Source organism: Anabrus simplex, chromosome 1 (genome assembly GCF_040414725.1).
Source record: "Anabrus simplex isolate iqAnaSimp1 chromosome 1, ASM4041472v1, whole genome shotgun sequence".
Lineage (NCBI taxonomy): Eukaryota > Metazoa > Arthropoda > Insecta > Orthoptera > Tettigoniidae > Anabrus > Anabrus simplex.
The window spans coordinates 896,982,477-897,054,565 of record NC_090265.1 but is presented as its reverse complement, the minus strand read 5'-3'; the positions used below and the strand labels follow the sequence as shown (position 1 = coordinate 897,054,565).

Sequence of the window (72,089 nt, the reverse complement as noted above, 5' to 3'; positions counted from 1 at the left end):
TTATTAAGTTTTTGAGTAATTTTATTTATATATTTTTATTCATGATTTTATTTATTTATTATTATCATCAAAAGGAAGTTACAAACTGAGTACAGGGAATTCGATTCCCATCTCAGTCATCCTCGAGTTTCATCTGTCACGCTCGGTACTTGTCAACCCATCTCTCTCTCTCTCTCTCTCTCTCTAAAGAATGACTGTAGTTTAAATAACGTTAAATACACGCGAGAAATCACACGGAAGTTCTGTGTCTATTGCTGTTTGTGAGAAGAAGAAAAGCACGCACACCCACTGGTGACTGCTTATTTTTGGATAAACGGGAGTTACATAATACAGTTACAAATAATAAATACGAAAATGCATTATTATCGATCGTAAGAATGATATAGAACTCTATTTTTATAAACAGCGCATGCACGGTCATACCTGCTAATCCTTCATACAGTCTGTTTGCCAAGTATCACAAAGGATGGGATCGATGTAAACAAGTCGTTAAGAAAGGTTTCTCCCAAATCAGCGTAGGCACACTCGATACCTCTCGTGCGCCCGATGAAATTCACAAGGGGAGGATCAGACATTCAGGACACTGATTTGTTTAAACACCACGCACGTGTGAAGTACCCTCACGCAGACAGTTCGGTGCACACCTCCAGATTTTTCAAGGAAATCGAGAGAGATATTTCACGAGATGAACGATTACTTCTAAAAATTAAATTAGAATATTTTATTTAAATCACATGTAAATGCAATCTTCTTCCATGTACACGTGGTTTTCAATTCTTTCGCAGGAAACAGACTTCATCCACATTCTAGGAAATGTCTCTGTTTTTAGATAATTTCGATGTAAACCATGCATGTTTCCACATATGTATGTCATTTAATATATCGGCGCAGACAATTAATGATCTAAAATCAAATATATTTTGATAATCTCTTCACGTGGTGAAATGTCTCTTTCAATTTTAGTCAAATATGAACAGTTGTGCAGTCATTTGATAACATATTAACCTTTAATTTCTTCTTTCTTAATCCGTTTACCCTCCAGGGTTGGCTTTTCCCTCGGACTCAGCGAGGCATACCACCTCTAAGGCAGTGTCCTGGAGCATGAGACTTTGGGTCGGGGATACAACGGGAGGAGGACCAGTATCTCAACCTGCTGCCTCGCCTGCTATGCTGAGCAGGGGCCTTGTAGGGGGATGGGACGATTGGAGGGGATAGACAAGGAGGAGGGAAGGAAGCGGCCGTGGCCTTAAATTAGGTACGATCCCGGCATTTGCCTGGAGAAGTGGTAAACCACGAAAAACCACTTCGAGGATGGCTGAGCTGGGAATCGACCCCACCCCGCCCTCTCTACTCAGTTTACCACCCGAGGCTGAGTGGACACCGTTCCAGCCCTCGTACCAAATTTCGTGGCAGAGCTGGGACTCGAAACCGGGCCTCCGGGTGTAGCAGCTAAACACCACTACACGACAGAGGTGGACTACATCTTCACCTACCTGAAAATACAAAACAATACCATTACATGGCTGACTAAGAGAAATAACTTCAAGTGTGCATGTTCCAAGACCCCGTATTCGGAACATGCATTTCTCCTTCCAGGTAAAGAACAAATGACCTATTATATTCTACAAAGAATGACATGTCTACAAGAACATCCTCAGATTCTATCAAATCACTTAAAACATGCTTGTATATGTACAGTATTGTTTACGTTGCGTAAACTTGTCAATGATAGAGAGTTAGGTGATAGATAAGTTCAGAAGTTTAAATCATTATTTGTAAATACTTGTTCATACTGTGTGTTTGACAGACTGGAAAGTTCTTGTGTTACATTTTAGTTGAAAGAAACAAGATCTATTTATTTATAACACACTTCATTACAGAAAAATGCATTTCTGTTTTTGTGATTCACAAAGAAAACCTTAGGCGATAGAGAAAACAAATCAGCATTGAGTTTGACCTAATGAAATTAAATATAACCCTATTTCGCATTTCAGACAACAAACTTCTCTTTCGTCGACCACTGTATAGAGTCGTACTTTGGATATCGAGTTGGCTTTACCGCTGATGGATATACTATTTTCGTCTCTGTGCATTATTGTATTGCTATTCAGAAATTATACCTACTTTTGATAACAGTCGGTGAAGTGATGAAGTATAATGTTGTTTACCAGCACTGTTGATTTTGATTCATTGCCATTCATGGTAAGGTAGTGGTGGTGATTATTGTTTTAAGAGGGAGTACAATTAGGCAACCATCCTCCATTTACAGCAATCCGAAAGAAAATGGAAAAGGCCCGACACTTCGAAGAGAGAAAGAAAGAAAGAAAGAAAGAAAGAAAGAAAGAAATGGAGGAGCCACAAACCAAACCAAACCCCATGGTGTAACAGACCCTAAGGGCCTTGGCCTACCAAGCGACCGCTGCTCACTCCGAAGGCCTGCAGATTATGTCGTGTCGACGAATCCTCTCGGCCGTTATTCTTGGTTTTCTAGACCGGGACCGCCATCTCACATTCAGATAGCTCCCTCAATTGCAATCACGTAGGCTGAGTGGACCTCGAACCAGCCGTCAGAACCAAGCAAAATATCCCTGACCTGGCCGGTAATCGAACCCGGAGCTTCGGGGTAAGAGGCGGCAGGCACGCTACCCCTACACCGCGGGGCCGGCTGAGGAGCCATGAAGGACGTGAAAATAATAAAAAAGCTCTCCAGGCCTGTTAAATCTAATACCGTCGGGGTCAGAAAGAAACAAGAGTTGACCAAGGGATATCAGATAGGAAAGACGAAATCCAGTAGACTGGCATAAGTAAGTCGAAGCAATGCCAGACTAAGCTAGGGGAATCATATTCACCAAACTAACGTCCAAAGTTTGGAACCCCCTTTTAGTCGCCTCTTACGACAGGTGGACGATACTGTGGATCTATTCTACCTTCATGGTAAGGACTGCCTCTCATCCTGCGGTGTTCAGTGCAAATATTGGTTTGTAGCGGCTTTCCATGAACTCCATTCTGCGGCTAATCTCTTCCATTCCAAGTAATTATAACAGTTTATTCCACAAGGATGGCTTCTCTTCAGTCTTTGTCAGCGTATCGTTATTTGTAATTTTATCCATCCACGACATTTTCATTGTCCTCCCGTAGCACCACATTTCAAAATTATAAATCCTTCTATTATCAGCCAAACCAAGGGTCCAGGTTTCACTTCCATACAGCTCGAATCCCACCGTCGGCAACCCTGAAGATGGTTTTACGTGGTTTCCCCAATTCACACCCAGGCAAATGCTGGGGGGTTGTACCTTAATTAAGGCCACGGCCGCTATGTTCCCAATTCTTGCCCTTTTTCATCCTTCCGTCGCTGAAAACCTTCGATGTGTTAGTGTGACGTCAAACAAGAAGCAAAAAAACCTTCCATAGAGGAGTATACTCCACACATTTACCTTCACGAGACGTTACCCGAGGATCGTGCTGATGTTATTGGATGTAAATACTTTTCATTTCTTGTTGAACGCTGTTTTGGCTTGGTTAATGCGACTGACAATTATATTAAATACTATATTAGTACAAACGGTATCCATCCCATCATACGCAACGCTTACTGATCCATGTACATGTTTAGAAACAAATCAATCCGTGGCGCAGTAGCCCATTAAAGACCTGGCTCCTGACAAGACGAGAACTGCCCGACCAGTTGGCATATAGATACTGAAGTGCCAGGTGGTCAGCGTGACGAAATCCCGAGCCGTACTGCTAGATTTTAGTGACTGGGTCGGGCTGAGTGTCTCAGACGGTAGAGCGCTGGCCTTCTGAGGCCAAATTGGCAGGCTCGATCCTGACTGTTTGGTGGTATTTGAAGGTGCTCATATACGCCAGCCTCCTGTCGGTAGATTTACTGGCACGTTAAAGAATTCCTTCGGGACAAACTTCCTGCATCTCTGCGTCTCCGAAAAGTGTAAAAACAATAGTTAGTGGAACATAAAATCAGTAACATCATTATTAATGATCACCATCATTTGCTTTTCAGAATTATGCCACTGATTTCTTTCTATTATAGTACCCGTCACGTAAACTATACACAAAAAGGCAAATATCGCCGCCCTATTATCTACTTTTTAATGACTCATCACTGCTGCCAATGTCCGGCTACATGGCTAGTTTAATAATGGCGGTGTGAAGACGTATGTGGGTAGTGCTCCGATTAAAGTGTATAATTTAGATGTAATATGTGCTGTTCATTAGCTGTAAATGGTGTCTTCTGCTGCTGTAAGTAGTACATAACAAATTAATATCATTAGCTCATGTGGTTAACTTCGATATAAAAGTTATGAGATCAAAATTCGCTTTGTGTAGTGACAAGCTAATATTTGGAGGTTATATGATCTCGATAATGGCTGTCGACAGTGATTATTCTGCCAACTTACTTAATGCTACCACCTTTGAAACGTCATTTTTCTCTCGCAAGGTAGAGTTTTGGTCCGCTAGATGTCGGTGTGTACTCCGTGTTACTAAATTTACTCTACATTGCATGTGACGTATTTCTTGCTGTTACAGCTTTCTTTTTCAACAAACATTTCAGTTAAATAATAAGAACGCACGTTAGGAATTACTTAGGAGTATCCCATAAAATTAAATTACAATGAGCAATTGCTATGTGTGTAATTTGAAACTCCCAAACAAATCAGATAAATCTGATAAATTGCAGTGTTTTGAATGCAAAAGAACATCACATGCTAAATGTGTAAGCTTGAAGAAAGGGGAAATTGAGCAACTTAGAGCAGTCGGTGGCCAGCGGAAGTGTTCAGAATGTTTTTCTACTAGAGATGAGAAAGCCAAAAATGAAGACACAGTGACGTTGAAGGAAGTATTAACAATTCTGAAGGATGTTAGAAAGGAAATGGTAGATTTAAGGAAAGAAATTCAACAAATTAAAGACACGCAGAAAATTCAAGAAAGGGAAATGGGCAGATCTTTAGAACTATGTCATGAAAAGCTAGACAGTAACTCTGCTATGATTGCTGAGCATGGGAGAAAATTTGACTCGTTTCTACTCATGATCGAGTCCCTGAAAAATGAAAATAATGAGTTAAAAAAAGGATTGAAAACTTAAGCGAGAGGATTACTGACTGTGAACAATATTCCAGGGTGAACACCTTAGAAATCCATGGAGTTCCGTATCAACAGAACGAAAATGTGAGTGAAAAAGTGGTAGCTGTTGGTAGAGCACTCAATGTCAGTATTGAAGAAACTTGCCATAGGCTCTCTAACAGCAACAGTCCGAACTCCCCCACCATAATTGTTCGATTCTGCCGTAGGTATTTCAAGGAAGAACTTCTTCATCAGAGGAGAATAAAAAGGAACTTTTCTACACTGGATATTGGCCACACATTCAGTAATCCTATCTATATAAACGAGAGTCTTTGTCCTACACTTAGGAAACTGTTTTCGAAAGCTAGGGAAGTTAAGATTTCCAAAATGTGAAATACCTCTGGATCAGAAACGGAAAAATTTTTATGAGGAAAGAAGATGGCTCACAAATAATTAGAATTCAATGCGAAAGTGATTTAAATAAGTTTCAATGTTAACTTCACTCTATGATATTTATTATCAGAATGTCAGAGGTCTCAGATCAAAGACAAACGTATTTTATAACAATGTACTGTGTAATTCTTATGATCTTATTGTATTAACTGAAACATGGCTCCATAATTCTATTTATGATTCCGAAGTGTTTGACGATAGGTATCATGTATATCGCCAGGACAGAAATATACAACTCACTAGTAAGAGCAGAGGTGGAGGGGTAAAGAATAGTATCCATCACTGAAAGAATAAGTCTAGTTGAAGGAAATGCTGATTCACTATGCATTTCATTCCGTAGTAACAATGCAAGGTACATTATTGCGTAGCCTATTTTCCACCAAATTCAGATCAGACAGACTATAGTTTCTTCTTTGAAAGTCTAATTCAAATCAAAGGTATATTTACATCAAATATTATTATAATGGGTGACTTTAATTTACCTGAAATAACAGGCAGCAATTATGATATGAGTCAAGGTAGCAACAAGGTTAAAGAAGTCCTAAAGTATTTACACTTGTTTAATTTAAAATCAGTTAATTATGTACGGAATAAAAATGGAAGAACCCTTGACCTTGTGTTTTCAAATATAGATACAGTTGATCCGAGCGAAGAAGCAGAGATACTTATTCCCATTGATCAACACCATCCTCCTTTGTTAGCCTCTATCAAATATACAGAAAATAAAACAAGTAAAATCCACGGATGTGAAAATAGATTTAATTTTAAACGAGCAGATTTTTTACACCTTTATGTTCTGCTTAGTGAAGAAAATTGGAATGATATTCTGAATTGTGATGATGTAAATGTAGCTGTAGATGTGTTTTACGATAAGTTGTAGTCAATTTTTAGTAAATGCGTTCCAAAAACTAAGTCTTATAAACGGAGATATACAGTCTGGTTCACTAAGGATTTGGTACGTAAACTGAAGCTTAAAGAACAAATTAGGAAAATAAAAGGAAAAAATAATTTTAATTTGGTTAAGTATAAAGAATTAAGAGCAAATATTAAGAAGGAAATGAATATTGCGCTCAAACAATACATCGAAATTTATGAGTTAGAAATACTAACGAACATACATTCATTCTGGAATTTTATAAAAAACAAAAAAAAAACCGGAATAAAAGTACAGTGATGAAATTAGATGGTAAAGTATTCAATAGTAATGAAAGTATTGGGGATTGTTATGCAGAATATTTTTCTAAAGTGTACTCAGAAAATACTGCATCATACAATCCGCTCTGTTCAAATGGTAACTCAAACGTACAATTGGATTTGCTTCTTTTGGGTAGAATAACTATCTGTGAGATCGAGAAAGCAATAACGAAACTCAAGCCAACGAAATCGTCAGGACCAGATGGTATTCCTCCGTTTATTTTCAAGGGATGCAAAGATCAATTACTGTATCCATTGGCAATACTGTTCAATATGATTGTTAGCTCTTCGATTTTTCCTCATGCTTGGAAATATTCAAAAATTACTCCTATTCCCAAAACTGGTGACCTTAGCTTAATCAGTAATTATAGATCAGTAACTATATTGTCAACTCCTGCAAAGCTATTTGAAAGTATTCTTTTTGAACGTATAATGAATCATGTAAAACCCATTATCTCTATTCGTCAGCATGGTTTCATGCCAATGCGTTCTACCACCACAAATTTAATCCAATTTTCAGAGTATATTTCAGAGCATTTGGATGAGAGAGGCCAAGTTGATGTTGTATTTACTGACTGTCAGAAAGCATTTGACAAAGTAGATCATGATATACTTTTAAAGAAAATTGACTCCTTGAATTTCTCTCAGGGCTTTTACTCCTTGATAAAGTCTTACCTAGTTAACAGAAAACAATATGTGTGTTATAAAGGATATTCATCTCAGAACTTTATAGCCAATTCAGGTGTACCACAGGGCTCAAATCTAGGACCTTTACTGTTTCTAATTTTTGTTAATGATGTTATAGATGTCGTGTCTAAGTCTGAAATATTACTCTTTGCCGATGATCTGAAGGTATTTTCTGCAATTAAATCCACTGATGACTGTAAGAATTTACAAAACGATCTAAATGCTATATCATTGTGGAGTAAAGAAAATAAATTACCATTCAATGTAAATAAATGTGTTAAAATGTCTTTCACAAGATGTCGCCAGCATATCGGGCATACTTACAACATCAACGGTTCCGTCTTGAAGGAAGTCGAACAAAAGATGGATTTAGGTATTCAGTTCAATATAGATTTGAAATTTGGAAGTCATATTGAATATATAGTTAATAAAGCCTATAGAAATTTAGGTTTCATATTTCTAAATTCCTTAAATTTTCAACGTACAACGTTATTAATTTTATACAACTCTTTAATAAGACCGAAACTAGAATATGGTTCTATTATCTGGAGTCCTTCAGACACTACGTACATCAAATTAATTGATAAAGTACAAAAGCAATTCTTAAAGTATGTGTACTGGAAACAGTCACACGAGTACCCGACATTTCTGTCCTATTCCACAATGTTATCACACTTTGGTGTTAAAACTTTGGAACAAAGACGTAAAAAGTCCATGATGTTATTTTTGTATAAAATATTGAATAGTAAAATTGATGATGAAGAGTTACTTGGAAGGATACCATTTTACGTTCCTCGGAAGTCTGACAGGTTAAAGAATATGTTTTACATTAAGAAATGCCGCACAGAAGCCCATAAGAATTCTCCTCTTAATAAAATGTTGAAACTTTATAATACATTAAATACATATAATTTGGATACCTTTTTCATGAATCGAATCAACTTTGAATTGGCGTGTGATACTTTCCTATAATGCACATACTGTTGAATATTATCTCTGTTTTCTGTATATGTTTTTTATTTCATTCTTCTAGTTGTTCTTTTCTTCTCTTCTATTTGAATTCACAGTTTTCAAATGACCTATAAATTAAACATTTTATTCCTCTTTTTAGATTATTATTTTGGATAATGTGTCATGTGTCATGTTTAATACTAAGACTGTATAACTGAATGTGTTACTTTGTGTTAGGCACCACTGTAAAATAATAATTATTAATGTAGTAACTGTATATTTTTATCGTATTAACAACTTTGTATTGTTTGGGTACTTCATTGTATTCTTTGTATTGTTTTTTTCATTTAATGTTTAGTAGTGTAACTATTAATTTTACTGTATATTGTGAACATTGTAATTGGGCAAAAAGCCTGTTATGTTCATCACTGAATAAATAATAAATAATAAATAATATAAATAATAAATAATAAATAATAAATAATAAATAATAAACCCGTGTGTGGATTTACCGGTTACCTCCATCGGGCGCGTCCCATTGGAATTGGGGAAGCTCGCTGGCTCTGCCGCCAGCAGAGTCAGAGGGTAGTAGGGAAATAAAATACCACCGTGAAAAAAAACTGGTCCCTTGCCAGGGTTACGGCGAAGACTGGTAAATGACCAGAAGCCATAAAACATCTTGAGGCAACCTCTAGGGCTAACAACCTTAGTTGTAAAAGGATGGGTACCCGTCCAAAGCAAAGTCAAGTCAAAAGGCATGACGGCACAACATTTCAAGAAACATACCCCAGGGGGTAAATCTTCGGATAAATCCCTCGTCGTGAACGCCACGGCGCAAGAGTCTCGTTCGGATTCTGGGGGAGACTCGACATCATGCAAGAGACGAGTCGGAGCATCTCGGTGTACCCCGAAGAGTCAAAAACTCAGGCCAAAATCTAAAAACTTTCTAGCAACTTTCAACATAAATTCACTTACACAAACTGGCAAGCTGAAAACCCTCACCAAAGCTCTTCACGAAAATCATAGTAGCCCTACAGGAAACAAGGTACCCAGATGAAGAGATTTTTGAATCTGAAGGCTACCGATTTTTCAAGAGCAAAGCGCAAAGAGGAATCCTCAATGGAGCTGTGATGCTTGGAACCGCGTTTGCTGTTAGAACCAAGATCCTTAAATCGGTTGCAAATTTCGAATCTGTGAATGACAGATTGTCTATACTCACATTTAAATGCGCGAACAAAACCTACGCCCTAGTTAACGCACATGCTCCTACAAACGATAAGAACAAGTCTGATCCAGACGAAGTTGATAATTTCTGGGACCTACTGGATGAAAAATTGAACAAAATCCCCAAACACCATGTCAAGCTTCTTTTGGGTGACTTCAATGCCCAACTAGGTCGTGAGCAGAAGTACAAGAAAGTTATAGGAAATTACCCTGCTCACAAAAGAACCAATCCCAACGGCAAAAGACTGGTGACCATTTGCGAAAATCACAACCTGCAGGACATGTCGACCCACTTTCGCCATCTACCCAGAAAGAAAATGACTTGGCGTTCTCCCGTCCAAGCTCTCGGAGAGTTCCAAATTGATCATGTTGCGATCTCCAGGAGAAACAGCCCTGAGATTATGAATGTCAAGGTAAAGAAAGGCATCAGTGTGGCCTCAGATCATTATATGTCTCTTATCAAATTCAAACCATTTCCCGCAAACACAAGGAAGACAACCAAACAGATCACACGCTTCGACAATGATAAACTTCGGCAAAGGGTCCAGGAGTTCCAGGAGAAGGCTAGACCAAATGACTGTGACTTGAACAACGCCAAAAGTCTCCTTGTTGAGGCCGCCAAAGACGTTGCAGAAATCAAGAGAAGCAAAAAGCATGCCTGGTGGAATAGTACCTGCGAATCAGTCCTCCAAGAAAGACTCAATGCGTGGAAACAGTACAACTCTACGAAATCAGAAAATGATTGGGAAACCTACAAAACCCAACGTGCCCAAGCAGCTAGGGTGTTCAGAACTGAGAAACGTAAATACGAAAATTCTCTCATTGAAAAGATAGAACAAAACTTTAGGAAGAATGAAAGCAGAGAGTACTACAGAGCCTTTAAACGCAAAATCACTGGCTATAAACCACCATCTCTATGCTTTGAGCGAACGGACGGCACACTGGCGACGTCAAATGCAGAAAATTGCAGCATTCTGGCAGATTACTTCAAGAATTTACTTAATTGCTCTAAACCGCAAAGCGCCATTGAGACCAAGGAACCCGTACTCAGGTACCCAGATTCCAGACCACCCGACAGAGATGAAATCAAGCGCCACATTGCCCGTCTCAAAAATAACAAAGCGCCGGGGGAAGACTCAGTAGTAGCAGAACTATAGAAATATGCCCCAGAAGAATCACTTGATATCTTGCAAAAGCTAATAGAAGAAATTTGGAACAAGGAGACCCTACCCGAAGATTGGAAAATAGCTTTGATCCATCCATTACACAAAAAAGGCAGCATGAAGAACATCAACAACTACAGAGGAATAGCTTTGCTACCCGTGACTTACAAAATTCTATCACTTGCCATCCTGGAGCGTTTGGAAGCACAAGTCGAACATCAAATAGGTGAATACCAAGGAGGGTTCAGAAAAGGTCGCTCAACAGCTGAACAGATCCAAAATCTCAAAACGATCATCAGATATTGTACACTAAGGTCCAAGCAGTATGTGTCTGTCTTTGTGGACTTTAAGAAAGCGTACGACTCCATTGACCGGGAAGGCCTGCTAAACATCTTAAATGAATTTGGAGTTGATTTGAAACTGCTGGCATTAGAGTCACCCTGACCAATACAAAATCCAAGGTGAAGTTCCACGGATGTCTCTCGCATTTCTTTGACATCAAAACAGGAGTCCGACAAGGTGATGGGCTATCCCCGATACTCTTCAACTGTGTTCTTGAAAAGATCATCAGAACCTGGCGGGTGAGATTACAGGAAACCAACTACAGTCCATTGAGAATAGGAACCAAATCGAAGGGGATCGCAACAGACTGCTTAGCATTTTGCCGATGATATTGCTGTTCTCTCAACCGACATAGAAACCGCTAGAGCTCAAGTTGAAATTTTAAAGGAAATTGCCGAACAAACTGGTTTGCAGATATCGTTTGAGAAAACAGAAGTAATGACTAACATCAAAGAGGCTCCACCAAAACTCCATACAAAATACGGGGACATCACCCGAGTAGACAAATTCAAATACCTGGGTGAGATCATCATGAAAAATGGACTGGACAAAGAAGCACTTCAGGAGCGAGTACGCAAACTGGAAATAGCCTACCAAGCATCCCGCAAAATCTACAACAAAAAATGCCTTTCCCAAAACACCAAGATACGTCACTATGAAACAGTTCTGAAGCCAGTAGTTCTATATGCAGCCGAAACCCTATCTCTAAATGCCAACAAAGGACTCCTTGAAGAACTGGAGAAAAGAGAACGCAAAATTATGAGAGGAATCTTGGGATCAAAGTACAGAAATGGAATCCATCAAAAGAGATCCAACAAGGAAGTCTACAGCAAAATAGAGAAAATTACCGACACAATCAGAAAAAGACGGGCACGATTTTATGGTCATCTGAAAAGAATGGACAGAAGAAAGTTAACTAAAGAAATCTTTCACTTTTTTGATTCAAACCCCAAAACCACAATTCCCTGGTTTAGAAATACCAAAGAAGACCTGCAAATGCTACATATCTCAGCTGAAGACGCCTTTAACAGAGATCTCTTCCGCAAGAAAATATTGACGAACGGGCTAAACCGAGACGAGCAACCGAAGAGAAGACACGGTGCCCCTTGGACAGAGGAGCGTAAGCAGGCCCACTCACAAAGAATGAGGGAAATTTGGGCTGTAAAGAAGGCCAAGTTCAGTGTCAAATGCAACAAGACTTAACGTGGTCCTTGATGGCCCCAGCGAATTATATATATATAATAAATGGTTAGTATGCTGGCCTTTGGTCACAGGGGCCCCGGGTCGGGAATTTTAACCATAATTGGTTAATTCCCCTGGCACGGGGACTGGGTGTATGTGTCGTCATCATCCTCATTTCACCCTCATCACGACTATACACTAAAAGGTAAATATCGCCGCCCTACTCTGTTTTTTCTTTTTAATGGCTCATCACTGCTGCCAACTTCGCTAGTTACATATTGAAATCCAGAGACATAACCATCAACAAACTAACTTCATTGTATCAATAATGTACGTACACTTACCCAAGAAAAATGATAATAAATGATCAATCAAAATATTCATAATTAAGTCGGTTTTCAAGCTTAATGATGAATTAAGGGAAAACACACACACACACACACACACCTTCACTCAGTGTAATGTTATATATACCCTACTTTCTGCGTATATTGTGATATACGCATTACTATAACCATATTCCTCGGTGTTTGCCTTGCGTAAATAATTCAGCTCCCTTCTTGATTTTTGCTATTATTTGTGGGACTGAAGAGAAACCACGCTGTAACAATCCACACAAGCAAATATATTACATGTGCATACGCCGTAAAGTCAATAAGAATACACAAAGACTAAGCCTGCAAACCGTACCAACGTCAGGACAAGACAAGGTTAGGTTAATTTAGTTGGGTTGATAACGAAATTTCCTTTTATTTGAACTGAACTGATCTTCATACAGGAGGTACCAGTAATGTTGATTTCCTTTTCGGAGGAGTTCCTGCAGATTTTTCTTGCTTCTTACGACATTCTAATCGAATTCTATAAGTGTTCGTCTTCTTCTTCTTCTTCCTCCGCTTTCCCCACATCTGTGGGGTCACGGGCGCGAAAGGTGTCGCAATGTGGATTTGGCCATGTTTTACGGAAGGATGCCCGTCCTAACGCCAACCTTATACGGAGGGATGTAATTACTATTGCGTGTTTTTGTGGTGGTTGGTAGTGTAGTGTATTGTCTGAATATGAGGAGGAAAGTGTTGGAACAAACATACAGTCCCCGAGCCAGAAGAGTTAATCAGACGCGATTAAAATCCCCGACCCGGCCGGGAATCGAACCCGGCACACTTTGAACCGAAGACCTCAACGCTGAGCATTCAACCAATGAGTCAGAAAATATAATTAATTCTGTAAGTACTGGAAGCAATAAGAGAGTAATTAATAAAATGCTACGTGCGCCATTTCACATCAACTACGTTATTAAACTCAATATTGCGCGCGTCTGTGAGCTTGCATCCGGGAGAGAGTGAGTACGAATCCCACTGTCGGCAGCCCTGAAGATGGTTTTCCGTGCTTTCCCATTTTCACACCAGGCAAATGCTTGGGCTGTACCTTAATTAAGGCCACGGCCACTTCCTTTCCATTCCTAGGCCCTTCCTATCGCATCGTCGCCATGAGTCACGTAAAGTCACTAGCAAAAAAGAAAAAAAACCCTCAATATTCGAGCATGCCACAATTCTACTTACCTGGTATTACGCAGACAGATTTACAGTATCATACCAAACCAAACCCCACGGCACTTAACGCCCTTGAAAGGGCTCTGGCCTGCCCAGCGACCGCTGCTCAGCCCGAAGGGCTGCAGATTACGAGGGGCCGTGTGGTCAGCACGACGCATCCTCTCGGCCGTTATTCTGGCCTTTCGAGACCGCGGCCGCCATCTCACCGTCAGATAGCTCCTCAATTATAACCACGTAGGCTGAGTGGACCTCGAACCAGCCCTCAGGTCGAGAGAAAAATCCCTGACCTGGCCGGGAATCCGGGCGAGAGGCAGGCACGCTACCCCTACTTTACTTATACCCGCAAATGTAACGCTAGTGATTTTAACAATACGGCAGTGGCAATACATACAGTAATTCATTACTGTGTAATGCCAACGTGCCAGATTAACAGTAACTTTAAGACGTCGTATCGGCATGTAGGGTCCCTAAACCGTAAGGTTGGTGACACTGAATCGAACCCAACAGTTAGAAAATTCCTATAAATCACTACCTTCTTTATTAACAGGGGAGAAAAAGTAAGGTTGTACCCCTTAGTGCCAGGGAATATACAATCAGCCCTTACTTGTAAACATATTTTACTCTCTGCCTTTACGCTTTGTTTTGTGTTAAATACGAAAATCACGGAGAATACCTACGAAGATTGTATACGGTTGATATTTCAACTCCTCTCTAGTCCATTGTCTTGACGAGCCTGGGGAACTACATTCTAGTTCTCATGCCAGATGTCAAATTTCTCGTGAATCAGGCATCGAATTCGGAACGTTCGGGATCGGAGTTTGAGTACGTACTCTGAAACCATGAAGTTACCGAGTATCAGATAATGCGGTTCAAGTGTATTTTCTCACAAATGTAGAGGAAATTGACACTTCTTTGTTGGCAACACAGCTCCACAATTGCTTCATTCATTTGTATTCATGCGTGTCCTTGTGAAGTGCAAACACGTGGTCAGCGAGCGGCCTCACACTAGTAATGGAGAGGAAGGACTCGAACCATAACAAATGGACCACTAATTAAGGTCAAGGCCGTCTTCTTTGATACAATGAATTAATGTCAGTAAACAAACAGATTCTTACTAATCAGTATTCATAGGAACTGTTGTAGCCATACCAGTCACTAGCGGAAGAGCCGATGTTTCCGGTGACGAAGGGTACCGATCCTCTATTACCATCTAAGGGCCGTATTCACCAACGTTGGTTACTTTTGCTGTTATCTTAAATTTCCAAACATCGGATAATGTCATTATCTCGGATAACGCTTATTTCTGTTTTCACCACAGAATTTATGCAGATCGAGCAGGCAGTGATTTTTTCATACTAACGCACGGAAAACAAATGACTACGTGTTGCCGCCACTATCGAAATGTAAACAAATGTTGATTTCATTGCAAATAATTATTATCATAAATTATGTTCGCTATTGCCCAGAAACAAAGAAGGAAGCAAATATGACTTTCCAAGACAGTGAATTGTTATTCAATTTTGTGGCAGAAAGCATTACAAATTATAGCCTGCACATTGTATATTTTACTAAAAAAATAAGGCAGTATTTCTTAATTTTTTATTAAAAAGTAATTCAGTCGTGCACCGTACAAGATATAAGCTATGATCGAGAATTCATCATAGGTTTACCTATGTGTTGAGAATTCAAGGTTATGTTCGATCATTGATAACATTGGCATTGTCAAAGCTTTACATAACCTAAAGTGTGTTTCAATATCAGTGTCATCGTAGTCTTCAAAGTATGTAGCGCATTCGTTTTATCCACTTAAGACGTTTTATTGCATAATCTTGGTCATATTCCTCGTCGCTCTGATTTTCCCTTTCAGTTAAATATTCCGGTCGTCTACGAGCTGGCATCTTGAAAGGTGATTATCTTACCGGCCAACCTTTCTCCCGTAAAATTTTAAACCGAAATAATGTTCTTCGTGATTACAAATGCAACTCTTATCTCGGTTTTCTTAGCTTTAAACCGAGATAAAAGCTTTTACTCGCGTAGGTGAATACGGGCTTTAGTGACACTTTGAACACGCCAGTGCACCGGTGCGCAATCGTCTCTAAATAGGAGTGTTACTATAATTCGGGCCGCGTTAAAACCCTTAAAAGTGGACACAGATTATCGAAAACAGTAACATCGACGACGCTAGGTCTCTGTGACCACTAAATGTTAATGCTTCTTCTTCCTCTTATTCCTGGCCTTTTTCACATTAAGTAGGGTCAGCACTTGATACGGATTTGGCCCAGTTTTACGGCCGAGTGCCCTTCCTGATGCCAATCCTATGTGGAAGGATGTATTCATTATTGCGTTTTTGTGTGGTGGTTGGTAGCGTGGTGTATTGTCTGTAGATGAAGAGAAGTGTATTAAGACGAACACAAACACCCAGTCCCCGAACCAGAGGAATTAACAAAACGCAGTGAATATCCTCGGCCCGGACGGGAATCGAACCCAGCCCTCTGAAACGAAGACCAGTACGCTGACCATTTAGCCAAGGACCCGGACCAAAATGATAACGTTATTCTGGAGGATAAAAATATTAACAAAAGTAGTCAAAGCCAATTTTTATTTCAAAACTCCATCTTTGAAATTGCAAAAATCGCATTTGATAATTACTAGAGACTTTATGCCTGTAGATTATAATCACTGTAAATAGATGTGTTCATATTGCAAGGTTTGAATGAAACAGGTTTGTTTGATCAAACTTAATCGTTCCTTTTTCGTCGTATTTGTATCTACAGGATGTATCCGGAAACGTTTGAGTCAAAAGTTATTAATAATCCAAGTTGTTTAATGTCCGTCCGTTGTTAACAGACGCCGGGGTGTCGAGATTTCGTTCCGCAGTAGTTCTTTAACGTGCCGAAAGCGAACTACATGGGGTTGTCACCTTCAACACCCTTAAAAGCCGCCGACTTCAGTCGAGTTTGAGCCCGTTAACTTGGAATTAGTAGACTAACGTCGTATCCGTACGATAGAACTTTGTGCGACAATGCCATGCCTGCATTGATGCAGGGAGACGCCATTTCGATCATTTGTTTTAACTGCAGCAGCTTGTGAAAATTGTGCAGGTAAACGGACTTAAATGAGTATAATTTTGCTTAACTTTTGACTCGATCATTTCCGGACTACGGTTCCTTATCTCATATTGATCCATTTGCCGTCCTCCATCATCCCTGAAAGTTTGTAACATCATCAGGAATACACCCTGTATATTACTGAGAGCTCCCAATAAACATTATTATCAAGATTTTCAGATATACTGTAGGTACTATAGGATCGATCGCTCTTGCCACCTTACTGATAGATAACACAAATAACAAACAACACTTCTGGTCAAGCTGGATACCGTGGTTCAAATCTCGGTCACTCCATGTGAGATTTGTGCTGGACAAAGCGGAGGCGGGACAGGTTTTTCTCCGGGTACTCCGGTTTTCCCTGTCATCTTTCATTCCAGCAACACTCTCCATTCTCATTTCATAGCATCTATCAGTCATTACTAAATCACTTTGGGAGTGGCGACCCCATCGTACTAATAGCCTATATCTGCTTCATTCATTCCATTCCTGACCCGGTCAATGACTGGAAAACAGGTTGTAGGTTTTCATTTTTCACTTCTGGTCAAAACATTTCTCCTAAAGAAGAAATCGTATGATAAAACCGTTCACAAATTTCTACGTCGTGGGGAACATTAAAACGGAATGTATACAAGAATAGTCCACGTACTCTTGAAGCTCTGGAGAGTGAAATCAGACGATTGATACGTGAATTTTTAGAGGCGGAGATACAACCAGTGTTTCATAAATTTTTATGTGAATGCGACGTTTGTATCGAGAACGATAGACATTATTTTCAACAGGTGCTTTGATGAAAGGTAAGATCTACATTAGTTCTTTTTTTACTTCATTTCTTATTAACTCTGAACTAACAATTTAGGCCGACCGTAATCAGTTGCGGCGATTGGGAATTAGAAGTGAGGGGCAAAAAAGTGTACAGACAGCAAAAAGAAAAAATTAAAAAAGCTACACAAGTATACTTTTTGATGCTGTCTGAAGGAATTTTGAGAGAGAGGTAAAGGTTGACAGTCTACCAACTTAACTGCGGAAATAATAGTTTTAAAAAAAATGATTCAATACCATACAATAAACCTTTGACCAAAGAAACAATATTACACATTACACATGTGTTACAATTAAATATACACTGACTTAGCAAATGCCATGGGATAGTCACCTAATAGCGTGTGAGGCCTCCTCTGGCCCTGCGAACTGCAGTGAGACGCCGTGGAAGTGAGTCGACAAGTCCCTGGTAGTCCTCTGGACGCAGCTGACACAAAATCATTTGCAGAGCGACCGCCAATGCTGGTCTGTTCGTGGGTGCAGGATTCATGGCACGGAGCCTGCGTTCCAGGACATCCCAGATATACTCGATAGGGTTCATATCGGGGCTCCTGGGTGGCCATGGCAGACGTTGGACCTCCGCTGCATGTTCCTGGAACCATTCCCGGGCGACGTGGGAGCGATGTGGCGGCGCGTTATCATCTTGAAACACCGCAGAACCGAAAGCCTCAGCGTTAACCATTCAGCCAAGGAATCAGACAGATTTTGATTTGATTATGACCGTCGCATATCATATCGAGGAAGGTTTAGGTGTATAAGACATTTATCTATGGCAAGAGGAAGCCGAGCAGTGTCTATTTGAGGAAGAATGTCAAAGAAAAAACGGCCATACGAGTGCATTCTTGGTTTCCGCAACCCCATCTCAATTAACGTATTAAAAAAAATGCCCTTTTACAGTATGTACAGTAATTTGTATGAATAGTTTAGGAGTTATCGTCATTTTACTTCAAGTACAAGTAAATCGGCAGGCGGCCGGAAGGGATAATGGTGGGTACTAAAAAGAACGAAATTGTTGGCAGACACTTTCAAGACGAGCAAAGTTAATCTAAATTTAATATCTGACATTGTTTTTACCACTTCGTAAGTTCGACTCCTTCACCGAATGGTCAGCATTAAAGCCTTGTGCGAGTTGGCCGTGCGGTTAGGAGCGCGCAGCTGTGAGCTCGCATTCGGGAGATAGTGGGTTCGAACCCCACTGTCGGCAGCCCTGAAGATGGTTTTCCGTGGTTTCCCATTTTCACACCAGGCAAATGCTGTGACTGTACCTTAATTAAAGCCACGGCCACATCCTTCCCATTCCTAGGCCTTTCCTGTCCCATCGTCGCCTTAAAACCTATCTGTGTCGGTGCGACGTAAAGCAACTAGCAAAAAAAAAAAAAAAAATGTCTTGTGTTCAGAAGGCCCCGGACTCAATTCCCGGTCGGGTGGGGGATTTTAGCAGCATCAAATTAATTCTCCCAGCTCGGGGACTGGGCACTTGTGATCGCCTTAACACTCATCTCTTAACTCACACACACCACACTACTAAGCGCCATAGACACGCAATATGACTACATAGAACTGAACCATCTTCACATGTGCTACGAACATCGCAGCGGAAGGAAAATCAAACAGTAAAACAGAATAATAATAGACCTTGTTTCTCAAATACATTTTCTGAATGAATCTTATGTACGCAGTTTTCAATTATATTCACAAGTAAAAAAATTAAAAAATAGAACATGATTAAGAAATACAAATTTTGATGGAATGTCTAATATACGGAGTTATCAAAAATAACCACAAGTGAATAGAAAAAGTAGAACTTGCTTCACAAATGCTTTTTCTGAATAGGCCTAAGTGTACTATTACTGTATATTGTTCATTTCATGGAGAGCTCTACCATCAGATGTACCACCTTAACAGTCTCCATTACGAAATATAGTTTTCTGAATGAATGTCTGCTTTTAAATTTCATTTATTGATATAAAATCATCTGCCACCTTTTCCAGATCTAACGCCCTAGCAGCCATCTTGCGTATTTGCCGAACTCTACGATTCAGTGGAAAGGGACTTAACATCTAGGAAGAGCACATTTTTTGGGTGGCGTGGGGATGGGGGGTGGCAAAATGACAATCTGTCCCCTAGAATCATTTAGGAGGGGGTCAAAAAACACCTTCCCCCACCAAAGTCGGCGCGGCTGCCTAACACTACTTTGTTAAATGCTGCTACCATATTTCGTACTTATGCAACCAGTAGCGGCAATTAGGGGGGAAAATTACATTTTTAATCCATTTTAGCCGACTGAAATTAATATTTAAACAAAATTATTTTAAAAACCATTTGTTCAAGCCCTGTTGTCTTATCAGCTAATTATTTCCTTTAATTATTAACAAAACTAGCATTTGTACCAGTTCTTCGCACGGCAATTTGCAGTGGATTACATGTTTCCTTCAGGAATTTATGCGAAGTAACATGGCTCTATGCACACGTTTAATGCGATATGTTTAAATGAGTCCGCCTCTGTGGTGCAGTGGTTAGTGTGATTAGCTGCCATCCCCGGAGGCCCGGGTTCGAAATTTGGAAAAATGGTATGAGGGCTGGAGCGGGGTCCATTCAGCCTCGGGAGGTCAACTGAGTAGAGGAGGGTTCGATTCCCACCTCAGCCATCCTGGAAGTGATTTTCCGTGGTTTCCCACTTCTCCTCCATTCAAATGCCGGGATGGTACCTAACTCAAGACCACGGCCGCTTCTTTTCCTGTTCCTTGTCTATTCCTTCCAAACTTCCCATCCCTCCACAAGGCCCCTGTTCAGCATAGTAGGTGAGACCGCCTGGGCGAGCTACTGGTCATTCTGCCCCGTATATCCCCGACCCAATGTCTCACGCTTCAGGACACTGCCCTTGAGGCGGTAGAGGTGGATTAAGAAAGAAAGAAAATGTTAAAATGATATTTTTCTATTGACAGCGCGGGGCATTAACGAAAATACGATGAACACATTCGAGAGAGAATGAAAACGATACGGTACAGTTCGTGGTCCGAAGTTGTGCCAAATTCTCCGTGGTTCTCAGGTTGCATATTGTAGGCTATCTCTGACCACTTACGTGGCGTTCTGACGTTTATGATACCTCCCTTAATACCTGTCCTACCAAAAAGAGTAAAATGGCTCTATAGTTTCTCCCGTTACCCACCTTGAAGTGACATGCACGATATGCCCCACGGGACTTGGACTAAAAATCAAGTTTTTCGTACTCATCTGCGTTATTATCCGTCGTACGATAAATACATACATGGCATACGGAAATAACATATTCTTAAACGTTAGTTATATACAGTCTTTTGATAGACCTGATGTCAACGAAAATATTCGAGAATAATCTTCCTATAAATACCAACTCCATGTGATTACCATTACATCATACGCACCTGATAACACAATCCGAAGTGAATATATTTGGTTGAAATACATCTACCAGTTTTCCACTTTTAAGGAATATACAAACGAATAGACAGGCAGGTACCAAAAGGAAAAGTTCTACCTCATGTTTCTTCGGTGTTCAGTTACATTGGGTGGGGTTAATTTTCAAGCCGAGATAAATTTTATGCATCCTCTGATTTTCTCCTGTTATGGATGCTTCATATAACTGTAGATGTGCGAAGGTGTCCGTCACTGGCTGCATACCGTGAAGTCCGCAGAAAAAATTGTTTTTTTCTCCGTCATTTGAAGAGTAAGCGGAATTATGTACATAAGACACAATATTTAAAATGAAGGGGCGTTTCACATATAGTCCACAGATTTGATATATAATGAATAGTGTAAGAGGAAATTGAAAAAATAAAGAACAACCTCTCCTGGTCTTCCTATAAACCCCCTGTCTATTCAGTGCTTTTTAAATTATATGCATATCAAAACTTGCTCCTGGACGATTAGACTCTAAATATGAAGTTTGATTGAGATATAATCAATAGTGTAAAAATAATTGAACAACTTTTCTTTTATTCTACAAATCCCCAGTTTATTTAGTGATTTTTAAATAATATGCATATCGAAACCTGATTCTGGATGAGAAGACTCTAAATATAAAGTTTGGTCGAAATATAATCAATAGTGTACGAGAACATTGAAAAAAAAACCACTTCTGTTCTTCCTCCTCCAGTCTGTTAGGTGATTTTTAAAAAATATTCACATTGAAACATGCTCCTGAATGAGTAGACTCAAATATGAAGTTTGGTCGAGATATAATCAATTGTGTAAGATAAAACTGAAAACAACTCTTCTAAACTTCCTATAAACCCCCAGTCTGTTCAGTGATTTTTAAATGATATGCATATCGAAACCTGATCCTGGATGAGTAGACTCTAAATGTAAAGTTTGATTGAGATCTAGTCAACCGTTTACCCGTGATGGTGGAACAGACAAACAAACAAACAAACAAACAAACAAACAAACAAACAAACAAACAGACACGAAAGCTAAAAACTACTGATATGATCTCAGGTTGACCTAAAACGGATAAATATATACAAATTTGGCGAAATAAATGACATTACAGACAGCGAAGACCCTACAATTTTATTTATAAGATTATTCGCGGAAATACGCACAAAATGTCGTTTGTCGCGCCTAACCGATTTATATAGCGCCGCAGCAAGTAGGGGAGACTTTGCATGTGCTGTGAGGAAGGGTAGCAGGGGTATATTTTTGCCAAGGTCGTGGACACTGAGGTATGATTCACCCGCTTGCCGCGCGCATTCGTCAGTCTGACAGTCTCTTTAGTGTGTAGTGTAGTTTCTTAGTATGTAGTCAAATTCTAAATTATTTTTAATTTGATAATCACACCGTACTTCTGTTTAATTGTAATACATGTGTAATATTGTTCCTTTGGTGAAAGTTTTATTGTATAGTATTGACTCAAAATCTTAAAAAAAAAAACCTAAAAAAACCTACTATTACCGCATTGCCAACCTTTACTTCTCTGTGGAAATACGCTCAGAGACCATAAAAAACTTTCCACTTCGTAGCGTTTCTTTTAGTTTTCATATATACAGTATACATCCTGTTCCCCAGCTCGCTATATCCTGCAAACCTGGCTACTTTTTGTTGTCTGCACATTTTTGCCTCCCCCCCCCCCCCCCCCCGCCACTTCTAATTCCCAATCGCTGCTCTGTATGCAACTTCCGATGAAAGGAAGTTGAATACATAGTTACATACCCCGGAGTACGGTGGTCTCAGTTACGTCCTACTGCACGATATCCGAATAAAAGTACCCTGAGATGTGACTGAACTGAAAGTGATGACAAAAACCTTCGGAAGACAGCGCATCAGGAATGTTGACAGTATCTTTAAAAGGAAGCATGTTTTACAATATGTACATTCACTGTGTGCACATACTATTAAAGGAATCAAAGTGAAGGCCAGATTGTTACGGTCACATGACAGACAGCAAAGAACCAAGCAGGGGAGGACCGCTTTTGGAGTGAGGGAAGTCACGTGACTAGCGCAAAAATGTCTTTAAACAAGCGTGATCAAGCTGAGTGATGTTAATCGAGGACTCTCCGGAGATCTGCACAACGCGGTGCTCAACATGGCTCCGTGAGTACATAAGTTGTCTTTTCTATAAACATCACGTGTTCTTGCTTTGGAAGAGGGAGAAAGCAGAGATCAGGCGGCCATGGCTGCACATACAGGTCATTCCAAGGACTTGGCCGTAATCTTCCTGTTAACAGCGTAATGCAGGTGGCTCTACAACCGTTCTCCAGTATTCAAACTTGAAATGCATTTATGTGACTTGATTTATTGTGCTTTCATAGATCAAGGCCGCCTAACTGTTTTTTGTTTTTTTTTTACTTGCAAGGTCAGTAATTAAGTAGAACGGTTGATCATGGGCCAAAAACTTATATTTTATGGAATATCAGATTTAAAAAATAGACTTTAGCTAAAGCTTTTAAATGAATTTGCATGGCGTTTCAATCAGTTTTGCAAAGATCGGTGTTGCAAATTTACTCACCTAATGAAAAGTGTGGAACTGGTCTTTTAAACTTAATGAGTTGCTGGTTTCTAGTGATGTAACTGACCGTGCAGAAGTTGTATTCAAATGATAGTTTGATATTTTGCTCTTCAAGAGGAAATTCGCATATTTCTACGACAGGAAAGTCACACGCATGAAGTGTGAGGAGAACGCAACTGGTTGTCCTTCCTAGCGTTTCTAGCTGGCATGATCAAACATTTGAATGACTTGAACCTGGTATTACAAAGTAAAGAAAAACTTATGAATGATATGCACAGTCATAATTCCATTTCAGATGAAACCGAAATTGTTTATTATAACCACTAAAAAATGACCTCGAACAAGTTAAATAACTTCAGTTCAAGCGGGTCACAGATAAAGCCCAAGCCGTAGTTTGAGCGCCTCTTTTGTAGGTTAATATTACGTATATGCGTACGCTGGCATGTTTACATGCCATATTATATAACGCAAAGATAATTTCTGTAATGTATGGAATGTTTCTAAGGTGGTCATCTTGCTGTTAACTCGTAATCATAGCGACTGAATAACATTTTTATGTCAGCGATGTTCGCCGTAGATGGACTTCAAAATAAAAATAAAATTCGTTAACTCTGTTTCCTTAGCTGGTATGGTAAATATACACCAGATATAAAAGATCGAAAACTGAGTTTTATACCATTTTTATATCTAAACCTTTCGAACAGAATTAATATTTTCAAGTGCGAAGATACCTGGAAGTTTGTAAAAGAAATGTAATAACAATAAATGTCACCGTTATTATTTCGTGTACAGTAATAACGTACGAAACATAAAAGATCGGAGATTATATTTTGCACAGCTCCTATTGTGTCCAGTGTTTCGATGTAGCTACAATTAACTGCGAAGTCTCCGACTGCATGGCTAAATGGTTGGCACACTGGTCTTTGGTACAAGGGGTCCCGAGTTCGATTCCCAGCCGGGTCGGAGAATTTAACCTTTATTGATTAATTCAGTTTTCAGCACTAGAATGTATCGTAAGTAGGGCCCCATCCTCAGAGAAGCGCCGGTCGTTTATAAGTAGAACCCTGCGAGGATATACAAAATAGTACCCGCATCCCTACTTCCTTCATCAGCGGATACTGTAAATATTTAACTACAGTATATTAGACCCAAGGTATTGAAACGGATATATCTGTTAACATAATACAATAGGCCTGATACCTGGCACCAAACCCCCATACAATCACAGGATTATGAGGGACTTTTTCTTGCGACAACTACCGACGTATTGACTTTAGTTCCTTCCGTCCATTAATTGCGGGCAGATTTACGGCTTTATGGTTTTAAGGATCTTTACATATCACCGTTCTCCCATGCCAATGACAAGAGTCGCCTAACCACAAGCAAAAATAAGAGTATACTTGAGTGAAAATGAATAAACATTATTTAGAAATTATCAGAAAAATATCCGCACTGTCAAACAGTTTGCATCCGCCAAGACACTCACTTTGCTCCAGGCTTCTCCGGAGGCCATACCCATTTACAAAGAAATTAAAAATATTATTATTCCTAGCGTTCTTCTCGCGACACAAAAATTTGACATTTCCTGTTTTGGCCCCCGTAACATTGCTACGCCATTGTACACTAATAAAAAATGATACAGCCTACTGTACACTGGGGCAATATCTGAATTTTAAAACCGAGTTTCGAGAAGTTCTATAAAGCCGCTTCCTTTCCGTTGATGTAACAAACAAACAAACAAACAAACAAACAAACAAACAAACAAACAAACAAACAAACAAACAAACAAACAAGAACTGAAATTTGTAATCTGAAATTCACAAAGGAAAACGTTTATTTTTTGATAATGGCTTTACGTCGCATCGACACAGATAGGTCTTATGGCGACGATGGGATAGGGAAGGCCTAGGAGTTGGAAGGAAGCGGCCGTGGCCTTAATTAAGGTACAGCCCCAGCATTTGCCTGGTGTGAAAATGGGAAACCACGGAAAACCATCTTCAGGGCTGCCGATGGGGTTCGAACCCACTATCTCCCGGATGCAAGCTCACAGCCGCGCGGAAAACCTAGTATGAGGAAAAACTTTTTAAGTGTGCAGACAAAATTATTACTTTTTTTTTTTTTTGCTGGACTGAGTATCTCAGACTCCACGTTATTAAAACACGCTATACATTTCATTCAGTACTTTCCTCGGATTTAGATTTTCATATGCTTTCCCCAAGGCTGTTTATTTTCCTTTTCTCTCTATTTCTGAGACTTTTATTGCAGTCAGGGAAGGTGGCCCTTTCGCTTGATCAAACATTTACAAGTTATTTACGATACTTCCTAAGCTCTCCTCATGTTTGCCTCTGTGGTGTAGTGGTTAGTGTGATTAGCTGCCACCCCAGGAGGGTTCGATTTCCAGCTCTGCCACGAAATTTGAAAAGTGGTGCGAGGACTGGAACGGTATCCACTCAGCCTCGGGAGGTCAACTGAGTATAGGGGGGTTCAAGTCCCACTTCACCCATCCCCGAAGTGGTTTTGCGTGGTTTCTCATTTCTCCTCCCTGCAAATGCCGAGATGGTACTTAATTTACGGCCACGGCCACTTCCTTCCCTCTTCCTTGTCTATTCCTTCCGATCTCCCCATCCCCCACACAAGGCCCCTGTTTAGTATAGCAGGTGAGGCCACCTGATCGAGGTAATGGTCATCCTCCCCCGTTGTATCCCCCGACCCAATTCTCACGCTCCAGAACATGCCCTTGAGGCGGTAGAGGTGGGATCTCCCTCTAAGTCCGAGGGAAAACCCAACCCTGGATGGTAAACGGATTAAGAAAGAAAGAAAGAAAGATTCCTCATACGTGAGAAAGAAAAGTACCGCCAGTAATAACAATGTGGGCTGGGAAATGCTTAATCTCCGAGTTAACAGTTTGAATTTACCGTCTGCTGTACGTACATTGGCTGGAACTGAATCCGTGACACTGATGTATTATAATGTGTATCTATCTTGACTGAATTCAGCGACACTCCATCAGCCCCCTGGGAGTGAACTGCGAAGGCTATCTGACAATAATCCGCAAGGCAACTTATTCAGAAGCCCATAAGGCAACGAACCGAGGCCTGTTTACAGACAGAGGGTAGACAGTTTGAATATTGGATTTAAAGAATAGCAACAAAGTGCATAATTATTCCAGAAAAACTGTATTTGAATACACTGAGATCATGCATAAAAGTCACAAAACTCAGAAACGAGGTATTTCCGAGCCCAAGTTGATACAATTCTTTTTTTTTATTCTCTACGTATAAATAATCTATTCTCAAAATTTTGCCCCGTACTTTTGTTCAAAACTGTATGTTGGGCCGATGGCCTTCGATGTTAGGCCCCTTTAAACAACAAGCAAGCAAAACTGTATGTTACCTCACTCAGTTCTCCATACGGTTGCGTGTTGACAACAGCAGTTGTGCTGTACACTCTGTTTAGGGACCATGCTACACTGGATAGTCCGAGCCGCCTAACATGACAACTTAGGCTCATACCCCATTATCCCATGGTAACTAATATCGTGACCTCCAGGACCAAATACTAGGTCACTCAGTCACCACATATTATTCACGAACAAGCTCAGGACTGCATTGACCCACATAACAATCATGATATAACAAACTGAGGGCTTCCAAGCCAAGGCAGTAATGGCGTGCTTGACACATCCCGAAGAATGTAACTACCACTCTGGAGAAGAACGTCGCCAAAAGTTTCAGCCAAACAACAGCAGATAATTCTGTGGAGGATATATTCCACTTTCTATAGATATACACATTCAAGTTTTGACGAAGTTAAGAATAGTAGAATTGCGTAGCTTCAGCCTCTCCTGGGTCTGTGCGGAAACGCCTTTGTATCATCTGTATGTACCGTATTTACGCGTGTACAGGCCGCACTTACATTCCGAGTAAGTATATCTTGTAAAATACGTTATCAATATATTATCTTGAGCAGGCGTACTGACATTTACCGCTCCTCTCTTGACTCGTCACTCTCGTTCGGCTTTTCACTGTCAGATGATGCAAGTCACACCGCTTCTTCTTCAGTCCCATCCATCGCGTTGGAAATTAAGCTTAAAGCGACCATTATTCTGGTATGAAGTTTCATAGGCACAAAACAGTCACACATTTGTGACAGCAAAGCTTTCTTCAATCGTCCTGCTGGCGTCAATTCCATGCAGCTGCATCTCCAGTCGCGAAAGAAACGCGCCGGAGACGTCGAGTACTTGTAACATAGCAACCATTCCTTCTGACATCACAACCATGTCACACTTCTCCCGCTTCATCTTCATTTTCCGTCAAACGTACTTGTAAACTATCACCAGCCTAGATTGTCGAAGAATGTCGACGAAGGAATTGATCTGGACGCCGTTCACTGACTTCAATCAAACCACGAACAAATCTTCTGTCATCCACCCTTTGACCGAAATTTCTGAAGCAAACATTTATTTTTGTGAATATTAGCCGTCTTGAAAATAGGGTAAGGCCAATAAACACGCGGCTTATACACGCGTGAGTACGGTACATTGAGTCTTCAGCCCAAAGGATGATTGGCTCCCCAACAGCTTTACGTTAGTTATTGGCTCTTGAACTTCAAACTTCATACCATCGGTAACCTTTATTACCCGAAGACGCACACCACCCCATTCTGCAAACTAATACTATGAATAAGAAATGCAGAAGCGATTCTCAGACATCGTATGGTTTTTAAAATGCTAACTTTGGAATTCAGTTCACGGTTCTAAAGAGATACCGACTTGGACTATTTGTACGAATGCGCTGATGTCGATAATGCAATAAACTGCTTTTAATTCAATCTATACGCAATATTAAACTAATCGGTTCCTAGAATAACCTCCCAAATATTTACGGATTTCACAATACAAAAATTAAAAGTGAAGGAATATTGTAGGAACAGTAAGCTCCAAAATCAAATCGGCAATTAAATCAGCATAAAAATGCATATTGAATCCATAGAACTGGGTGTAACTAATTATTTAAAAGAAAGCTTTCTGGGCGTAAATAAACGACAATAACAATATTGCGTTACATTTTGCCACAACAATAAAAATTCAACAATGGCCAAGACATAGATGAGGCATTTTCAGCATATTTTGAATCGATTTATTCTCCTAAAAAAATCCAAATACTGGATTCCTAACAATCCATCAGTCACTATCAACACAATGTACCGTACAGTACACTGAAGAAAGTTACCTTACATGAGGTTGAAGTAGCAGTATGAAATGAAGCTTAAACCACCAGCTGGTATAGATCACATCACGACACATGTAATTACGGTTTTTATATACAACGTAACTATTGAAACTGCCACATTTCCATCTACTGTATTTGGAAAATAAGTAGGGTATGACCAATTTTGAAATCAGGAAGACCAGTGTTAGTAAGTAGAGTCCGGAAGTTCAAGAATTTATTTGGCTAAAATAGGCAGGCAAATAAGCACTTAAAATCTAGGAAATAGGCAGAAAAATAACTAAAATAGGCATTAAAATGTTAAAAATGGACCCTAAAATAACAAAAATGTTTTAATGTAAGCTACTTAATACACATTTGCATCTTATAGTACAGTATTAATCTTAGGAGGTACGAGAGCAGGTAACCTTCTCGACCACTTGACTTGTGCAGTGAGATTTTTCAGTAGAGATTTGTGGTATTCGAAAATATCGTTTGTGCATTTTATCTATTAAACTAAAATGAAATTGTACTGTTTATTATTAATATTATTTCTTCACTAGGGCCACTGAGGACCGCGTTAAATCTCGTTAGATTTGGCACTGAACTTTGCTTTCTTAGAGCCCAGAATTCCCTCATTCTTTCTGAGTGGGCCTGCTTGCGTTCCTCTGTCCAAGGGACACCGTGTCTTCTTTTCGGTTGTTCGTCTCGGTTTAGCCCCTTCGTCACTATCTTCTTTTCCGGAAGATACCTCTATCAAAGGCATCCTCTGGTTTAATTTGTAGCACTTGAAAGTCTTCTTTGGTGTTTTTTTTTTTTTTTTGCTAGTTGCTTTACGTCGCACCGACACAGATAGGTCTTACGGCGACGATGGGACAGGGAAGGAAGCGGCCGTGGCCTTAATTAAGGTACAGTCCCAGCATTTGCCTGGTGTGAAAATGGGGAAACCACGGAAAACCATTTTCAGGGCTGCCGACAGTGGGGTTCGAACCTACTGTCTCCCGAATACTGGATACTGGCCGCACTTAAGCGACTGCAGCTATCGAGCTCGGTCTTTGGTGTTTTTAAACCAAGGTATTGTGATTTTACGTTTTGAATGAAACAAGTGAAAGATCTGTTTGATCAGCCTGTTTCCGTCCATTTCTTTTAGGTGATAGTAAAATCGTGCTCGTATTTTGCGGGTTGTTTCTGTAATTTTCTCTATTTTGTTACAAACTTCTTTGTTGGATGCCATTCATGCAACGGGTTTCGGCTGCAACATAACTACTGGCTTCAGAACCGTTTCATAGTGACGTACCATTTTATTGCTTTGGAAAAGGCATTTTTTGTTGTAGATCGTGAGAGACGTTTTGTAGGCTATTTCAGGTTTATGTATTCGTTCCTTAAGTGCTTCCTTGTCCAGTCCATTTTGCATGATGATCTCACCCAGGTACTTCATTCTTTCTAATCGCCTGATGTCTCCGTATTTCGCCCGAAGGTTTGGTGGTACGTCTTTGATGTTAGTCATTACATCTGTTTCCTTCAAAAGATATCTGCAAGCCAGTTTGGTTGGCGATTATCTTTACCAATTCGATTTGAATCCTAGCGGTTCAACGTCTTTTTGTTATTAACAGAGTACAACGAAATTATATTTGATTTCTATTGATTAATTTTTAGCCGGGCTGAGTGGCTCAGACGGTTAAGGCGCTGGACTTCTAACGCCAACTTGGCAGGTTCGATCCTGGCTCAGTCCGGTGGTATTTGAAGGTGCTCAAATACGACAGCCTCGTGTCGGTAGATTTACTGGCACGTAAAAGAACTCCTGCGGGACTAAATTCCGGCACCTCGGCGTTTCCGAAGACCGTAAAAGTAGTTAGTGGGACGTAAAGCAAATAGCATATTAATTTTTATATATAAATAATAGCACACTCAAAAAAGGCAACTTTCAAGTAGGCAAAGAGAGCTGAAATAGGCACAAAAAGGAAGAAAGGTAAAATAATAACTGGTGCTGTAGTACCCAAATTTAATTGAATTAATTTTACGCCATGGAATTTCCATTAAGCTAAGTTCTTTAATGTCTCAAAGACAGCACGGGCTCCTCTCCCCGACGTTCTACTGGTACAAACACAGACTCAGTGTCCACAGAACTAGTCAAGGAAGGACAGATAGATGCTTTATTCATAGACTTTCAGAAGGCATTTGACAAAATAAACCACGACGTGCTCCTGAAAATAACTCAGAATTGTAGGATTCTCTGACTGGCTTATACGCATTTTAAGTTCCTGTCTCAATGGTAGGAAGCAATGTGTCATTTCACAAGAAAAATCTGAAGAATTTTCATTAAATTCGGGAATAGTTCAAACACACCTAGGCTCCATAGTGAATGATCTTATTTTCAATATTTTCAATTCTCCAGCAAGCAATTATATTATTTTTTAGTCGTCGTTCGGGAACAATAAAACTATTTTTAACTAGAGACTGGTCGTTTTCAACTACTGTAGTTCTATCTAGATATAACAGAAAGGAAAATTTATTTTCATCAACCAACTGGGCTGGACCTCAACAGTATGCTCATTGTGCTGAAAAGGAATTCTTCATTTCTTATAGCTATCTCACTGACCTTTCTTACATCACCACCATTCACAGTAGAGCGCAGTGCTGTTAGCACATCAAACTGCTTACGTAACCACTACACATAGCACTCATATTGTTTTATCGACTCACTAAACTGTATATGGAACTCGGAACTCTTCAGAATCAATAAATTATACTGCAAATTCATATGAAAAGATGAAAGCAGACATGCCTACCACAAATAGATCTTGATCTCATTCACAACGCAGTATTCTGTCTTCTCTCGACAGTGCTCCTAGTAACAGACTAGTCATTGTTCTGCTCTGGTTCGAAACTAGCAAACAGAATTGACGGTAAAATCTTCTAAGACAATGTGGGGACTGCCACCTACCAGAAATTATCCGGTATACGCTACTATATCTGTCATATTAACAGAAATGCCGCCCGACTTTCATGTATTTCATCTCTGAAAAATCTTTGAATATAAAATCATTTTATGATTTGAACCCTACTAAATGCACTTTTTAATGAATTTTTATCCTCCTGTTAGCCCATATTGTGACCGTACAAAATCTGCGTTTTTTTTTACTAATTTCTTTACGTCGCACCGTCACAGATAGGTCTTATGGCAACGATGGGTTAGGAAAGGGCTAGGAGTGGGGAGGAAGCGACCGTGACCTTAATTAAGGTACAGCCCCAGCATTTGCCTGGTGTGAAAATGGGAAACCATCTTCAGGGCTGCCAATAGTGGGGTTCGAACCCACTATCTCTCGAATGCAAGCTGACAGCTACGTGACCGAAACCGTGCAGGTACTCACTCGGTCTGTGGGGTTTAACCCGAAGACCGGTTTGTAGCAGCTCTGCATGTTGCCTGTTCAGTAGCTGTGAGCAGCTCTGGCAGGACTCGTCGGTCATTAGTTGCCTGAGGTTTTACAAGTATTCACGTCATGGGTCCCTTTTCCGTGGTTATCAAGAGAGCAAAATATGAAATAAATGTTGGGCACCAGGAAGACCAACTTCCTGCAAAAATATATTGTAAATTGTTGTGATTATTGGGATTTGATTATTTGGACTCGGAAGACGGCGATGAATTGTGTATGTAAAGTATTTATTCAATTGTTTGTTTTGGTTTCTCCTCAGTATGTGAATTTTGGAATTGTTTGTTTGATTGTCATGGTAATTCTGGTGCATCCTGTACCACACGCGCCACATCGGCGTGGGAGATTTCCGGTTTCGTAAAGTTGCATCAATTTCGTAATTTCTAGAGGCTTCCTAAATGTTCTTTGTCAGCACTATTTTATCTGCGCTCCTATTGGAGAAAATAAAAGGAAATGTGATTGGTAGGTGAAGGAAAACATCGTACGCTCATTGGCCGTGGTAAGATTTCATAATTTCCGGGGAGAAGCGTTGTCGCTGGAGCCTTGCTCTGCGAGGGCGTCTTTTCTGTTTGACCACTGAAGGGAACAGTCACCTTCCAAGGTACGGGTCTTCTTGGCCCCGCCATTCGGTAAGCACTGATAATTTTTTTTTTTTTTTTTTTTTACTTTTCAGGTATTCAGTTTCAGATGTAGTGTTTCATTTAATTTATCTTGCCGGAGCGTACCCGTGTTTCCTTCTGCTTCCAAATGTTATCATTATGACTTAGCCGTTTCGGTAAGTCACCTCACTTTAAGAGATAGTTCCCGTTTGTTGTTTTGTAAATTAAATGTTCTACGCCTTTCGACGTAATCCTTATAAGTAATTTTTTCCTCGGGACTGTCTCATTCATTCCGCTTCATCGTGGAATATTCATCTTTAGGTCGGGTACCCTTTCTCAGAAGTGTTTTTGAGGGGGCTACCCGCTGAAGATGCTCTGCTCCATGATTATACGTAAATATTTTCCTCCTTAGATGTATCTCTTCACTTTAGTATAACGTTACCTTCCTTTCATTTATTTCAAACTGTTTTGGGTTTTTAAAGGTAACGCCACGACAGTGGAACGTCATGTGTGATGTTCCGGTATAAAATAAATTTAATAACTAAATGCTACCCTCATGTAAACTGTAAATTGTAATGGTTGTTGAAATAATGCCGTCAAAATTTTAATGGTATTTTGGCTATTGCTTTATATATGAAATTGAATCTAAATTTGTTAAGTAAAGTGTAGGATTACATTGACTTCGCTTCTTCAGTATTACCAATACCTTCCACCGCCTGGATATGGTTCCCAGCCGCTTCCCGGTTATCCGTTCTTAATAGTCATGTTGGTTAAACTGTTTGCTTATTTTCTGAGATTAATGTGCTTGCAAATTTAGTTTCGTACATGTTGACATGCCTAGTGTAGAGTACTTTTGGTGAATGCATTACGGCAGCAAACATTTTCTCTTCATTAAACCTATTAATTGTAACCTTACCCTTTGGAGAGGTTGCAGTATGTAAATTAAAATAGCAAAATGAAATATATCACAGTTAAGTTACATCACAGGTCTGTTCAATGAATCTGGAATACATTTCTTCTTCTTCTTCTGGTTCTTCTTGCGGTGCTTATCCGTTTCGGATGCTGGCGATTAGCATTGTAACACACCCTTATCTGTAACTGAAAAGTCCCTTCGAACTTGTATTGAACCATGTTCGCAAGTTCTTCAGCCAAGAAATTCTTCCAGGTCCTCTATTTCCTTCGATCTTTACCCGTCTCTCACGATATGCCCTAAAAACGACAGTAGAGCTTATGATATTTGACTGTCAAAAATCTCTTTTTTGCTTTCCCATTCTGACTGGGTCTTGTTACTCTTAATATGAAAGAAAGTCCTCGGTCTGTTTCCAGTCATTCAACCGGGTCAGGAATGGAATGAATGAAGCCCCCATTCAGCGGCGAGGATATACATCGTGCCGGCTGCCGAAACCTGTCGCACTCCGCTGGGGCAATGATTTATGACTAACAGATGAAGTTATATTGGAGAGTGTCGCTGGAATGAAAGATGGCAGGGAAAACCGGAATACCCGGAGAGAAATCTGTCTCGCCTCCACTTTGTCCAGCACAAATCTGACATGGAGTGACCTGGACTTGAACCACGGAACCCAGCAGTGAGAGACCGGCACGCTGCCGCTGGAGCCACGGAGGCTCTTGTTACTCTTAATATGTGTAGCATAAATTAAGAAGCAATGTAACCTTCTACCACCTGAAGTACAAGTGCTTTCTCTTCCTCACTTCCTCCGAGCAGTTCAGAAAACATGCAAACTCTGGATTATCCGGGTGCAGATTATAATTAGAACAATAGAATAATTAGAATAAATGTTTTCGTTTAGAATGCACTATTGTGCATGTGAATCATGTTTTACCGCCGGAAGACGATACAAACACCATTATCACCATCAGTCGTCCTCGAAATATTTTCCGTTGTTTCCCGTTTTATCTTCAGGTGAATGCCGTGACTCTAACTTCGCGGCCGATTTCCTGTCTATATATTTATCAAACCATTTCCCTAGGAGCTAAATGAAGATCATTTCCAACGACTCTAAACCCGAAAGTAAAATAAAAACTAGTTTTCTTATGGTAGGGTTCCCTTTAGAATTTTTTATCTTTCTTGATACGATGTGAAAGCATAATCTTAAACATTGGCAAGAGGAATGCATTGTTGATCGTACTTTTCTACCGGCCGCTGACTGATCTCAATAATAGCTTTTAAAAGGAATCACTTACAATGAGTGTTAACCTGTATCATATATCTTCTGTGAATGAAAAACAGAAGCAGAAAAAAAATGCGACGATTATGTCCAGAAAGCAAGTCATACTAAATATCAGCGTGTTTTAAATGTAATTTTGTAAATAAGTTGCCAGTTTCCGGTGAGTTATACGTAAGTAATACAGTGAGCTTTAAAACGTGGCAAGTAGCGTGTTTTGTAAATACAGTACATGCGCACTTCCCGGTAAGAAGTATATTTTGGATTATCCATAATATTCGCTTATCCGTGCAGTCACCGGTCCGCATTACCCCGGATAATCGAGAATTTGCTGTATATGTAAATATACACGCATACGCTATATATATATATAACTTATATAAATTAGTATTTCAAGAATGAAGTCCGCAAGTACAGTTGAATGTGGACGAATATGTTTGCGTGTGCGTGTGGGATTCATTATCAAGAATATATACCGGGGTATGAGTCACGGTACGAATTCTGGGTTCTTTTACTCTTAATATGTGTAGCATAAATCAAGATAATTATTATTCTTATAGTACAGAGTTAGGAGTGTAAATAGGTACATTTAAAATTGTCTGCACATCTGTAAATACGCAGTAGAGTTTATGTAAACTTACGTACATATGTGGATATGGAGGCACTTCCGTGTATGTGGGGCTTGCCCTTTCTCCATCTACCACCCCTGGAATGTACATGTACAATTGGGAACATGCATCATTTTCAAAAATATTTTTTTTGAAAAGTACACCAATGAAATAGTACGTAAACGTATTACATTGTGGTATGTCGCCTTGTTTTCTACCATTAAAAAATATTTAATAGTGCCTTTCCGCAAGGCGAGTGAAACGGCCTCTGACGTAAGCGGCGCGCTGTGACGTCACGATCCAGTACTGCATGGAGCTCTACCAGCCGTTGTGCATCAGCCGTTGCTAAAAGCCGATTGTTTATTATTCATGATTGCGAATAACTTCGAAATGACAGAAGAAAGGTTCAAAACAGCATAATCAGACAATCTATCATGTGTAAATGTCATCATTCTTGAAAAATAGTGACTTTTGTGGCCGCAGAAATTCGCGGATAACAAGCAAGTTTGTAAGTGGCGTCTTTTATATACGTGCAAACCCATAGTATTAGGATAACAACGAACCTGGATAGATATCACATCACTTTCAACATTTCCTTCTAGACTGATTCCCCTATTAAAGAATAACATTAGGCTACATTTTCGGGCTTTCAGCATTAGTAAAGTAAGAAATCGGATTTCAGCACTAACATAAACATATAGTACTAGTCCGCTTCTGTGGTGTAGTGGTTAATGTGTGCCACTCCCGGAGGTTCGGTTTCGATTCCCGGCTCTGCCACGAAAGTTGAAAACAAATAGTACGAGGGCTGGAACGGGGTCTACTCAGCCTCGGGAGGTCAACTGAGTAGAAGGGTTTCGAATCTCACCTCAGCCATCCTCGAAGTGGTTTTTCGTATTTTCCTACTTCTCCTCCAGGCACCTAAGGCCACGGCCGTTTCCTTCCCCCTTCCTTGTCTATCCCTTCCGATCCTCCCATCCTCCAACAAGGCCCCTGTTGAGCATAACAGGTGAGGCCGCCTGGGCGAGGTAATGACCCTCCTCACCAGTTTCATCACCATACTCAAAGTCTCACGTTCCAGGACACTGCCCTTGAAGTGGTAGAGGTGAAATCCCTCGCTGAGTCCGAGAGAAAACCAACCCTAAAAGATAAACTGATTATGAAAGAAAGAAAGAAGGAAAGAAAGAAAGATCATAGTACTATAGGGCTATAATCTATCATTCCCAAAAAAATATATATTTATGGTTGGGACAACTGGCCTACCCACTTCCGGGGCCCATGAAAGAGAATTAAATATCTTTGTGGAGGGAAAAGGTTAAACATGATAAAGATAAATATGACTTCATCTAGTTTTCACAAGTCGGGCTGAGTGGTTCAGACTGTTGAGGTGCTGGCCTTCTGACCCCAACTTGGCAGGTTCGATCCTGGTTCAGTCCGGTGGTAGTTGAAGGTGCTCTAATACGTCAGCCTTGTGTCGGTAGATTTACTGGCACGTAAAATAACTCCTGCAGGACTAAATTCCTGCACATCGGCGTCTCTGAAAATCGTAGAAGTACTTAGCGGGGCGTGAAGCCAGTAACATTAATTACATTTGGCTTTTAACAAGCTGAGCATATCAGGAAAGAAAAGTGTCCTGGTGACATTTTAGTCGCTCAATACAGGAATGTCTTTGGGTGCTGTGACTTTTACTTTTTTTTTTTTTTTTTTTGCTGTTTGCTTTACGTCACACCGTCACATATAGGTCTTATGGCGACGATGGGACAGGAAAGGCCTAGGAATGGGAACAAAGCGGCCGTGGCCTTAGGTACAGCCTCAGCATTTGCCTGGTTTGAAAATGGGAAACCACGGAAAACCATCTTCAGGGCTGCCGGCAGTGGGGTTCAAAACCCACTATCTCCCGGATGCGAGCTCACAGCTGCGCGCTCTTAACCGCACGGCCAACTCGCGCGGTATTTTTACCCTTCGGTTTATTGACTTGGCTTGTATAACCTAAAACTTAGGCTAAGTTGGATAATATTTTAAACACCTACATCACTATTTTCACCTGTGTGCAATTATGTTATTTATTTCATTAATATTATGATAATTATTATAATTGAGCATTGTTAACTTATAAGACCCCAACAGACAAGCATTGGCTTTGTGTAGAGTTATACATTTGTTAAATTCACGTTGTTTCCTTTCATGATGTACACGCCTATTCTTTGTTACATTATAGAGTATTTAGATATAGCCTAAATTTCTTTACTAATTAAGCTCTTCAATAAAGACATACATAACTGTCCCATACCAAGATATATTGGTAGAATTAGAGCTGTCAAAATGGTTCATAACCCCTTTGATTTATTATCTTGACATGGATCACCCAAAACATAGGTTAGGTTTGGAGAATACTTTAATAATCAGCATTATTTAATGCACTGTTTATTAACTTTCATATTCCAAGATGTAATTGAAGCATTTAAATAAAGCATTATACATTAAAATTTAAAGTTTTACCACTAGAACAGCTGACATGGAAAAGTGATTTGAAAATTCAAACAAATTCATCTTACGTTAAAATCTTCAAAAAAAAAAAATAAACTGTAGACTTTTCCGATATATCACCAGCATTTCTCCAGCTCGCCAAAATCCATTTCTCCCTAGTTTTAGCGTCTTTGGAACGTTTATAAACAATTTGTTTGGTATGGTATCCGATGTGCAATCTCTACACCATTTTTAAGTTTTCTGCCTCACTGTCTGCGCAGGATTCATTTTAAGTCTAAAATATACCATTCAGATTATTATCCAATGTATAGAACTCGAATTTAACTATACTAGACACCAACGTAAAGTAGAAATACGCGAAGTGTATCCTGCTTCTCACAGCACACTATGTGTTATTTCGTCTGCTAATTCAGTCAACCTGTACGATGACGTCAGGCCAATGAGATCGCGTACTTGCGTGACGTGACATTTTCGTAGATTTTTATCATGTTTGGAGTTATTATTTGTACATTCTGATCACATTTTTGAATTCTGCATGCAATTTTGAATCAGATTAGCATATTTTTAATTAAAACCCCGTATCATGCATGTTCCCTATTGAAAGAAAAAAAAACCCCACAACATTGCGCAACAGCCCCATACGGTCATGGCCTACCAGGCGGCCGATGATCAGCCCGTAACACTGCAGATTACGAGGTGTCCTTTGGTCGGCACGACGAATTCTCTCGGCCGTTATTCTTGGCTTCTCAGACCGGAGCCACCATCTCACCGTCAGATAGCTCCTCAATTGTAATCGCATAGGCTGAGTGGACCTTGAACCAGTCCTCAGATCCAGCTTAAAAAAACCTTATCTGGCTGGGAATCGAACCGGAGGCCTCCGGGTAAGAGGCAGGCACACTACTCCTACACCGCGCGGCCGGCGTGTGCAGTCGAAGGGAAATCAGTAAATAAAGAAATAATAATAATAACAATAATAATAATAATAGGCTCCATCAGCATAGGCTCCAGTTTCTGATTCGTTCTTTGCGTAATGGCCCAGGACCCCACGTCGTCTCAGAACTCACGAGTATCAAAATTCACGAATTCCAAGAAGAGGATTGGTAAGAGTAGGTTTCTTTACATGGGCTAGTTTCAAAACTCCCGAGCCGGGCCAGTTCTTCTTTGAATGGATAAATGCCCAACTTGCCCACATAAGGACTGTAGCAGATATTTGAAAATGTAATTGGAAATGTGCGGAAAGGTCCATTGTTTGGGTCAGCCGGAACTGCGTGCGCTCTTATAATTGGTACACTCGAAATCTTTAGTATCTCGTAGCCAGAAATATTCATTTCAGGCAAGAAATCACCACAGCCCTCAGAACCACCCAGTATCTGCTTACGCACACTCTCTCTCACTGGTCACATCCATCAGACGCGTTAACACATACACACATCTGAAGAGTGAGGGGAGGTGGAGAAAACGGAAGTACGAGGATATCTTAGCATGAACGAAATACACGCGGAGGGGAAGGTACTTGCTTCCCCGCTTGCCCACACGTCCCACTGGCTTGACAATGAAGGGACAGGGGAATGAAGGGATGAACCACACGCCTCCTTCAAGGCAACAGATGTAATGTGTATGTCAAATTGAGGGTCAAATTCTCCAGTTTCTTTGTAATTCGGTCTCTACTATGACTTCATTATCAAATGGCATCGCGCTCAACCACTGTAAGAAAGAATGACCCTTATTTTCGTCAATACAGGCCCTGTTAAATACTATTACTACTACTACTACTACTACTAATAATAATAATAATAATAATAATAATAATAATAATAATAATAATAATAATAATAATAATAATAACTGTTATCCTCAAAAACCAAAGTAAAAATAACCAGGCATTAAATAATTGTGATTATCAGAGACGCAAGTGGGTTTGGAAAACCGTTCCTATGAAGTTATTGTCAGCGCTGATCAAACAATTAAATGCCATATATTGGGGTGGGATTACATCGTGCACATTTCATAGTAATTAAATTATTCATTAATTTTCCTTGACTAGAAAAAGCCAGTATAACCAGAATGTTTAACGATAGAAACATCTTAATCAGTTCCCGAAAAAATGGAGTTGAGAGTGGCCTCTGAGTGTGAAACGTCGCAAGCCACACCTCCTAGTTGTCTTGGTTACTTCTCCTTCATCCTCAGGGTTGGCCAAAATCTTCGCCCAAACGCTACCTGTTTCCTTTTCCACCCGGAATTTTTGTGATCGCGGTTGTTCCTCCCTCATCAAGAAGTGGGCCTGTCGTGTAGCCTCGCACAGAGTATACGAGAAAGGAGGTTGAGAAACCCACGGACGTCGGGTATACATTGGTGAGCTGTTTTACTTAAAACTCTATTGTCACTTGGAATATAACTTAGCCTGCACACCCGGATTACAGTCTTTTATGACAAAGCCATACCGTTTCACCCGACTTGTTTTCTCTCTGCTTATAAAACCTATAACCGTTGTACATTAAATTTAGTTTATCGTTTTGCGAAGTAACGAATTCCATGTTGTGCAGTGCTCGATGACACCAAGCAGAATAACTGAGTAAAGATCGGTGTTATACTTCGAGAATTTGGTCGGTGGTAGGATGATAATTCCTGTTAACAATACAAGGGATATCCCGTTCTAAAAGTGGGTGGACAAATAAGGGTTGAAGAGCAGTGTGTCACCGCGCACCTCATCCCTCCTACGGTCATCGCTAGCACATGCTCTCTGGAGTCGTGAATTTTGAGACTAAAAAGAATGTTAATTTAGCTACTACTTTTTAGTCGTGAGTTTTGATCTATTTTCCTGTGGTATCCCGTCATTTTGTGTGTGCAGAGCGGCTAGGCTCAATGGCGCGTCAACTGCATGTTCACTCCAAATTGGAGATGCGTGCAACGATCAGTTTCCCATGGGCTAAACGGCTCAATTGCATAAACATTCATCGTGAAATCACTGCTGTATATGGTGAGCGTGCAATTTCTCGCCCAGGCATTGTAAAGTGGTGTAAGCAATTTGACGCCGGACGCACGGATCTTACGGACGAATATCGCGAAGGCAGGCACGCAACGTCCAGTACCGTTGCAAATGTTGACCGTGCGGATGGGATCATTAGAGAGAATCGGCGCATAACACTGCAGGAAATTGCCGGCATGATGAACATTTCGTATGGCAGTGTGTTCTCCATTTTTCACCGGCACCTTGGATTTCGTAAACTGTGTCAAAGACTGGTCCCACGTCTGCTCACCGATGTTCACAAGGGACTGTCATTGGCATTTTTGCAACGATATTCTGTGGAGGGCAACGAGTTTCTGCGGTGAATCATCATAGGGGATGAAACGTGAGTCCACCACTTCACCCCAGAAGCAAAGAGAACATCGATGGAATGGGTACACACATCACCACCACGAAAGAACACCAAGGTCTAACCTTCACTGGAAAGAAAATGGCGACAGTGCTCTTTGGCATGGAAGGTGTGGAATTTATGCCGAGAGGCACGACAATCAACTCAGCTTCGTCTTGACAAACGTTGAACCGGTTGCGTATGGCAATTAAAGAAAAGGGGCGGGGAAAATTGAGCGCCGGTGTGGTTTTGTTGCACGATAACGCAACACATCACACGGCTCGCCAAACGTCCGAACTGCTGCAGCGATTCAAGTGGGAGGTATGGCAACATCCTTCATACAGCCCAGACTTAGCGCCATGAGATTATCAAGTGTTCGGTAAGCTGAAAAAGGATCCCGGTGGACAACGATTCTGAAACGATGAGGAGATGAAAGCAGCTGTCTCCAGGTGGTTAGATAGCGCTGAAGGTAGTTTCTACACATCCGGGATCGAAAAGTTGGTTGACCGTTCCGAGAAATCTTTACAGTCTCTTGGGGACTATGTGGAAAAGTGAACCTACATTGTATGTTGTCATAGCCGTGTTGGCTATGTATAGGTGTTTCATAAATGGACATAACTTGGAAGTCTAACTTACTTTCCCATTCGCCCTCGTACTTCGGAACCGTTTACATTTCTCTCTGCTATGCCATCTAGGTTATTTCAGCCGAGCTGGGTCTGTACCTTAAGCAAAATTGATAAAGGCGAAAATGGAGGATCTTCGTTGCTGCCGTTGTAAAACGAGTAAAAATGTTCATGGCAACACAAGACCACGGCCGCTACCTCCCCAATCCTAGCTTTTTCTCACCCTTCCGTCGCCGAAAACCTTCGATGTGTTGGTGCGTTAAATTAGTAGCAAAAAATATTTAAGACGACATTTCATGAGAAAGATTTGCAATGCAGGATCCGGTTTCTCAATCACTTATTTAGCAATTATGTAGATTACCTGGTATCTTACAGAGTCGTCGTACCTCCTTCATATATAAAATCGCCTGCAGTATTAAATCGAGTACTACTTAATTTATAATACCAGTCCCGGTTTCTAGTCACCTGTTGCTACTCTTTTATTTTGTTTGTTTTCTTTGTTCTAGTTCGTATCACGCAACCAAATTCCCTTAACTTCATTTTTCTACTACTGCTTTCGAATCACACATATCCAGAAGCGTAAGGAATAGGATACGGGCCCGCCTGAAGGAAACAAAATTGGGCTCCTTCTAATAAATTAGGCCCCCTCAAAGAAATTGCATAAGGGCCCTTTCACACGATCCACTGCTTTCCACGCCACTCCACTCCACTCCACTCCACTACACCAGAGGTGTAGAGAAAGGCCGGTAGCGTTCACACGAGACACTTCGTGTGGCGCAACCTCCGTCCACTCTCGTCAACAGCAGGCTGCTGTCAACCGGCCTGGAAACGAAATTTCGAACTTGTAGCTCATATTATGTTGACCGTCTGAACGAACTAATCTGATTCAGTGAGCTTCCGGTCGCCCAGAGTGGAAGACACTTCAGGCCGGTTGACAGCAGCCTGCTGTTAACGAGAGTGGACGGAGGTTGCGCCACACGAGTGTCTCGTGTGAACGCTACCGGCCTTTTACCACACCTCTGGTGGAGTGGAGTGGAGTGGAGTGGAGTGGAGTGGAGTGGAGTGGAGTGGTGTGGCAAGCAGTGGATCGTGTGAAAGGGCCCGAAGTGGCTTCCACTCTGGGCGACCGGAAGCTCACTGAATCAGATTAGCTCGTTCAGACGGTCAACATAATATGAGCTACAAGTTCGAAGATTTCGTTTCAAAATGTGGGTTCCATTCATAGATAATGAAAAGTTAATATTAGAAATACAAAATCGTCCTTGTCAGTGGGATTAACGAACGACAGACTATTCAAATAAAATAAAAGGCTTCAAGTGTGGAATGAAGTTTCCCATAAAGTGATTCCACTTTTAGCCGAACTGGACAACTCCAAAGAGAGAGAAGTTGATAACTACAGTAATAGGCTATATGTGTTATATATTAACTATTTATTCGATATTACAATTACATGGGTCGTTGAAAAATAATAAATCAAGGGTTTTAGCAGTCTTCATTTCAAAAGAATTGCTTCCAATTAAATTATATAATAACATTTTCTTATTCGGACCGAACACGATAGCTGCAGTCGCTTATGTGCGGCCATTATCCAGTATTCGGGAGATAATGGGTTCGAACCCAACTGCCGGCAGCCCTGAAGACAGTTTTCCGTGGTTTCCCATTTTCACACCAGGCGAATGCTGGGGCTGTACCTTAATTAAGGTCATGGCCGTTTCCTCCCACTCCTAGCCCTTTCCTGTCCCATCGTCGCCATAAGACCTGTCTGTGTCGGTGCGACGTACAGCAACTTGTAAAAAAAACAATCTTATTCGTGAGATCTACCAGTGTTTTATTTACGGAAGGTAGGTGTAGCTCACTAAGTCGGTCGTTCAAACGGTCAACATTGTGTGCGTCACAAGTTTGAAGTTTTTGTTTCAAAATATCGGCGGAATAATTTTCCCATGTTGGTGTCCTGACGCTGTAAACTTGCTTCAAAGATTTCAACAATTCAAACAAATTCCCACTCATACGAAAGTAATTAAGGAACATTTTTAGATCACTGATACGTTCATCTAGAAGGACGATGAGCTCCTCGTTCTAGGTGATATGAATTCAATGCATGGACCCAATGAACCTTAGTACTCTTCTTTCACCTCAACCTTCTTTTCGTAAGAATAAAAATCTCAAGGATAACGTGCGCGTCCATGGACCAGATTCAAACCGAGACGCAAAATATATGGTGGGGACGAGAAGTTGCCGGCAAAATGACGGAAGTGGACAGCAAGTGTCTGAGAAGTGGCGTGGCGTGGCGTGGCGTGGCGTGGCGTGGCGTGGCGTGGCGTGGAAAGCAAGTGGACCGTGTGAAAGGGCCCTAACAATAACACATACAAATTTAACTACAGAAGATACTTAAATGCAATCTATATCCATTTCATATATACAAAAGACTTACTATAGGATTGCAAAACTAATGAATTGATTAATAACTGGCTGATATGCCCGTGCTTCTCTACGGAATGACCAAGGGGAAAGTTTTCATTCCCCTTCCCGAAGGGAAGAGGTGGGCCACCTAGAAGGTTACGCCTTCTCTCTAGCCAGGAGATTTGGCGGGGTTGGAGGATTTGATGGAGTTGGAAGAGAGGGATGGAGATTTGCTATGTTGAAAGAGTTGGGAGGGGGTCCCGACCGTTGGCTAAGTGTTTATTGTTCTTTTCAAAATGTACAATCTGGTTACAATTTACATGTGTTTTTACATAATGGTTTTACATCAATAGTTGTTAGATAACATTCCTCTGGTTCATAAAGTTTCTGATAACTATTAGTATGTAACACACTGGTCCAACATAGTATTTCAGCTCTTCGATCCCTACTCTGAGACGCTGATTGGAATGCGCAGTGTGCACACTTAAGGGAACTCCCCAGCTACATACCACCAATATTCAGGCAGGTTGTTTTACTCGGTACGCAGCAGTAACCCCATATATCGAAGATGAGTGGCAGCAGTGAAGAGTCAAAGCACATCACATCACAACAATGGTCAATGTAATGTACTGTTGATCAGTTTTATGAGCTGCATTGCAGACCTTGCAGTCTCTTAACGTTACGCCACTGCGCATATCTAACTCCTCAGCTACTCCCCGCCAGTCTAACTCAAGCACGCAACTGAAGTAGACGTGCTGAGTGGAATGTGAAGAGTAATGGTTGGAGTGGAACAATACCGGGCCGCGATAGGGAGGTGGCATTGGCGAATGAAGATGAAAACAACTGAGAAAATGGAGTATGAGTGATTTATGGAAGATGGGAGAGATGGTGTTGCTGGCAGTGGTGGTAACGACGCTGCTAGTTATTGGGGGCGTGAAACTAAACCCCAGCCCGAATGGTAGCGGCGACGATATGGAGGCTATTAGAGGGATAGTGAGAGAGGAGGTGAAGGACGTATGCACTATAGACCAAGTAAAAGAAGAGATGTTCCAGAACCAGTCCAAGAAATTTGAAGAGTTGGAGAGATGGATAAAGGAGAAAACAGGAGAGACACCAGCAAAGTCGGGAACTAATGAAGCAGAAATTATGAAAGTGAAAGAGAAAGTTAAAAATTTGGAAGAGGAGGTGACGAAATTGAAGAAAATGGAGGCGAACTGCTGTCAGTGGTGTATGAAGAGATGCATATTCATACATGGATTGAAGGAAAAAGTAAAGGAGGCTAAAGTAGATCTCATATATAACGTGGTCGAAGTTATACAGAATAAGATGAAGATCAACTTTAGCGAAGTACATATTGACGATACTCAAAGGGTGGGGAAAGTGAGAGGGAATAGGCCAATCATAGTGAAGTTGCTATCAACATTAATGGCGGAAATCATCGTGAGGTATGCGGACTATCTGCAAGACGAAAAATATGGGTGAGAAGAGATATGGGGAGTGAAGGCAGTAAGTGTATAAACACTTTAAGGAGGCATCTATTGGGGGCAAGACACCAAGGACTTAGAGTTCATATCAGGGGCCAACAGTTGATAGTATCTAATGGGAGGTGGGTGAGACGCTGGCCGCTGGCGAAGCTGCAGCAGATTGATGAGGAACTAAAGCGAGAAGAAATTGCGGAAACAAGTCAAGACCACAGGCAGGCGGCAGAGGAAGCAGAGCGGGGTAAGGAGGCAAGTGAGGAACGCACGCCAGGGGTCAGTGTACAGAGCAGTCCGGGAACAGAAGTGAGGAGTCAGCAAGTGCTGATAGAAGAAGATTCAAAAGAACCGGAAAGTCCAAATGTAAACAGGCAAGTGCAAAGTAAAGATCAAGGTGCACGTGATGAAATAAGGGGACGAGAAGCCCAGAATAAAGGGAGAAGTTTGAGTCTAAAGGATTTATGGGATAAGAAAAGTAAAATAGTAGAGTATAAGGAGGACAAGGTGCACTCCAAAGTACAAAAAAGAAGGATTGGAAGTAAATCAGGATAGGGCAATAATAACGAGAAGCAAAAATAGGGGAGGAAATGGGAAGGGACGGGAGGATGTTATAGTTAGACTGGAAGATAGGGTTCTTGAATATTGAAGGATTATTAAATAAGCTAGGTAATGAGGAAGTTATAAAAACGGTGAGAAGCTTTGACATTGTGGCGCACCTAGAAGCGTGGCTTGAATTCGGGAAGGAGATAAAATGGAAAGGGTATGAGACGAAGTATAAATCCCAGAAGGGAAAAGCACTTGAAGGGTAGAATGCCGGGAAGAGTAGTGTTATTAATAAAATAAGAGATTAGTGATCTTATAGAGGACGTAGAAAATTAGATGGATGAGGTAATCTGAGTCAGGCTTAATATGGGGAAGGTACAAGGAGGGAAAAGAAGATATGTCTGGCTTTTGCATATTGTCATCCCCCAGAACTCTGCTTACGCGAACGAAAAATTCTTTGAGTAATTATTACTAGAAACAAGCATCATAAATATCTGAAAAATTTGCTAAACAAACGAAATTACAGACAGCGGACCCCACTACAACTTTATTTATATAGATATAGATTACAAGTTGCTTTACGTCGCACCGACACAGATAGGTCTTATGGCGACGATGGGATACGAGAGGGCTACGAATGGGAAGGAAGCGGCCGTGGCCTTAATTAAATACCGTAGAGCCCCAGAATTTTCATGTTCTGAAAATGGGAAATGACGGAAAACCAACTTCAGGGCTGCCGAGTGTGGGATTCGAACCCAATATCTCCCGAATGCAAGCTCATAGATGCGCGTCCCTAACCGCACGGCCAACTCGCACGGTACAAGATAATTAGCTGAAAGGGTGAAATACTATTGATGAAGATTCCATGGCTAAATGGTTAGCGTGCTGGCCTTTGGTCACAGTGGTCCCGGGTTCGATTAATTGTTTAATTACCCTGGCACGGGGACTGGGTGTATGTGTCGTCTTCATGATCATACCATCCTCATCACGACGCGCAGGTCGCCTACGGGGTCAAATCAAAAGACCTGTACCTGGCGAGCCCAAGTCCTCGGACACATCCCGGCACTAAAAGCCATACGCAATTCCATTTCATTTATTGATGAAGAGAAGTGAAGTAGAACTATATTACACAGATGTTGTTTAAGAAAAAGAGCTCTTTAAAGAGAATATGGTCACATTGTTGACGAGAGTACGTTGTACGCCTAATTCAAAATACGGTGTATTTCTTTGTTACTGTTTACCTAGCCCTAACCAGTAACCCTATAACTTAAATAGATGTTAAATTGTATTTTTCATCACAGTAGGGTATATTGGGGTTGTTTATCTAGGATGTATCTATATGAACCTCAGCTCATTGACGCTCATTCGACGAGATGAAGAGAATGGTCGGGTCAATGATGAAGCTGTTAGTCGAGCCTGCTAGGATAGCGATGATGTCGATTCTTCTCGTGGATCTACTCACTGCCAATTCATGCGAGGCTCCCAGATTGTGAGCAAGGGTTTCTTTCTCTCCGGCAATGCCATCCTGAGACCTGCTGTACTCGGTAGAGCGTGCACTGGACAAAGGGCATCCTTCCACTAGAAGCTTGTTAGGCCCTCCGGTCTAGTTAGCCGCTTGTTTCACGGAGGTTTCGACTGCTCTAAACGCTCTACATTCGATTGTCTTAGTTTCTCACTTAATAATAATACTATTTATTGTGTTTTCTTAACTGACAGCTCTCTGACTTCGTCTTGTTTTTCTTGTTTCAGGTCTAGTGATACTGTCTCCAGAGACGATGGTAACTGGATCACCAACGAATTTCTTCAAGAAGTCATTGAAAAAGACAATCCTTCGAAAAAGGTTTCTATAATCTCCAAAGATATCCAGTTAGCCGTTGGCAAAGGAGAAAATTACCTCAGTATAATATTTCGTGTGGAAGCGGAATACAAACAGGAAAACTCGGATTATAGTGAGAAATGCCATCTTATCATCAAAGGTTTACCAGATGGTGATTATATCAGGAAGTTTATTTTTGAAAGTGGGGTATTTGTACGAGAATTAAGCATTTATCAAACCGCTTTACCACTAATCTATAGATTTGCAGAAGAAAAACTCAAAACCGTTCCAGCCATAACTCCCAAAGCGTTTGTCACCTCACGTGATAATACTGTTGTTCTAGAAGATTTGAAATATAAAGGATTTAGGATGGCTAACAGGAAGAATATGCTGAATCTTCAACATTGCAAAGTTGTGGTGAGAAATATGGCCCGTCTTCATGGTATGTCCGCGGCCTTTCATAAATACAACCCTGGCATAATCAATCAGTACACGGAAATTTTCCTGTGTGAGAAGAATCGAGAAAATATGGAGAAATTCGTACCTGTACAGTTGAATTGTCTGCTCAAGAGTGTCCAGTCATGGCCAGGCTTTGAAACCTATGCTGCTAAGTTAGAAAAGTACATTCCTTTTGCTCTGGACAGAGTGATAAAAGTCTGTGAACTCCAGGAAAGTGGGTTTCATGTTTTAACTCATGGTGATTGTTGGACTAATAATTATCTGTTTAAATATTCCTTGGAAGGGGAACCTATCGAAGTGTGTTTCATTGACTTTCAACTATCACGAATAGGTTCACCTGCAACAGACTTGTCATATTTCATGTACTCTAGCCCTCAGAATGAAATAAGGACAAAGCACATGGACCAGCTGCTGAGGGAATACCACACCGAACTTGAAGAGACACTCACAGCCCTAGGATGCGATCCAAGTATATTCACCTTCCAGGATTTGAAGAACGAGATGAAGAGACTGGCGTGTTATGGATTATTCGCCGCAAGTAGCATCATGCCGATTGTAGTTGCTGACGCTGAAGATACTCCCGATTTGGCTGAAATAACAGAAGATGACATAAATAGGGGAGAAACATCTTACTGGGAGAAAATACAGAAAAATCCCCGTTTCAAGGAGGTTTTACAGCATATGCTTCCTCATTTTGACGAGTTAGGCGTGTTCGATAATTGAATCCCTATAGAAGAGATGATCGGTTGGTTATGATTTGCTTCAGCCAATATGAATCGCGTGCTAAGTTCAATGAAGTCACAATAATTGCAGAAGTCTCCTGCGTTTCCACATGCAACGATGAGCCAAATGTTCTGAACTTTGTAGACAGGACTTTATACATTATATACCAAATGTATAATTGTGCAGTCAGCAACTTCAATAGTCCTCAACCAAAGCATTATTCAGGACAACTCCAAGCGTATTACGTTATTTATTAGCGAGTGCTACACTCGGTTTGTTCTTGTTGTTTTGATCATTATCCAAAGACTGGACTGATATCATCACTCTTTGCCTCAGCTAACAACTTCATCTCTATGTACATTTTTCATCCTACATCTACTCTAATATGCTTATAGTATTCACCTCTTGCTTACCCCCTATCACCCTTACCCCTCAAACTTCCCTCTAAAATCAACTCTGTTTCAGAATATCTTCTTCTGCTGCTTTTTCTACACTCTGTGGGGTCGCGGATGTAAACTGTGTCGCAAGTGTGGATTTGGCCCTGTTTTCCAGCCGAATGACCTTTCTGACCCAACTCTACGTGAAGGGATGTAATCACTATTGAGTGTTCGTGTGGTGATTGGTGGTGTGGTGTGTTGTAAATACGAAGAGCAGCGTGTTGAGACAAACACAAACAACCAGTCCCCGAGCCAGAAGAATTAATCACACGCGATTAAAGTTCCCGACCCGGCCAGGAATCGAACCGGGGACCCTAAGAACCGAAGACCTCAACGCTGACCTTTCAGCCAAGGAGTCGGACTTTGTCTTTCTCAGAATATATTCTTAATATTATTTACTTCTCCTTCCTGTCAAGTATTTCTATACCTCACCAGCTTGATTTAGTACCTCTTCATTTGTAACTTCATCTACCCACCTTACTGTCACCGTTCTCCTGTAAAACTACATTTCAAAGGCCTCTATTTTCGTTCTTTTGGTGGGCTGAGTGGCTCAGACGCTGGCTTTCTGAGCCCAAGTTAGCGGGTTCGATCCCGGTTCAGTCTGGTGATATTTTTATGCAACAAATGTCCACTATATGTATATATGTATGTATGTGCGCATGTATGTATGTATGTATGTATGTATGTATGTATGTATGTATGTATGTATGTATGTATGTATGTAGAGTTTTAAGCTTGAAGGGTAGTTGGATCCCCAACACCGCCACCATCCCTGTCACAAATAGCCTATGCGTTCTAGGGAAATGAGGTGTGAGGTAGTCTCCCGTTGCTTTCCTCTCTATGCCAGGTGTTACTACATATCAGTCCACCAAACCCACTGAAACGCACGTATTAACTGACGCTATGGATGGCACTTTTACACCATTCAACACAGGGTCTGGCTGCATAAGGAATGGCATTATTCGCATCTCTGATATCTCAGTCATTTTCATACTGTCAGAAGCGTGAGACTGAGACAGGTCAATGAAAGTAACAAATTTGTTGTTGTCAATTATACAAGACATAATACACAACAAACACTGTGACTGTCAGGAATGGATTAAGGCATCGGTGGTATTTGAAAGTACTGAAATACATCAGCTTGTGTCGGTAGATTTACCGGCTCATAAAAAAACTGCGTGACAAAATTCAGGCACTTGAGTGTCTTCGAAAACCACAAAAGTAGTCAATTGGACGTAAAATCCAAAACAATATTATTATTATTATTATTATTATTATTATTATTATTATTATTATATTATATTATATTATTTATTTCTTACTTTCTTAATCTGTTTACCCTCCAGGGTCGGTTTTTCCCTCGGACTCAGCGAGGGATCCCACCTCTACCGCCTCAAGGGCAGTGTCCTGGAGCTTTAGACTCTGGGTCGGGGGATACAACTGGGGAGGACGACCAGTACCTCGCCCAGGCGGCCTCACCCGCTATGTTGAACAGGGGCCTTATGGGAGGATGGGAAGATTGGAAGGGATAGACAAGGAAGAGGGAAGGAAGCGGCCATGGCCTTAAGTTAGGTACCATCCCGGCATTTGCCTGGAGGAGAAGTGAGAAACCACGGAAAAACACTTCCAGGATGGCTGAGGTGGGAATCGAACCCACCTCTACTCAGTTGAACTCCCGAGGCTGAGTGGACCCCGTTCCAGCCCTCGTACCACTTTTCAAATTTCATGGCAGAGCCGGGAATCGAACCCGGGCCTCCGGGGGTGGCAGCTAATCACACTAACCACTACACCACAGAGGTGGACTATTATTATTATTATTATTATTATTATTATTATTATTATTATTATTATCATCATCATCATTATTACTAATTTTGCACAGGAAATGCTATGTTCAGTAGACAAGCATTCGTGTTTTATAATCGAGACGGTCAAAGAGTTCGAGCCTTTTCACTACACTCCGGGTTCTCACCAACAGCCCCCCCCCCCCCCGCCCGTCCCTCCACTTTTTTGTCGTCTCTTTGTCGGTGAATGATATTTCTGACTCTCTCTCTCTCTCTCTCTCTCTCTCTCTCTCTCTCTCTCTCTCTCTCTCTCTCTCTCTCTCTCTCTCTCGCGGGATTCTTGCGAAGGTTAATCAGGAAGTGTCCTGTCACACATTAAATACATTCTGAAAGGGGTCCTATAGATTTCAGAGCGCAGTCCGCATTACATGAACATACGTGTGCTGTAGGAGGGCTAGCAGTGGACGGTCAGTTGCTCCGCATGTCATTCGTAACTGTTTTCCACCGTGATATTCTATGGCAGGGGTGGCCACTAACCTTACTTCTTACTTACTTACTTACTTACTTACTGGTCGGCGCTACAGTCCTTGTAGGTCCTTGGCCTCCTTTATCACCTGCCTCCATTCATCTCGGTCCTCAGCTTTTCTTCTCCAACGTTTAACTCCTAACTTTCTAAGGTCATCCTCAACATCATCAATCCACCTTTTCCTGGGTCTTCCTCTCCTCCTCCTTCCATCAAGTTTCCCTATAAACACCTTTTTTACGGTGCAGGTTTCTGCCATTCTCTGAACATGACCGGCCCACCTAATTCTTCCCTGCTTAATTTTAGCAACAATATCTGGCTGGCCAAACAGTCCTTGCAGCTCTACATTTGTCCTCATTCTCCACCCATCCTGCTCTCTTACTGCACCGAATATCTGTCTCAATATCTTCCTTTCCCACCGTAACAGCCACTGTTCTTCTCTGGAGGTCATCACCCAGCATTCTGAGCCATACATAACTATTGGTCTTAGTACTGTTGTGTATATTTTAATTTTTGTATTCCTGCTGACATTCCTGGATTTAAACATATTTTGCAAGGCGTAAAAGCATCGGTTTCCACTTGTTATCCTCTCCTGTATTTCCACGGAGGTTTTATTGTCCTCTGTTATTATAGAGCCTAGATATTTGAAAGATGTGACTCTTTGATATTCCTTCCCATTTAATCTTACTGGGGTCCTTCCTCTTACTCCCTCTGTATCTCCCATCTTCATATATTTTGTTTTGTTTATATTCACTTCTAGTCCTAGGTCCCGTGCTTTCCCTTCTAATACTGAGTAGCTCTCTTCAAGAGCTCTTTCATTTCTTGCAATTATTGCTACATCATCAGCATATGCTATCACTTGTACTAATCTGTTCAAAATGGTTCCCCCTGGGTTGATGGGCAATTCACGGATTACTTTTTCCAATGCTAGGTTAAAAAGAAGTGTGGAAAGTGCATCTCCCTGTCTTAGTCCTCTCTCCACTAAAAACTCCTCTGACAGATCTTGCTCCAATCTCACCTTGCATACCGTTGTTTTCAAAGTCATTTCTGTTAATCTAATCAATTTCCTTGGGATTCCAAATTCTTTCATAATCTTGTAAATTTTACCCCTATCTAGACTGTCATATGCCTGTTTAAAATCAACATACAGCTGATGTAGCTGTTTGTCATATTCATAACATTTCTCTAGCACTTGTCGTAATATAAATATCTGATCCAGAGTAGAGCGATGTTTTCTAAAACCTGCTTGGTAATCCCCTAATATTCTTTCCATCCATAATTCCAATCTTAAGGCTAGTACCTTACCAAAAACCTTGTACGTTCCATCCAGCAAGGTGATCCCTCGATAATTTCCACATACTGCCTTATCTCCCTTTTTATGTAATGGGTAAATTATACCCAATGTCCAATCCTTGGGTATTTCCTCCTTTGTCCAAACCTCCTTAATCAATTCATAAACAGCCATTTCTATTCCCTCTCCCCCATATCTCAACAGCTCTGACTCCATTCCATCTTCACCTGGGGCTCTATTATTCTTTAATGCATTAATTGCAGCTTTGACCTCTTCTAAGTCCGGCTCTTTTACTGATTCCTCTTCCAATTCTCTTTCTTCCCCATCAACATTTATATTTTCCTCCTCTCTATCATCTTCATTATTTCCATTGAGTAACTCGTAAAAATACTCCTGCCATCTTCCAAGCACTTTGCTTTTATCACCCAGAAGGTTTCCATCTTTATCCTTGAAGAAAACAGCTCTTGGTTGAAACCCTCTCTTAATGTCTTTTGTTCTTTCATAGAACTTTCGTACCTCGTTTCTATCCTTCATTTCATCCAGTTCTTCGATTCTCTTTCTTTCAAAAGCTCTTTTCTTATATCTACATATCTTATCTGCTCTTCTTCGTTTCTCTCTATACTCTTCTACTGTTTGTCTTGTTCTCCTTTGAAGCATTCTGTTCCTAGCATCATTCCTCTCTTGGATTAATGTTGAACATTCCTCATCAAACCATTCTGCTCTCTTTACCAATTTCTTCTTTCCCAGGGTACTATCTGCAACTTCACTGATAGTTGTTTTCAGTATCTCCCATTTATCTTCCACTTCTCCTTTCTCCCATAATTCCCTTTTTATTGCCAAAGATTCAGCTATTTTCTTTTTGTATTTCTCTTGCAATTCCTCATTTTTTAGTCCTTCAATATTGTGCTTTGCCTTTCTTGTTACTTTTTCCGTTCTTGCCAAATCTATTTTTTGTCTGTACTTGACTCTAACAAGATAGTGGTCTGTATCTGCATCAGCACCTCTGCAGCTTCTAACATCCATAATATCTGATGCATGTCGCCTGTCTATGATAACATGGTCTATTTGATTTCTTGTCACACCATCTGGTGAAATCCAGGTCTCCTTGTGAATGTTTTTCCTAGGATGCCAAGTACTTTTAATTATCATCTGCTTTCCACTCACAAAATCAATCAATCTCAATCCGTTATCATTACTTACTTCATGCAGGCTTTCTTTCCCCACTAAGTGTTTGTACACTTCTTCTCTTCCAATTTTTGCATTTAAATCTCCAAGGATAATTTTCACATCATGCCTTTGAACTTTATTAATTTCTTCCTTCAATTTGGTATAAAATGCATCTTTCTTCTCATCTTCTGCCTCCTCAGTAGGGGCGTACACACAAAACACAGTTACGTTGAAGAATTTTGCCCTAATTCTCACAGAGCACATCCTATCATTGATTGGAGTAAAGTTGATCACGCTTTGCTTTACTGACTTATGTATGAGGAATCCTGTGCCATTACTGCCTGCTTTTTCTCCACTGTACATCAAAATATGTTGTCCAGACATCATCATCCCTTGCCCTTTCCATCTTAGTTCCTGTAGAGCTGCTATTTTCACTCCATACTTATCCATTTCATTCCTTAATACTTTTAACTTGCCAGGTCTCTTCAATGTCTTAACATTCCACGTTGCTAATATAATATCATTTTTCCTTCTCTTTAGCCGTTTTTCTCGCCGGTTCGTCACCAAGTTTTCCAGTCCTGCATTATTCATTCTTAAGGTATCCGTAACAGTTGGTTTTTTTTACGAGGTAGGGGAGTTAACCCTACGCTCAACCCCCAACCTGGAGGACCAGGGTATCACTCTTAGTCTGGATCATCACCTTAGACCTGTCCGGCTTGGGTGGCCCTACCAGGAGCAGATGCTCCCGCCGGCATAGCTCTAAGGATCATTTGACCACGCAAGCCTCCAATAAACACCCGGCAAAATATATTTTGCCTTCGTCAAGGTGGTGATACCTTCGGGAGGAACCTTACTTCTGGAAGCCGCAAATTTAGGAGACAAAAAATTGGGAACATGCTTAGAAAATGGTGTATAAAATGAAGACACGTTTTTCATTTTATAACAAATGAAGGAACATTTATTTGCTACACTACGCAGAGCATTATTTTTCAGGTTCACATCAAGAAACGAGATTTTACTTTTGAGAAGTGATTTTTCTGAGTGTTCATTTTGCTGTTAGTTTTTTGCAATCTGGCTGATAATTGGTAAGCGCAGTTCGCACAATTTCACTTAAATGTTCATCAGTTCTTTCAGATCGATATGTAGATTGTAGATTTAATGAATTTAATCGTCGAGTACAGTGATTCACACACATAAGTAATCCCAAAGATTGAGATTAGTCTTTTGGCACACTGTTTTGTTAGTGTGTATTTTTCTTCTGGAATATTCTTTCAAAATTTTATGGTAGAAGTGCCACTTCGTTTGAGTCCTTTTAATCCTTCGTCCCCTTGCAGTTCTTGTAGCTCCAACTCTACAGCTGCTGTATCCTTTGTTTTTGGACATGAAACAGGCCAGCCATCGCTCACAACATCAACAGGAAAAGGATTTTCCAGGAATGATCTCTAATCATTAAATCTGCCATTGATTTCTTCAGCAAGACCAGACATTTTACTCATGTAATCTTCAGTAATTCAGTAATTCAGGCTTTCAGTAATTTTTTTCAAACATTTGAAGTGAGAAAATGTTTTAGTCTGAAGGTTTTTCCCAAAAAGCTTCAATTTGCTATGAAAGCCAAATACAGTCTGCGCCAATTCAGAAATATCTTTACAAGGAAGATATTGTTTTTGAGCGGGAGAGTGTGTCAGTGAGCCAGTGTCGTGAGGTGAAGCCAGTCGCGTTCACGTATAGGCAGTAGCGAGTGTCGATACTGTACTGAAACAGCACACAACAGCACACAGAAAAGTATTGACACTTGCTACTGACTATACGTGAACGCGACTGGCTCCACCTCACGACACTGGCTCACTGACACACTCTCCCGCTCAAAGTACTATCAAATGGAAGGCACAGGAACTATCTTCACCTCCCATGTCTTACCACTGACCTATAGCGCTAATAACGTTAAGCCGCACATCACTGCTTCTGACTGACGCCAGCCGCGAGATGTCGTTAGTTTCCATTAATTATATCATTTAATTTAACTCTAAGGTTGGTGTCAAGAGCCGCACAAGACTGACACAAGAGCCGCATGCGGCTCGCGAGCCTCGTTGTGGCCAGCCCTGTTCTATGGTTTAACAGGTTGTTTCTCAGGATAACTCTCTAAGTTTGTCTTAAATTTCTGGTGATTTTATACCACTTTCATGTAGATCTCTGTGTATCTCTAACAGCCAGTGGGGATGGGTTTTCATTGCCATTATTATTATTATTATTATTATTATTATTATTATTATTATTATAGAGATGTCGAGGGGCTGGAATTTTGTCTCGCTGGAGTTCTTTATTGTGCCAGTAAATCTATCGACACGAGGCTGGCGTATTTAAGCACATTCAAATACCACGGGACTGAACCAGGATTGAACCTGCCTATTTGGGCTCAGAAGGACAGCGCTCTACCGTCCGAGCTACGTGTAAATAATAATAATAATAATAATAATAATAATAATAATAATAATAATAATAATAATAATAATAATAATAATAATAATAATAATAATAATAATAATTTCTGGGGGTGTTCCACCAAGCAATTTTCGGTCACCAAGTAACCCTGCACCCTTTGCTACCGGCATGCAAACTTGCAGTATCTGAGGTCTTCCTAGTGTTATACATATCTTTCTCCGGCCAGAGGACTTGGCTATTATGTATATTATTGTTGTTTTGTTTTTGTTGTTGTTGTTGTTCTTGTTCTTGTTCATTTTATTAAACGGAAGTATTATAGATACAAATCACACAGCTGAATAACGCTCCTGGTAACGTAAATTAATTTTATGTATGTCCAGCTCTTGCAGATATAATGCTTTCTTAAATTATTATTGTAAATATTGTAATTCTGATTTAAATAAAATTATCTGAACTTTAACTAAAGTGATTGAAACTGTAAGGTTAAAAATCACCCAGCTACTCCATAAATTAGAGTCAACGGATTACACCATGTGAATCTTGGACAAAAGGTAAGATCAACATTTTTATGGAAAACATTATTATTAGCTCAGTATGGTATTATTGGATAATCGCATTTACGACACTTTTAGCAGTGAATCATGGTGACCCTATACAAATATATGTATATATGAATAATTATATTAATACTGTTATATTATTACTGTAAATAGCACGAGGTACTTTATAGAAATAGACCTGCAAGAAACATGTAAAGTTATAAGAACATCCATTTCTGCAAAATATTGTGGTTTTTATCTTTATATTCATTCTACAGCACTGTATTTACATTTTAGTTTAGGAAACTTTGTGCAAAATAATTTAATTATGTGGAAACGCAAAGGATGTTTTTCGCCTTTCCAATAAATAATATGTCCCTTCAATTGCCACACAGTTTAACATATCGTCGCTGTATCAGCGAAAATCGCTATGTGACGATGTTGTCAGAGAAATACTGACTCCCAGCACATGTCAATAAGAACGAGAATTGTTTGAATTTACTCGCACAATACTGAACCTTAGATAGCAGAAACTTGCCAGCAAAAGTTCTTCTTCTTCTTTTTTGCTATTTGTTTTACGTCGCGCCGACACAGATAGGTCTTATGGCGATGATGGGAGAGGAGAGGCTTGGGAATGGGAAGGAAGCGGCCGCGGCCTTAATTAAGGTACAGCCCCAGCATTTGTCTGGTGTGAAAATGGGAAACCACGGAAAACCATCTTCAGGGCTGCCGACAGTGGGGTTCGAACCCACTATCACCTGGATGCGAGCTCACAGCTGCGCGCCCCTAACCGCACGGTCAACTCGCCCGGTAGGCGAAGTTCTAAGCTGAGTTATTTCACATAGCGGTTTACTCAGGCGTAACGACGATATTGAGACCTCGTTCTATCACAGAAGAAATATAATTTCAAAATTATATTTAGCCTCCTGGAAGGGCACAAAATCGCCTGTTACTTCAAAATACGTTTTAATTGTACAATTAAGGCGAAGGTTGAGACTGAAAGCTTAGACAGGCCGGCACGTTACGGAGACGTTTCAAATGAACCACGTGAAAAACGGAACTATAGTAGAACTCGGTTATAACGATATCCAAGGGACGTGAAAAATTGTGTCGTTATAAACGAGTGTCGTGGTAACCGAGATTCGTATTATTAGTCTAGTGAGGTGGAGAATGAAAAATAGAGTAATTTGGCTTCAACCACGTCGCTCCGTTCAGGTTTACGTAGCCGCTTAATTTTCAAACTATTCTGTTCAAATTGAGCAACATTTTTATCCTTGCTCTTCCAAATCGTTTGGACTGTGGAATTAACGAGGCCAAACTCACGACACATGTCAGCTTTTTAAATTCCATTTTCAATTTGATGAATTACTTTCACTTCTTCTTCCAGCGTTAAAACTTTCCTCTTAGTAGTCATACTGCGTTAAAACGCGTGCACCTAGAACAGGGCCTCTCAGGGTGCATGCGCCTGGTGCATGCACTGTGCACGGTGCAAAAGACGACTTCGCTTGGTTGACTAGAGTGCAGATCCCCACTCCTAGATTTGGAGCAATAGCGCTGTCTCTCTCTTTCCCCACGCCTGTCTCGCTCGCTCCCCCCTGTCTCCCTCTTCATCACTTGCTCCGTAGCGCTCCACAACCGAGCCGAGTTGAGCCGAGCTTAGCCGAGTAGCCCAGAGACGAAGCGTTCGTCCAAGCCGACCCGAAAGGACCGATGCACAGTGCACGGATCTCTTACGCCTCGATTTGCACGCGTGTGATTTTGGGCGTTTGAGAGTCCCTGACCTAGAGGAAACCTCCAGTCGAAACTAACCACACGCAGATACCGTTAATATCGCAAGAATTCGGGCGAGTTGCAATGGGGTGGGGCATCTGCCTGCCTGCATTCCCGAGGTCTATGACAAAAGGGGACAGGAATAATTTTGCCAGGTTGCCAGATTTCAACAAAACATTTCTTAAAATACTTTCATTCTTAGACAATCTCATTCCAAAGTGAGGTTGAAACTGATGTTCTATTATGGCGACATACAGTAGATGCATATACGTTTGACGTATTAAGCAAGGCTGAAAATCACATTTCTTATGAGGAACATGTCCGTGCCACAAAAAAACATGACATTATAGGCGAGTTGTCGCTGAAACCGATGTCGTTATAAAAAAGTCCAACCGTATTTTAAATATATGTTAGATAGTTTCTTAACAAATGGTACACCAAATTTATCACGAAAATTGAAATTATTCTGTAGGAGATCAAAATCGAAAAATTTACGTTGTGTATTGGTCAATATACACTATATCAAGATGACAGTATACTGATGATAGTTTGAGAGAATCTACAGATAATCATCCCCACCGTTCAGGCGCTTGTCCAATGCTGAACAAGTTTGTCTGTACCCTTCACAATAAAGATCGAACCACTCTTACACAGCATCAAAAACAGATTTATCGGTGGTGAAACGCTTTCTCTTTAGAGGCTTCTTCAACAGGCCAAGACTGTCGGAAGTAGTGATGGGTAGGTTGTGAATGAGTCGTTCAGAATGAACGCTTCACTCCTATGAAGTGTGAACTAACCACTCAATGTCAATGAACTGGTAGTTCAAACACTTCACAGCTGTTCTCATACTTCATAGCATTCACAACTCATTCGATTCGTCTGTCGCTCGCTCACTTCCCGCTCCCACTATCTGCGTCGTTCATTACCCCTTCAATTCCAAGCCCATCCTACCTGTCAACTGTGTTCTTACACGTATTTCCTTCTTTATATCAGATTTGCTCCTATGTAGAAGTTTTACAAAAAGAAAATAAACAGAAACTGGCAATAAACAATAAACTAAATAAACATTCAGAGACATAATGGTAGAACCAACAGATCTGTAATTCACTTGTATCAGTGTCCTTCACGCACATTCATTGTGTTCTGCCATCATTCTGTAACCACACCATCGGCCGATCTTGGCTACGCTACTGCTTCTCTGTTTATCTTATCCGTGTCCCTATCAACCAAAACCATAATGCTGTAAGCGAGTAAGCTATAGAGTGCCCATAATAACATCGCTCTGCCATCTGTCGGTATATGTTATGAAGCTTTATTGAGTGAGTGCGGCACTGTGAACGAATGACATTGTGAACAGCTTCGTCAGGCTTCATTAGCTGCCTCTGTGGATCAGTGCTACAGTGTCGGCCTCCGGATCCCAAGATAGCGGGGTTCAAACCCGGCAGAGGTAGTCGGATTTGTGAAGGGTGGAAGAAAGTCCATTCGACACTCCATGTCGTACGATGTCGGCATTTAAAAGATCTCTGGTAACACATTTAGTGTTCACCCGACAAAATTAATTAAATCTCAGCCATAGACGACCAAGAGAGTTTCGGTTTACCCGGTCTGCTTTGTAGTGGGCCTAGAGTAAAACGGAACGTCGAAATTGACGAGCAGACAGCCAGATGACGTCAAATTGAAATGTCTGCACACGGTAGCTGAGGCCATACGATTATTATCATTACTTCATGAACGACTCACAGTCAGTGTTGCCAACCCATACATCTTTCCGCCGCTAAATTCCGATAATTTTGAACTGAAGCAAAACAGCATATACCATCTGATTTAGTAGAGGAGATTAACTCAACACTCACCAGTTTCAGAACAAGAGGCTATCATATTCTCCTCCCCGCACTATATGCTCTGTAGCAGACGTGCTGGGTTGAGGTCCTTGTGGTTTCATATGAAGCTACATGGTACTATTCTTTTTCAAAATATGTACTGGCAGTTTACGGCAGCAAAGCAGATACGGAAATTTTCAAATGTATTTCGAAAGTTATTTTCACTTTTATTAGGCCTACTGTTTAAATTGTTTAATTTCGCATTTATATTGCACTTTCAATAGACGCACCCGTCCGCGTTTGGGATCACAGGGAAGCTCAACCAACTAGTCTTTTAAACTTTTTTGACCACTCTTTGCGAAATACCTGACTGTACTTTTTAACCTTTTCTTTCGACATATTGATATACCAAAAAGAACCTGATGTCAAAAGAAACACGGTATAAAACACGACACTAGCCGGCTCATCAAGAGTAAAGTAACGATCGCAACAAATTCCGACTGAGGCTGTAGGCCAGAGCTGGACTAGAAAACGAGTGGCAGTATGCAGCATAAGTTCAACACAATGGGATTAAGTAGACTATTATACCGTAGTAAGTTCTATATTTTTTCTCCTGGTGATTGAAGGTGGTATTTTTACCGCTGAAAATCGTTAATAGAAGTTTGGAAATAAATCAAAAATTCCGCTGTCCGCTAAATGGAAAATTTATCCGCTTTTCCGTTTAAAAGTCCACCAAATTTAGCTGAGTTGGCAACACTGCTCACAGTAAAGAGTGTGAATGAGTGAAGTACTTCATACGAATGAACGGGTTCGATCCATCGCTATTCAAGGCCTACTAGATGGCAGACCGAGTAAACCGAAACTCTCTTGGGCGTCTATGGCTGAGATTTTAATGAATTTTGTTATAATTGTAAAACTGGTGTTCCAAACATAAACCACCTTTCGACTACTGTTTGAATCGCTGTAGGCTATGGGCTACACTACTTACACTCGTTCTCTGAGTTTTCATTCCTCTCCTGAAGGGGGAGACAAGCGTCTTGCAGGGTGATGCTCCCTCTCATGCCAGAAGACGCGGTGAAGTGTTCTGTGATTTCGAGAAGGTTGAGGTGGGTGCAGCCGTGGCCTACACTAGGAATTGTCCCGGCAATCGCCTTAATGCAGGAGAATGGGGAACCTCGGTAAACCATTCTCAGGACAGCCGACGGTGGGGAACAGCACGTCTCCGTCTCCCGAATGGAAAGGCGTAGAGCTGTGGACCAGCGGTGACCACACCGTCTCTGCACCCGCCGACTACGTTTGTGAGCCCCTGTAAGTACCGTCATTCTGTGAAAATAACGCATCAGTTTCACGTATCATTTAAGAAATATTCGCGATGGTATTTTTAAATTATTTACTCTGTATTTTATCGGATTCATTCCTTCGTACCGAAATCAAAATGTTGTAGACAATACGACGCCACATTGCATCCTCCCCGTTGCCGATGTCAGTTTGGAACTTCTTCGTACTATACAATGTCCTGAGCTCCATCTTTAGGTCGAGCCAAGCCGTGTTTGCGGTAATTTGTTGCATTGTCAGCGCGCGGTGGCACTAGAGAGATGATAATAATAATAATAATAATAATAATAATAATAATAATAATAATAATAATAATAATAATAATAATAATAATAATACTAATAATAATAATAATAATAATAATAATAATAATAATAATAATAATAATAATAATAATAATAATTGCTTTACGCCCCACTAACTACTTTTACGGGTTTCGGAGACGCCGAGGTGCTCGAAATGAGTCCCGCAAGAGTTCTTTTACATGCCAGTAAATCTACCGATACGAGGCTGGCGTATTTAAGCACCTTCAAATACCAACTGACTAAGGCAGGATCGAACCTTCCAAGTTGGGGTGAGAAGGCCAGCGCCTCAACCGTCTAAGCCACTCAGCCCGGCTTTCTCGCTATTATTCCCCTCGAAAGTAATTCAAAGTAGTATTCAGAAGGCAGTGATGACGTGATGAGTTCGACAGTCACAGCAAAGCTCCAGCTCTGGAGACAAGATTTTATCCAGAAGTCAGTGATATTTTTGACAGTCATGTCTCTAATTTATAGTTCCCAGTTGTTTACATTTTGTCTGGAATGGTCAGCTGTCTTTCTATTTCTAGGACGAATATTATTTAAAATATTTTACACTTGGATTAAAATTTTAAAATAATTTTTCTCCTTGACAGCATCATTGTAGTCATTTTTATCACATCTAAAACAGCTCTTTATCGCTAAGATGAATTAATTTTGTTTCGTTAGCTTAAGTAGGTTAGGTTATCGGTATCAGCCGATATGGAAACGGAGCAAAGCTCCAGCTCTGGAGACAAGATTTTTCTAACGTTATAAGTAAGTGGAAATTGATGACGTCTTACTTAGGATGCGTCTCAGAGGAGAGATGTGTTCATGGCGATGTCCAGAACCCACTATCCCGCCCCAAGAACTACATTTTCCTTTATAACTAGGGAGCGGATTTTTATGTAATTACATATTTTTTTGCGCAAGTTTTAACGCAAGTTACAAAGTTCATTATTCCTATCATGCATCCCCAAGTGTAAAAACTTAATCTTATTTCACATAAAACACATATTTTCGCATTTTTAAATGCAAATACATATTTTAAGAAAATCTATAATACGCACATAAATCGGCAATATTTGTTAATCAATAAAATTAAAAATGCTTCTGTGTTATAAAATAATGCTCATATTATCATTTTACGGATATGGTATTGTTTTTAACAGTGTATTCAACATCATGTATCTGAATGTTTCGGCTATTTATAGACTTCCCTCCAGAAGTTCTAAAACTTGCTGGTCACTGGCTACGTCGTTACATTTAGACAGCGATTTGATTTGCTGCACAAGATGTTTCCTTGCATGATGTCATTCCAACTCGCTTTTATGAGCCAGCCCGCTCGGGTTTTGTTTATAGAATATCAGCGAAAGGCAGTCACGGAGAGATAAGGTGACGTAATACCGTTACGACATGGGAGACTGGGAAGAATATTGCACCACCATTATACTAGACTTAACTAAAGTTGGTGTCTGACAGGTAACGTTGGAGTTAGGAGCACAGCACGTGCCATTTCACGATGTTGCCACATTCCAGCATTCCTTTCTACATACTCTTACCCCTCGCTTCCGGCTCTCTTGTTCCCTCCTTCATTCAGACCGCTGTGATCTGTTGTAGACTACCTGGCCAGGCGGTGTCGTCCCATTTGCGATCACTCTTATACAAACAATCAGGTTCTTATCAGCGACAGTGACAGGTTTGGCAACTCCCAGCAAGACGAGCTGCCCTGAAGTTTTATCTCCATTGCAACCGCAGTCGCCCCACCCTCGTTTACATGGCAACCACACAGCCACTCCCTTTATCCCGCCTCGGCAGGCAGTAAACGGACCTCCCTCTAAGAAATGTCAGACACCAACTCTTATTATTAGCAGTATAGGTAGTGGGATTTCATCACTCCTAAGAGTAAGGTAGCTGTTCGGATCCATATATCATTCCCATGGTCGTGTGATTTTGTATGGATTTCTAAGAAATATTTCCTTCAGTGTCCGCTGCTATTCTTTTTATTGAAACAGTGATTCACCGTAAATGCGTGTGTCGTAACCTGCAAAATAATGCCAAAAGAGAAGTCGAGTACAAGGTCGCGTCTTCAACAATATGTAGTGAAATTTAAAAACATTTTCACTACCGATGGAAAAGTATTATTTTGCCAACCGTGTGGTAAAACGGTAAGTACAGATCAGCATTTGTCTGGAAATAAGCATACTGCGACTGCTTCGCGTGTGCGTTCTCGACAATTACTAATAGCTGAACCAGCTAGTTCAAATGCAGACCCATCAAAATATTCCGAATATTATTTAGATGTGTGCAGTGCATTTGTTTGCGCCGAGATTTCTCTTGACAAAATAAATAATCCGGGACTGAGAAATTTTCTAACAAAGTACATTAATTTTGAGCCTCCAGACGAATCCACATTAAGATAAAACTATCTCCCAAAATGTTACGAAGAAACTTTACAGAGAATTCGGGCAGTATGTGATAGCGAAAAACTGTGGACGAGCATTGAATCAAGTGGCAGAAAAGTAGAAAATGTTGTAGTTGATGTGTTGAAGAATGACAAAACTGCTTGTGAACATTCTTATTTGCTAGCGTGTAAAGAAATGCTTGCTGCAAACCATGTCACTATAGCTAGGTTATTCAATGAAGCCATGCACTTACTTTGGCCAAAAGGTGCAAAATACGACCATGTATTGTTTTTCCTTACTGATAGTGCAGCTTTAATGAAAAAGGCAGCCGAAGGCCTTTCTGTGAGCTTTCCGAAAATGATACACGTAACTTGCGTTGTTCATGCTCTACATTCATAATATCTACCCTGGCATATCAAAAATTAATATACCATACTGCACACGTTTCCATACACAGACACCAATTTGCCTTAAGGAGCACGTTTGGTAGCACCATATTCTAATACAAAACCGTTATAACTTACTTATTTACTTCTTGAGTGCGAGTAGTTGTGTGATTTTTTAAAGGGAAATAATTTTAAAGTGTTATCACATATTTAAAGTTTTTCAGTACACAAAAAATAAATATTTTTCACATTTTTAGCACATAAAAATCTGCTTCCAATTTATAACCTAATGAAGAGTATTACACGCCATTTTCATTGCTGAAGGAGCTACTTGCATGCCTATTGGCCAACGTAAAGTGGCACGTGATCTCATTCCTGTCAATTATTATAATCATAATCCGTTATCAACCCAGCACAATAAAAGCGTCCCTTTGCTTGTCCCTATATCACAGGTCTTGTCCAGGTCCTATCCTAACGTCCGCACGGCAAGAACCAGTCCAGACCAATAATCTTGTTCCGGTCCTATCCTAACCGTCCGCACAGCAAGAACCAGTCCAGACCAATGATCTTGTTCCGGTCCTATCCTAACCGTCCGCACGGCAAGAACCAGTCCAGACCAATCGTGTTTCCACACGAAACTAGAGACCTAAAGCCTAACCGTCCGCACGGCAAGAACCAGTCCAGACCAATGGTGTAACAATAATCACCACCGCCACCTATCAAAGCACCACTCACTCATCAGTTCCTGAGTAGAGAGGTAGGCAGCAATGAGCACCGCTTGACAACATCCTTCCCGAGAATGCCGCGAGCGTGTAAACAAACGACAGTCGTTCCGCGCGTGTGAAAGTCTTGTCTCTAGGGCTAAAGTACAGTATTGATGGAAAAGGAAGGGCGAACGAGAACGCCGAATTTTAGTGCATTTGAAACTGAAATGCTCACTGACTTAGATTACTTCTTGGCGAATCAGGATTATTTCTATGAGTTCGGAACTCTAGTTGATCATCTATTAATTGTAACAAGGACTTCATAGTCTCTTTCTCTCTGTTCATCAACCTCAATATACTGTAGATATACGATATGTGGTGCCAAATCCATTTTAACGATAACATAACGACACTTTGGATGCACGCAATGTGAGGTTATAGCGCACACTCCGACCAGTGTCACGTTCTGTCCCTTTGTAGAGATCTAGCTGAGTGAAATAACTTTACGTTTGATGGGCTTTGGTTCACGGACACGAGACAGTCACTTGTTACAGTCTTAGAGTTATGGTTATGTTGTGTATATAGATGTGTCGGAAATACAGTCTTACCTTGAATAAATTCATTTGTTGTTACTGTTTCCGAAAATAAGAAACAAACCAGTCTGCCAGGTAGGTTTTCTGGTTTGAATGGAACAACCAGTAAACTTTTAAATCGGATCACGGCACCTTTGATGCGCGTAAAGACGAAATATACAATTTACTCGTGAGGTTACGTAGTGTACGTAGGCCTTAAAGCCTCGGTTAGCTGCTTAACCGCCGTAAAACGTCACAAATTTCAACACGGGGCTTGTTGCAACAGAAATTGAACTTACCATGGTTTACCACGGTTAAGCCGTAACCGAGGTTGACGCACCCAGTCATTAATCTCTTCCCAGTGACTGGAAAATAGCCCATCACCAGGCTTTAATAGAAATATTTGCTTCACTCGCAATCCTCTACACAGTTCTCAGTCCTACCTCGCAAGCCTCAGCTGTTCTCTCCTGACATTTGGCAATGCCAGATGTGTTTCTCGTGCAGCTTTATGCTGTTTCCGAAAGGACTCAACTAGTAATCATTTAAAGCGATTACTTTTGCGATCGTCTCAGTAGATATTAAGGAGGAATGTATTCACCTCGGGTTCTGCAACGCTTAAGTTTTCTTTCGAACAATCTTTCTTAGGGTGTGACGTAAGACGTAGAGATTTCTAATTTGCATAATTGAGTTCGTGTTCCCTTACAAGTGGTTATTCAGTCATTTGTTAACTCATTCTGCACCTTTTCCTTGCCCTTTACTCCTACACTTCCATACTTTGATAATAAATTTACAATAATTTTCTTCTCCAGCGAGGTAAATTTACTGCCTCCGAACACGCCTATTTCCGCCATCTTGCATTTCGTTTCCATGATTAGTTTCTTCTATTCGTAGAGACCCTGCTTCTTTCTTGAGTTCACAGTATTACGATTCTTTGTCGTATTTGTGTTAAATATGGATGATAGACAGAAAACAAAAACAACCTAGAGACATGGTGTTCCGTGTGTATAATTTCTTCAAGCACGAGTCACATGGACGGAGAATAAGACGAAAAATGAAAAAGAAGAAAAACATCGTGATCATAGCACCGGATCTTCAGTTTACGTGGACTATGAAATTTTCATTTCTAAAATCTCATGTGAATTGTCCGGGATTTGAACCGAGCCCGCCTTACTGAGAAGCCAGTAGCTTAGCCTCTCGGCTAATACACCTCAGAAAAAGAAGACTGAAGTAGGAATACTGCAATATCAAGAAGAATGTGCTCAAACATTAAGGAGCAAGCGGCGCCAAGGTTTCATCAGATGATATGTTCAACAGTTTCGTATTCGACAGATTCATTGAAGTCACACCAGGACGAACTGCAGGTGGAGGGGGTCACATGACTTGCATCAAATATTTCCTTTAAAGCCTGATACAGCCGTGTGGAGATAACACCAGTTGACTCTCTCAATCAAGACAGGACAGAGCAAAGTACTCTCCTCTTACTATGGCTCCGTGAGTAGCGATTTGTTTATATTAACTATTTAACCAGTCTACCTCTGCAACTAAACGGTTAATGCTATTAGATGTCGTTCTTGGAGGCCAAGATTCCATTCCTGGCCCTGTCAGAAATATAAGATTGTATGTGGTTCGAAAGGTGCACACAGCTCAACTTCCCTGGAGGTATAGCTAAATATAAAGTCGAGCCACCACGGGTAATGCGAGTACATAAATTCACTTACAATCTCTTGTCTGAATTTTTGGCTGAATGGCCATTGTAGTGGCTTCGGTACAGAGGATCGTGTATTCGATTCTCGACCGGCCCGGGGATTTTAACCACATCTGGTTAACCTCCTGCGGGTGGGCGCGCTAGAATACATCCACGGTACCATTGCCTGTCGTAAGGGGCGACTAAAGAGGGGACCAGGGGTTTTGACTAGACCATAGGTTGGCGACTAAGTTTCCCTATCTGAGTCTGGCATGTTTCCACTTTTTTGTGTCAGGCTCCGCACCTTCATCTTTCCTATCGGACCTTCCTTAGTCAACTCTTGTTCCTTTCCGGCCCCGAAGGTATTAGCCTGGCTTCTTAGCAAGGCAGCCGTGGTTCGAATCCCAGCGGAATTTTAGAAACAAATATCACGTCTTTGTGACTCCGGTTTCATGTAAAATTGGTGACTCGTGGCTGTGGTCACGATATCAGTAATCACACAAAACGACTATCTTGCTTCATTTAATAATCGATGTCCATTGGTCTAAGCTAATCCAAGCTACGTGTCTGGTATATTGCCCCTTTATTTTCTTTTTAACAACCTCCGTCCTTTCAATTTGTAAGACATACTGTACACGGCACTACTTAGTCTGGCACTGTTCCCACATATCTGAACCCTCTTTTTCACTTCTAATTTCCCTCGTCGACTTCCCTCGCTCAACTCGAGTACATTTTCGACACCAACGAAACTAGGTTTATAAAGTCTAAGGATTTTTCTCAGAGTCCGGTTCACTTATGTCGTTGTTTGGTGTTCTCGGCTGGCCTGAGTTCGACTTTCTGTTTCTGTTACGAATTTGTGAGACTGGAATTAGGTGAACTTAACATCAGACACGCTCAAATAATTGAGCAGAGTAGGCAGACGGTGTCGTCGCGATTGCGAACAGTCTTGATTGCGTACAATCGCGATTGTGGACACACCATTAGTAGTCTCGATGTGCCTATTTCCTACTGATAAGCCTTCGTGAAATAAAGTATTTCTATTGTACATTTATTACCTGTGCAAGTGCGTAAAGGTTCATTGTTAGCGCTAACCGTGACTGCGTGGCCTTTTGTTTTTAGAGCATCTCGCTGATTTTCGAGGTAGGCCTGCCGTGTAGCTCGGCACATGAAGTTAACGGCATGAACCCGTACGTTTAACCGTACTCGACCTTTAAAACAATGAAGACCTAGTCCCATAATTAGCGGCTTTTTTTTTTGCTTTGTCAGAATAACTGCCTGCACTTTTTAAGAAGTTTGTAACTTCTACAACTAATTATTTACGCATTAATTTAGGCTTATAATTCTTTCTCATCTATAAGATTCGTCATAATTTTACATACATACTGTTAATAATATCCTCTTATTTACAACATACGTTTTCTGAACGAACGACACTTTCGCTTACCCCATTCTGAGGACTAATGACATTACGTCCAAAAACCTTTCCTAGTTGCCATCCTCATTGTATGTCCTCGTGCTTCGAGCAATTCTTTCGTCCAGTTACAGTACTTTCTTTCTCTTTTAGTTCCTTCCAAATTTAAGTCCATCCGCATAACTGAATGATCTGAATTCTCTGCTTCCAGCTTTAGACAGGTGATGAGATCCCTTATTGTTGGTTGAGGCCTTCCAATTTTACTATTGTTTTTGTAATTCCACCCTTCAATGTTATTGTTTGTTCTGTGTCTAACATTAAAACAGTTCCACTTAGATAGACTCATTCAGCAGCCATTGCTCAACAAAATAATCGAAGAATTCTGTAAATTTCACATCCGGCGGAGCTTGACTCTTAATTAGAATCCATCCACACTTTATACATCTTCAGGCTTCAGGAAAACAAGTGCAGCACATTTTCTTAATTTCGTCTGATTTCTTCGTTTTCCTTGTAAAGAGTCAGGAAATAGGAATGACTTAAATAGTCCGAAGATATCTGATGTGAAAAATTTAAGTGGGCCACCCTGTATGTCACGCAGGGTATTATAGAATGATATTACATCATTCTCTAAATTCTCACTCATCGTCGCCATAAGACCTATATGTGTCGATGCGACGTAAAGCCACTAGCAAAAAAAAAAAAAAAAAAAAAATCTCACTCCTTGTACATTATTCTCGACGTAATGATGCTTATACTATGAGATCCACATAAAACGAGTGCTATATTTTTGTTCATACTGTAGGGCATATGTAGTCTTTGTTCTAAATGACATTCGAACTATGGGAGTTCAGTTCTGTGAAGCAATCCGCGTGGTTTCGCCATAGTCCATGCGTTACTCTCTCTTTTCCCACCATTTCGATATCGAAATTCATCACTGCTACATGAAGGACGTTCCGAAGATATGGTGCACGCATTCCTCGGAAGAGAGAGAAATTATTGGCCTTAGGAAGTCGGAAACAACAGGTTATCTGGTAAGCGATACTGCCAAGCATGGACATCTTGTTTGCAAAACGTGCTGGAAGATGTCAGGGCCCGACTAGGGCAGTATTCCCGTACATAATTACGCCGTTAGTTTCAGGAGACTTATTCCTATGCCACATGTCAAATGAGTCTCTTGCCCTAAATGAAAGTTTATTTGATGTCCGGTAGAAACATTTCATAGACATTATGGCCTCCCAGATCACCGGATCTCATATATTTATTTTGGGTTACCTTAAAGATGGAGATTATCGCAATTGGCCAAGAACAATTGGAGATCTGAAGAAGAATACTGTCATGGAAATCAACAATATACTGTACATCCAGAGGTACTGCATCTAAGTGTCAAAACTTTCGACTGCAGGGCAGTAAGAGGCCATATTTAGCTTCTACTGAGAGGGTAGGAATTCTGCCACAGATACTGTATGTTTATAAACTTACTGCATATTTGTAAGTATCACCAAACAGGAAGAAGAGAGTATTAAAAGCAACCCGTTTTAAGCGCTTATTAATAACCCTGTAGTTACACAACCGGCGTAGTTTATTTGCTGGTGACCCGAAAAATAAATTTAATAAATAGTAACAATGTTATTTGCTTTACATCCCACTAACTACTTTTACGGTTTTCGGAGACACCTAGGTGCCGGAATTTAGTCCCGCAGGAGTTCTTTTACATACCAGTAAATATACCGACACGAGGCTGACGTATTTGAGCATCTTCAAATACCACCGGACTGAGCCAGGATCGAACCTGCCAAGTTGTGGTCAGAAGGCCAGCGCCTCATTCGCCTGAGCGACTCAGCCCGGCTAGGAATATATTTCTAACGTCAATAATGAGTAAAGAATTCAGGCATGTTTACGA

General features: G+C 40.7%; 2 protein-coding genes across 2 annotated transcripts in view; both read left to right on the top strand.

Moving 5' to 3' along the window:
• Positions 1-23,210: 23,210 nt before the first annotated feature.
• On the top strand, positions 23,211-50,475 carry LOC136874590 (uncharacterized). The gene is made up of 2 exons (XM_067148227.2): positions 23,211-23,322; positions 48,396-50,475. Exons 1-2 carry the CDS (start codon positions 23,315-23,317, stop codon positions 49,642-49,644), a joined length of 1,257 nt encoding a protein of 418 aa, XP_067004328.2. The 5' UTR covers positions 23,211-23,314; the 3' UTR covers positions 49,645-50,475.
• Positions 50,476-68,519: 18,044 nt separating this feature from the next.
• Positions 68,520-72,089, top strand: part of LOC136874580 (uncharacterized) — a 20,699-nt gene continuing 17,129 nt past the window's right edge. The window contains exon 1 of the mRNA XM_067148219.2: positions 68,520-68,585. Coding sequence (XP_067004320.2) covers positions 68,578-68,585 — 8 coding nt within the window. The 5' untranslated portion in view covers positions 68,520-68,577. The remainder of the gene's footprint in view (positions 68,586-72,089) is intronic.